The sequence below is a fragment of the Balaenoptera ricei genome, chromosome 11 (assembly GCF_028023285.1).
Source record: "Balaenoptera ricei isolate mBalRic1 chromosome 11, mBalRic1.hap2, whole genome shotgun sequence".
In the NCBI taxonomy this organism is placed as follows: domain Eukaryota; kingdom Metazoa; phylum Chordata; class Mammalia; order Artiodactyla; family Balaenopteridae; genus Balaenoptera; species Balaenoptera ricei.
Genome location: NC_082649.1, coordinates 8,332,474 through 8,390,589, shown reverse-complemented (window position 1 = coordinate 8,390,589; position 58,116 = coordinate 8,332,474). Strand labels below are relative to the sequence as shown.

The 58,116-nt window shown below is 43.1% G+C and overlaps 4 protein-coding genes and 1 long non-coding RNA gene across 8 annotated transcripts; 1 reads left to right on the top strand and 4 right to left on the bottom strand.

The window, feature by feature from the left end:
- Positions 1–11,000: 11,000 nt before the first annotated feature.
- On the bottom strand, positions 11,001–17,891 carry LOC132374330 (transmembrane protein 14C). 3 transcript variants are annotated; one of them, XM_059937917.1, is made up of 6 exons: positions 17,786–17,891; positions 16,651–16,720; positions 16,239–16,315; positions 15,308–15,409; positions 12,439–12,526; positions 11,001–11,520 (listed from the first exon to the last, which is right to left on the bottom strand). In XM_059937917.1, exons 2-6 carry the CDS (start codon positions 16,671–16,673, stop codon positions 11,466–11,468), a joined length of 345 nt encoding a protein of 114 aa, XP_059793900.1. In that variant the 5' UTR covers positions 16,674–16,720; positions 17,786–17,891; the 3' UTR covers positions 11,001–11,465. The 3 variants fall into 3 exon arrangements, with proteins under 3 accessions (XP_059793900.1, XP_059793898.1, XP_059793899.1); XM_059937915.1 differs by lacking the exons at positions 11,001–11,520; positions 12,439–12,526 and adding an exon at positions 12,534–14,518; XM_059937916.1 differs by lacking the exons at positions 11,001–11,520; positions 12,439–12,526 and adding an exon at positions 12,534–14,518 and having other exon boundaries at positions 16,651–16,734; positions 17,786–17,883.
- A 1,745-nt stretch (positions 17,892–19,636) lies between these two features.
- PAK1IP1 (PAK1 interacting protein 1) lies at positions 19,637–35,512 on the bottom strand. Of its 2 annotated transcripts, none has more exons than XM_059937913.1 (10): positions 35,380–35,512; positions 33,104–33,269; positions 29,565–29,685; positions 29,416–29,490; positions 28,846–28,898; positions 27,938–28,083; positions 27,743–27,840; positions 25,776–25,875; positions 24,496–24,619; positions 19,637–24,001 (listed from the first exon to the last, which is right to left on the bottom strand). In XM_059937913.1, the coding sequence occupies exons 1-10, from the start codon at positions 35,461–35,463 to the stop codon at positions 23,793–23,795; spliced, it is 1,176 nt and encodes a 391-aa protein (XP_059793896.1). In that variant the 5' UTR covers positions 35,464–35,512; the 3' UTR covers positions 19,637–23,792. The 2 variants fall into 2 exon arrangements, with proteins under 2 accessions (XP_059793896.1, XP_059793897.1); XM_059937914.1 differs by having other exon boundaries at positions 33,104–33,266.
- Positions 35,513–40,713: 5,201 nt separating this feature from the next.
- On the bottom strand, positions 40,714–57,494 carry LOC132375392 (uncharacterized). Its single transcript, XR_009505995.1, has 3 exons — positions 57,424–57,494; positions 51,694–51,838; positions 40,714–41,029 (listed from the first exon to the last, which is right to left on the bottom strand). It is a non-coding gene; the product is annotated as an uncharacterized LOC132375392 (long non-coding RNA).
- C11H6orf52 (chromosome 11 C6orf52 homolog) lies at positions 42,369–45,978 on the top strand. Its single transcript, XM_059940639.1, has 4 exons — positions 42,369–42,439; positions 42,651–42,849; positions 45,125–45,170; positions 45,764–45,978. The coding sequence occupies exons 1-4, from the start codon at positions 42,369–42,371 to the stop codon at positions 45,919–45,921; spliced, it is 474 nt and encodes a 157-aa protein (XP_059796622.1). The 3' UTR covers positions 45,922–45,978.
- On the bottom strand, positions 46,448–48,557 carry LOC132375390 (RNA polymerase-associated protein LEO1-like). Its single transcript, XM_059940638.1, has one exon. It carries the CDS (start codon positions 48,525–48,527, stop codon positions 46,527–46,529), a length of 2,001 nt encoding a protein of 666 aa, XP_059796621.1. The 5' UTR covers positions 48,528–48,557; the 3' UTR covers positions 46,448–46,526.
- Positions 57,495–58,116: the final 622 nt, after the last annotated feature.

Here is a 58,116-nt window from a genome sequence, read left to right as displayed (position 1 = left end):
GACATCAGTTTTCACTTCACTTGATTAACTGCTGGATCATATGGTAGGAGTACGTTTTGTAAGAAAGCACCAAACTGCCTTCCAAAGTGGCTGTACCGTTTCGCATTCCCACCAGCAACGAGTGAGAGTTCCTGTTGCTCCACATCCTCATCAGCATTTGGTGTCGTCAGTGTTTTGGATTTTGGCCGTTCGAGAGTGTAGTAGTATCTTGTTATTTTAATTTGCAATTCCCTAATGACATAGGATGTGAAGCATCTATTCACATGCTTATCTGCCATCTGTATATCTCCTTGCTGTCTATTCAGATCTTTTGCCCATTTTTAAATTAGTTTGTTTTCTTATTGTTGAATTTAAACAGTTCCTTGTATATTTTGAATAACAGACCTTTATCAGTTGCCTTTTGCAAATCTTACCTCCAGTCCGTGACTTGTCTTTTCATTCTCTTAAGGTCTTCTGCAGAGCAAAAGTTTTTAATTTAAATGAAGTGCAGCTTACCAATTTTTTATTTCATGGATCATGCTTCTGGGGTTGTATCTAAAAAGCCATCACCAAACCCAAGGTCACCTATGATTTTCTCCTATATTCCAGGAGTTTTACAGTTTTGCATTTTACATTTAGATCTATGATCCATTTTGAGTCAATTTTTCTGAAAGGTATATCATCTGTTACAGATTCTTTTTCATGTTGATGTCTATCGTCCAGCGTCGTTTGTTGAAAAGACTGTTTTCTCCACTGAACTGCCTTTGCTAATTTGTCAAAGATCAGTTGACTGTATTTGTGTGCATCTATTTCTGGGCTCTCTATTCTGTTCCATTGATCTATGTGTCTATTCTCTCACCAATACCACACTGTCTTGATTACTATAGCTTTATAGAAGTCACCTAAGTCAGTCCCTCAACTTTGTTTCTCTCCTTCAATATTGTGTTGGCTATTTTGGGTCTTTTACTGCTCCATATAAACTCTAGAATCAGTTTGTCAGTATCCACAAAATAACTGGGATTTTTGACTGGGATTGCAGTGAACAAGCAATACAGATCAAGTTGGGAAGAACTGACATCTTGACACTCTTGGGTCTTCCCACTCATGTACAAGGACTATTGCTCTATTTTTTTTACATCTTCTTGTACTTCTTTCATCAGTGTCTTGTCATTTTCCTCATATAGATCTTACACATATTTGTTGGATTTATACCTGTTTATTTTAGTGCTAATGCAATTTTTAATTTCAAATTTCAATTGTTCATTGTTTGTATATAAGAAAGCAAATGACTTTTCTATATTAACGTTGTATCCTAATTCCTGTTATAATCACTTATTAAATCCAGGAGTTTCTTTGTCGATTCTTTGAAATTTTCTACATAGACAATCATGTCATCTGCAAACAAAAACAGTTTTATTCTTCATTCCCAATCAGCATACTTTTTATTTCCTTTTCTTTCTTATTGAACTAGCCAGGACTTCCAGTACAATGCTGAATAGAAGTGGCAGGAGTGAACATCCTTGCCTTGTTCCTGATCTTAGCAGGAAAACATCTAGTTTCTCCTCATTAAGAAAGACGTTAGCTGTAGGGTTTCTGGTTTTTTTTAATAGATTTTCTTTATCAAGTTGAAGACATTCCTCCCTGTTTTGCTGAGAGTTTTTATTATGAATGGTGTTAGATTCTGTCAAATACTTTTTGTGCATCTATTGATAATCATTGATCATACAATTCTTTTTTCTTTAGCTTGTTGATGTGATGGACTACATTAATTGATTTTCAAATGCTGAACCAGCTTTGTATACCTAGAATAAATCCCACTTGATCATATTATGTAATTCTCTGTATACACTGTTGGATTGGATTTGCTAATATCTTGTTGAGGATTTCTACATCTATGTTCATATGTTCATATATATATATATATATATATATATATATATATATATATATATAGAGAGAGAGAGAGAGAGAGAGAGAGAGAGGGAGAGAGAGACAAACTTTTCTCTAAATTAGAAAATTTTCAAAATCAAATGTTAAAACAACATAAATATGTGAAGCAAAGATTAACCACAAATACAAGAAGAAATTGACATAACCACAGAGTGGGAGGTTTTTCTTAGAAAACAGATCTAGAGGCCTTAAAATAAGTACATGAGTAACACAGTAAACAAAATTTACCCACCATACATACTATATAGAACTTTGATCAATAAGGCAAAATACTATACATGTAACATGCACAAAAAATTGACCTTATGTTAGGCCAAAAAGAAAATCTCAAATTCTCAAATGTTGAAATATGTAAGCCACAACTTCTTTCCACGGTTTAATAAAAGTAGGATAAAAAAGTATGCCTCCAAAATCATCCACTTAAAAATTCAAAAACATTGTTCTAACCACTACAAAGTCAAAAGGGAAAATCAAAAATGAAATAAACATCCTTTAGAAATGGACAATGACAGATCTCTGTATTAAAACCTGTAAAACTCAGTCAAAAGAGATCTCAAAGAAAAAAATTATACACTTGTTCCATTTATGAGAAAAACAAAAAACACTGAAGACATGGTGAATTTGAACATTTAGCTTAAGAAACTAGAAAAAGGAATAACAACTTTAAAAAGTGAAAAGGAATGAAAAGTATAAAATAATGTCCTAGTAGCAACAAACATTATCCAGCACCAGGTCTTGGTTTCTAATATCACTGTCCAATAAAAGAAACCAGGGCTACTTGGAGAAATGGCTGATTCTAGTATCAGAGCATGAAATATACAAGATGAGCCTGGAGCCTCTTACAGTGCCAGAAAGTAGGGAAGTTCTATAAAAACAAAAAACAAGGAAAAAAAAAAAAGCCTACACTGATTGGCTATGTCAAAGGACCCATGGGCCAGCTGAAAGAGCTCCCAATGGTCAAAACTGCAACAATTTGAGCAAGAAAACTAATGGAGAAGTATTGGATTATAACCCAAACCAGGAAATATATATACATGAGTCCGTACTGAAGGAGTGGATGGTTGGATGGATAGACAGGGAAGAAGAGGCATCTTCCATGCAGCAGAATTCCAAATAATTTATGTAGATACTCTGCCCTCTAGGAGGCAGAGCACAACTCCCCATTTCTTAAGTGTGGGATATGCATAGTGACTTCCTTTTAAAGAGTACAGTATGGGAAAGGGGGAAAAAAGGAATAGCTTCACAGTGGAGAAGCCTGAGGAACACTACCTCAGCCGGATGATCAAGGTCAACATCAACAGTAATATCATGTTCGTATATGTAACTTTAATATGATGTGATGAAAATGACACTTCACCCCTGTGGTCTTCCTCCTAAAAACCGATAATCCCAGTCTAACCATGAGGAAAACACTAGACAAATTCCAATGGAAGTGCATTCTACAAAATACCTGATCAGTACTCCTCAAAACTCAGTCACCAAAGACAAGAAAAGTCTAATAAACAGTCACAGCCAAGAGGAGCCTGAGAAGACATGACAACTAAATGTAATATGGTATCCTGGATAAGATCCTGGAATAGAAAAAGGATATTAGTTAAAAAATAGGAAACACTGTACGAAGTATGGACTTTAGTGATAATGTATCAGTATTGGTTCATTAGTTGTAACAAATGTATCATGTTAATGTAAGATGTTACTAATAGGGGAAACTGGGTGTAAGGTGTGTGGGAACTCTCTGTACTGTCTCTTAAAACTGTTCTACAAAATAAAGTCTATTTTTAAGAAACAGATTTGATCAATCTATCCATTCAGCAAATATTTACTACGTACCTACTATGTTCTAAGTGTAGTATATATGGTATATATGGTAGAAACGAAAAGGTCATTTTCTGTGATCTCAGAACATACATTCCGGAGACAGACATTAAATAAACACATACACAAAAACCCCTGTATATTTGCAAATTATTATAAGTGCTATTAAGAAAAAAAAAAACAAAAAAAAACCCCAGGATGTTATAGAGACTAAAGAAGGGATATAAATGTAGTGAGAGATGACTGAATAATTTTAAGAGTAGGAGTCTAATTATACTTGATATATGCCTCTACCTGCTGGGTAAAGAATTAATTGTTGGACCAAAGCATGAAAACAGGGAGTCCTGTTAGAAGATTAAAAGATGGTGAGGCTTGGACTTGGGTATTAGCAATAGTATGGAAGAGAACTGATGATGGCTGCTGATGGAAAGCTATTGGGTTTTGGTGCTGATCTTGTTTCTTGCAGCTTTATAGAACTTCCTCATTAGTTATAATAGGATTTTAGTTGCTTGTCTTGGATTTTCTAGATAGACAATTATATTAGCTATTTAAAATCTTTGATTTCTTTCCTTTTCCACTATTACTTTATACCTCATTTATTTCTCTTATTACTTTGTCTAGTGTCTCTAGAACAATGTTGAATCATCAGTGATAGCAAATATCCTATTGTTTCTAACTTCAACATAAAGCCATAGCACTAGATAAAGGGTAGTTGACAAAAACCTAAGGCAAGCAATGTGCTTGAGTCGACTGAAGCATTTACATTAATATCAGAAATTCATTGCTCAGATTGATACCTAATTAGAAAATATATATGAAGAAGTTCCATTCATAATAATAACAAAACTATAAAATATCATTCAATAATCTTAATAGAAATGCAAAGAACTAAGTGAATAAAACTCTAAAATGTTTTAAGACATTAAAAAAAGAAAAACTGAATTAAATGAAGGGACATACAATGTCCTGGATTGAAGAGTAAATATTTTATATACAAACAGCTCATATAGCTCAAAATTAAAAAAAAAAAAAAAACCCAATCAAAAACTGGGCACAAGATCCAAACAGACATTTCTCCACAGACATGCGGATGGCCAACAGGCACATGAAAAGACGCTCATCATCGCTAATCATTAGAGAAATGCAAATCAAAACTACAATGAGGTATCACCACACACCACTCAGAATGGCCATCATCTAAAAGTCTACAAATAATAAATGCTGGAGAGGGTGTGGAGAAAAGGGAACTCTCCTACACTGTTGGTGGGAACATACATTGGTGCAGCCTCTATGGAGAACAGTATGGAGTTTCCTTAAAAAACTAAAAATAGAGTTGCCATATGATCCAATGCTCCCACTCCTGGACATATATCTGGAGAAAACTGTAATTCGAAACGATACATTCATCCCAATGTTCACAGCAGCACTATTTATAATAGTCAAGACATGGAAGCAACCTAAGTGTCCACTGACAGATCAATGGATAAAGATATGGTATATATACACAATGGAATACTACTCAGCCATAAAAAAGAATGAAATAATACCATTTGCAGCAACATGAGTGGACCTAGAGATTATACCAAGTGAAGTGAGTCAAAGACAAATAACATATGATATTGTTTATATGTGGAATCTAAAAAAAATTATACAGATGAACTTATTTACAAAATAGAAAGAGTCACAGACACAGAAAACAAACTTATGGTTACCAAAGGGGAAAGGGGGGTGGAGGGATAAATCAGGAGTTTGGGATTAAAATATAAACACTATTATATATAAAATAGATAACCAACAAGGACCTACTGCATAGCACAGGGAACTATATACTCAATATCTTGTAATAACCTGTAAAAATCTAAAAGAGAATAGATATATATATATATACATGTGTAACTGAATCACTCTGTTGTACACCTGAAACTAATATAACATTGTAAATCAACATTTCAAAAAAACTTTTTAAAGAGTAAATGTTTTAAAGCTCCCAAATCTTCCTAAATTTATCTATAATTCAATGTAATCATAATCAAAATCCCTAGTAAAATTTAAAGCTGAAAGGCTAAGTCTAGATTTATCTGGAAAAGTATGTAAAGAAAAATCAGAAAAGTAACAATGACAGACTTGCCTTACCACATATCAAAACATAGTACAATCTACAGTGATTATAGAGTCACAGATCAATTAGAAAAACAAAAAAAGGGGAGTTTACAGAAAAAATATACATCACTGGTCAATAAATATATGAAAAGATGCTTAATAAGTCATACTAAATATATAAAACAATGGCTTCGATCAGGGGTTGGAACCATGGTCAGTGAACCAAATCCAGTCCATTGTCTGTTTTCGTGCAGCTGGCAAGCTAAGAATGTTTTTTATAAAAAAAAAATTTTTTTTTAAATGGTCGAAAAGAATATCAAAATAAGATTATTATTTGGTACTATGTGAAAATGATATGAAATTCAAATTTCATAAATAGATAAATAAATTTCATAAATTCCATAAATAGAGCTTTGTTGGAAGGTAGCCATGCTCACTCGTTTATGTACTGTTTATGGTGGCTTTTGCATTACAAGGCAAAACTGAATAGCTGGAGAGAGCCGGTATGGCCCACAAAGCCTAAAATGTTTACAGAAACATTTACATTCTGTAAATGGCCATTTACAGAAAAAGTTTGCAGACCCCTAGCTTAATGTGTCAAAGATTAAAAATCTGATAATACGCAATGTTAGCAAAGATGAGGAAACAAAATCTCTCAACCGCTATTGATGGGAGTGTAAATCCGTACAACTCTTTTTGCGGACAATTAAAATTTTAAATGCTCATCTGCTTTGACTCAGCTTTTAGGGGTATAACCTAAAGATTCATTTGCACATGTGCACCGGGACTTAGTGATGTTCCTTGGTACGGCATTTTTTTAATAGCGAAAAGCTTTAAACAAGGTACCTTTCTGTCAGTAGGGGAATGGTAAACTAGATAGCCACATCATATAATTAAAAAGCCACTAAAAAGAATGAGGTAGGTCTCCATGTCCAGATAAAGAAAAGGTGTTAAGTGTGATACAGTGTAGCAAAGTGTAACTCAGTGTTAATTCTGTGCCCTCACTTGTCTTAACAGTAACCAAAAAAGGATACATTTCTATGTTTTATACTCACAGAAAACTTCTGGGACAATAAATAAATAATGGCTACCTCTTAAGTTGAGAGACTAAGGGTCTGGGATCAGAAGGAAACAATTTTGCTGTATGCCCTTCTGTCTTACATGCATTCTTTATCACAAGCATATTTTATCTCAATTTTAAACGACCTTGTGAACTAGGTGAGTATTTTTATAATTTGGAATAAGAAAGAACTTTGTAAAGCAATGAAGTAATATTAAGATCTGACTATGTAAAGACGTACAGAAACTATAAACAAAGTTAAAAGACACACAATAGGTTGGGAGAAAATGTAATATATAATAAAGGACCTGTGCCCATTATATACAGAGAGCTTCCACAAATCTTTATGAAACGAAAACCAACAAAAATGATGAAACAAAATACAACAAAAATGAGGGGGAAAATGGATTATATTCAAACCTTTAGCTGGGGATGTCAAGGTCATCTAGATTTGACCTTGCCTTTCAGTCTCATCTCCTGCTGTTGCCAACCTCACCCGCTCTATGCTATTCACACCAAACAACTTGTAGGTACCCAACTGCGCGAGGCAGTGTCATGCCTCAGAGGCACTGCACATACCTTCCCTCTACCTGCAACATTTGTCTGTCCTTGTTTATGAATTCCTCATCCTTCAAGGCTCAGCTCAACCCCCATCCCCTCTGTGAAGCCCTCCTAGACTCCCTGAAGAGAATTGACCACTTTCTTGTGCCCCTGGGGTAATGTCTACCTACCTCTATTGGCCATGTATTTCTATATTGCCTTTGCTTGTCTAGATGTCAGTGTTCTCCACTAGACTCTACGATGGCAAGCCATGCTTTGTTTTTCTTTTCCTTCTGGGACCCAGCACAATCTTAGGACAGTAAGTACTTGGGAAACTTTGCCGGGGAGAGGAAGGGGTTCTTAGCAAGGACCCTGTCAAGGCTACTGGGCCATGAAGGCACCCCACCCCACCCCACCCCACCCCCACCCCCACCCCTTAGAACTGTAGGCAGCCTTAGAACTCTCACAGGTGACCACAGGACCAGTCACACAGGGATCTACCTTGGACCTAAACTAATTCCCACCTCCAGGGAATCGTTGTCACTCAGAGTCTAAGGCTGGTGCCCCAACCCTAGAACTGAAGGTGGCCAAAATTGGTGCCCTTAGGAAACACTTCATGACAGAAGAAAAACCAGGGCCTCGCATCATGATTTGAAATCCCTTCTGGAAGGATGGGAGCTTTGGACAGTCTATGGCCGCCTGATGCCTCCACCATCACAAGTGCCTTAATCGTCAACAGCCAAGGGTTAGTTTGGGTGCACACGCACGCACATGTCACACGCACGAATGGAGAAGACAGAAAATACTGACGAGGACTATTAAATACATTTAACCATAATATTTGAAGTAGCTATTTATCATGACGATTGCTGAAGGGCTAGCTCAGAACCCAAAATGTGCTTTTTCTGATGAACAGAATGACTATCTTTCGTTTAGAACAATCTTTTTCTGTGCCTCTGTTCTTACAATTCATATATGATTCAAACGTTTGGGGAACAACTAGTCATAACTGATGTTCACGTCCAGCCGACCCTCACACAGAAGCAGCGCTCAGGGAAACAAGCACGGAGATGAAGCTCTGTGAACACAAACAATACACAGGCGTCTCCTCTCTGCTCAAGAGAAACCCAGCCTACCTGTGGGTGTCCTGACCTTTGTAACACTAACTACAACCAGCTGTTTCTTTCCTCCCAAACACATTTCCATAAAAATCAACTTTTAAAATATAAAAGGGACAAAGAAAATGTTCTGCTTACTTGATTTTCTTTGTCCATTTTCCTTTAGACTGTACAGGACTAATGTTTGAGATCACAATAATCTGATTCACCAGGGCATAAAATCATACCAGATACCAATGAACTGTTTGGAAATGGATTTGTCTGTATTATTTTTTATTATTTTTATTTTTTTTTTTAACTTTTGGGTTTATTTATTTTATTTATTTATTTATTTATGGCTGTGTTGGGTCTTCGTTTCTGTGCCAGGGCTTTCTCTAGTTGTGGCAAGTGGGGGCCACTCTTCATCGCGGTGCGTGGGCCTCTCATTATCGCGGCCTCTCTTGTTGCGGAGCACAGGCTCCAGACACGCAGGCTCAGTAATTGTGGCTCACGGGCCTACTTGCTCCGCGGCATGTGGGATCTTCCCAGACCAGGGCTCGAACCCATGTCCCCTGCATTGACAGGCAGATTCTCAACCACTGCACCACCAGGGAAGCCCCTGTCTGTATTATTTAAACTATGAATTTGGTATAACTATATGATAAAAGGCAATTACTGACTATGCCAGGAACTATGGACTTTTTTATTTAATCAAAATACCTGCAAGTATGTGACATCAAGCATCAACCCATTCTTATCTATGAGTAGTTATTATTAACAGCAGCATGTGAGAAAAAGAACTGGGGTGTCAGTGGACCAAAAGCTTAATGAGTCACTGCTGTGATGGGGCTGTCCAAAAATCTTATTTTGATTCTGGTTGTACTAACAGAAATGTGTGGTCTAGAATCCAGTATCCTGGTCACACCCCATCTGTGTAGAGCTATGGGCATTATGCTTTAAGAAGGAGTCCTGTTCATTTCCAAAATATATAAACAGCTCATACAACTCAATAACAAAAAAATAAACAACCCAATCGAAAAATGTGCAGAAGACCTAAATAGACATTTCTCCAAAGAAGACATACAGATGGCCAATAGGCACATGAAAAGGATGCTCAACATCGCTAATTATTAAAGAACTACAAATCAAAACTATAATGAGGTATCACCTCACACCACTCAGAATGGCCATTATTAAAAAGTCTACAAACAACAAATGCTGGAGAGGGTGTGGAGAAAAGGGAACTCTACTACACTGTTGTGGGAATGTAAATTGGTGCAGCCACTGTGAAAAACAGTATGGAGGTTCCTCAAAAAACTATAAAGATAGAGTTGCCATAGGATCCTACAATCCCACTCCTGGGCACACATCTGGAGAAAACTGTAATTCAAAAAGACACATGCACCCCAATGTTCACTGCAGCACTATTTACAATAGCCAAGACATAGAAACAACCTAAATGTCCATCAACAGATAAATGGATAAAGAACATGTGGTACACATTTACAATGGAATACTACTCAGCCATAAAAAAGAATGAAATAAGGCCATTTGCAGCAACATGGATGGACCTAGAGATTGTCATACTAAATGAAGTAAGTCAGAAAGAGAAAGACAAATATGATATCACTTCTATGTGGAATCTAAAACATGACACAAATGAACTTATCTATGAAACAGACTCACAGACACAGATAACAGACTTGTGGTTGCCAAGTGGGAGGGCAGGTGGGAGATGGATGGATCGGGAGTTTGGGATTAGCAGATGCAAACTATTATATATAGAATGGATAAACAACAAGGTCCTACTGTATAGCACAGGGAACTATATTCAATATTCTGTGTAAACCATAATGGAAAAGAAAATGAAAAAGAATGTATATACATATGTATAACTGAATCACTTTGCTGTACAGTAGAAATTAACACACTGTAAATCAACTATACTTCAATAAAAGAAATTAAAAAAAAAAAAAGGGCCCTGGCAGACACGTCAAACCATGGCATACACAACAAAGATGAGGAAACTAGGACTCCTTTCAAGGAGCTTAAGCCAATCCACAAAATTGTATATGCCTGAATTACATATTCTAAATCCAATCAATACCAGTTAGGATTGAGGTATTGTAGCAAATATCCCTTTTCTTTAAAGAGGAGGAAACTAAAGTAAGGGGTACCAGAATGAGTTAACTCAGCGCTGGTTAACAACAATTTCATTTTTTTCTTTTTTTTCTCTTTTTTTGGTTACACAGTCCTACTAATCTTAGAAATCCAAGGCTCAATGCAATGTACAATCAAATAATAAATAACTTTCCTTCCTTGGTCTTTAAATTATTCAGGATGGGTAATTCCTAAATAAAATGTTAACAAAAACACCTTCATGCTCTTTTGTCTTCTTGCTATTCACATCTCATTCTATGTTCTAGACAGCTCTGGCAACAAAGACACCGAAGAAAATATTATTTACAGTAAACTTTATTTTCATTGATTTCACTTAACATAATTTCAAAGTAGGTCTGTGCTCTAAGATAAGCAAAAGAACAGATACCCTAAATCTCATTAACAGATCTTTTTCACACTGTTCCTCTGAGTAGGGTACAGGGTTTCAGGGACCCCAATGGCGACACCTTACATTTTATCCCTGGAGATTTTACCTACAGATTCAGAAAGAACAGATAACACCAACATACAAGAATCAAACTGTATGCTTCTACTATAGGAAGAAGCTCTTGTGTTACACTCTACCCACCTCTTTAGGGTTGTAATGATAATAACTGACATTTTTCTCTGCAAAGTTGGGTTTTTTTGGTTTGTTTTTAAGTAAAATGTCAGAATATGTGAAAATGCTGTACTTATTTATCTTAATATGCTAAAAATAGTGAAAATTTTAAAATTCTTCATGAGTCCAAGCTGGGCCATGACTACTACTCATGGGGTTTACCCAACACACTAATTCCAAGTTTGGCGACCATCAGCAAACTGTTCAAAGGAAACACATAAAAAAAAAAAAATCAGATAAAGAACAGCACAGGCACTTGACTATTTTTAAGGGGCTGGGACTCAGCAGGTCCCTCACAACTACATGGTGAGGAGGTGCCAAGGCAGAGCAAGCGGAGATGAACTCCCACGCCTGGAGGTGCCACAGGAAGAACACGCCAAAGGCAGTCCCACACCGGGGCTTTGAAATCATACACGTGAGTTGAAGTTCCTAATCTAACAGCCAATCATTCAAAGATGAGAAAACAAGGCTGGAGAGACCAAGGCCTCCCCAGTCATACAGGTCATCAGTGGTAGGTCTCTAGCCTCCCAGTTTACAGCTCTTGACCTTGGTCTATGCTGATTATAAAACATTATTCTTGACAGCATCGTAACTATGATCAAAGTTGGGTAAATAACCTTTTTCCAAAGCAGATTTTTAAAAATTCTATTTTGGGGGGTATCTTTATTATACTTAAAGACTACATTTTTAAGAACAATCTGGTTTGGATTTTATAATTAAAGTTAATTACGATTAACGTTAAATAGGATTCAATCAGATTCCCTTTCAGCAAAACTTTCAATAATAAAGGACAACTTACAACTAAGAAACATGGACCCCATGCTGAAAGTCACACTAACGGCTGCAGTCATGGCTTTGCACTGAAGCCTCCTCCACTGCAGAAAGAGGCCAGGATGGACCAGAGAGCAAATGTGAAAGCAAAACCATTTCCAAAGTGAATGAATATACTTATTTCGTTTTGACATTAAATCTGCTGTTTTTGCAGCCTTCCCTATTTGTATATAAATTTAAATCATTCCAGTCGATGCTCAGCATCAGATATACTGAAACAAGTAAAATTTTGAATGTCTAAAGTGTTTGGGGCATTAAACTAGAACTAGCAATAGAGCAGAGGGTACCTGGCACCTGCAATTAAGCCTGCAGGCATAAATTTTCCAGAGTGGTAGAATCTCATTCCCATAATGCCAGCCAAGGTTCCAGATGTAACTGATGGAAAGATAAAAAGAGTCAAAGATCACTACACCTTATATGTAGGAGGATGAAAACGTGGCCAAACTCCCACCCATCTTTCAAGGGCCCAGACCTCATCTCATACCTCCTCCTTCCCCGAGTCGGGGAGCTCCACGGCCACCCACAGTCAACGGGACTAAGTACAAACACTGGAATCAAAGGCTCTCAGTGTCTGAGCCCAGCCTGCCTCTCCAGCCTCACCTCCTACCATTCTTCAGCCCTAAATTTCTTAGTTTTCTCCTAAACCGCTGTAGGAGAAAACTACATCTTTCCTACGCCGATGCTATTTACCCTGTGCGCCCTTAGGCTCCTCCCACTCGACGCCCTTAGGCTCCTCCCACTCGACATCTATTCACATACCGACCACCTGCCGTGCGCCGCACCAGGTGCTGGGAACACAACTGTCATCAAAAAGATCTCTGCCCTGACGGTGCTTTGAGTTTGACAGGACTAACTTGAAAGAATCACACAAATAAAGACTCAGAAGTATAATCTGTGCTACAGGCGCAATTAATGCAATACACATAACGTGATGAACAGGGGATCCAGCCCATTCAGGGAGAAGGACTTGCTGAGAAAGCGAAGGTGGAGCCGCGATGTCGAGAGTCGCGATTAACGAGCTCAAGGGGAGGAAAGCGCGTTCCAGGCAGAGGGCGTAACGTACGCGGGGCCCCGCGGTGAGAGGGGGCTGCTAGGCGTGGTGTGGCACAGAAACCGAGATTGCGTGAGGAAGAGGGCCACAGCCTACGGAGCCTCGAGGGCCACGGGACGGACTGCGGTCTTCTTCCGAAGAGCAATGAAAAGCCATGAAAAGATATTACGCAGAGGGATACATACAAAGAGCTGCATTCTGCAAATATAACTGTGGCTGTACCACAGGGAACACACTCCAGGGAAAACAGAGAGGAGGTAGGGCACCAACTGAGAAACCTCCTCGGGAATGCAGGCAAGAGGGGGGCTAACTGGGGCGTGGATGGTGGCCGTGGAGGTAGGGAAGGGGACGGCCTGGGATACGAGTGGCAGGTAGTGTTGACAGGACTTGCTGATGAATCAGACAGAGATGGAGGGGAGGAGAGCAACGGAGACCCAGATGGAGGGAGGACACCAGGAGACCAAGCGTGTGTGAGGACAGGGAGCCAGGTTTGGGCAGATGCCATGACACAGCTGAACGCTTTCAAGCAGGCAACTGGATATACGAAGAGTAAAGCTTGGAGGAGAGAGAAATTTGTGAGTCATTTGTGTTATCGGTGGTAATTTAAGACCTGGGCTTCAACCATACTGCCAAGTGAGAGAGTATAAAGAAGATTAAAAGAGCCAGGTTTTAAGAACCTCAATATCTAATGGTTGAAATGGAAGACAGGTCGACAAAACAGACAAAAGGGAATCAGAAAATAAAAAGGAAAAACAAGAGAACGGAAAATGGATTGGTGTACTGTGCTGAGAACAGCTAAAAGGCCAAACAAAATGAGGGCTGAAGAGTGTACGCTGAATTTTGAAGCGTACAGGTTCCTGGCAGCCTCGGGGAGAGCTACTCCCGTGGACTAAGGGGACAGAAGTGGAGGCCGAAGTGGGCTGAGAATGTGAGGTGAGGAAGTGAAGATGCGAGTGTAATGGATTTTTTTTAAGAGAAGTTCCTGAAGAGGAAGCAGAAGGGCAGCCACTGAAGAAAGCAGTGGGGTCACGAGAGGTCCTTTTTTTTTTTTTTTTTTTTTTAAATGGGTGAGAGATGAGCACATCGGAGCATCAATGGGTGGGATCCACCTGAGAGGCAGGATACGAGGAAGAGCCGGCATCACTGACGGTGTAAAGCTCCGGAGAAGGTGAAGAGTAGAGACCCAAAGCCTGGCGGAGGGACCAGCCTTGGAGACGAGAGAAACAGGACAGGGGAAGGCTTAGAGGCCGATGGCAGCAGGGAGTCTCCACGTGACGGCTGCTGTTTCTTCTTCAAGTAGATGGTGAGGTTGTTCGCTGGAGTGGAGGAGCGGGGTCAGAAGGGGGACAAAGAGGCCTGAGAGTAACTCCGGGGCTGGGGGCTGGCGAGAGGGAGCCGCCGAGCAGGGCCGAGAGCTGGGTGCTTCCTCCTTCCCAGCCCAGGCCAACTCGGACAAACCACCGCGACACGCCTGCTCCCTGCATGTTCTCTCATCCTGTGGGTTTGTGGGGACAGCGAGGGGCCCACACACCCAGCAGGGTGTCTGACGCAGGGTGGAGCTCAGGAAAAATGCACCAAAGCCACCCTGATAAGTAACCTTGCCCTCCCCGCGCTCCTCGCCGTCTGTGCTGGTCACAGGACACTGCAGCAGCCCCAGTCACGTTCTATGTCCCCAGTGAAGGTAAAGCCTCCCTGAAGGCAGGGCCTACATCTTACACACTTAGTTCACATCTAAAGGGCTAACAAATGATTTTCAAATGGGAAAAATGCAATACTGATGCAAACCTAACCCAGACGCATGGTCCTTTAGGGATGCTCAAGCAGACGGTCTTCAGCGGGCAATCACAATGGTTAAGAGACACATGTTTGCCTTACACAAGTTTAACACTTATTTCACTGGGTAAATCTACATTCATGAGGTATGAAAACCTTTCCATATTCTGTACATAAAAGATAAGTAGAAACCAGCACAAGACGCACCCCCCCGCCCCCATTTCAAAACTTCCCTAGGACTTGGCAGCAGCAGTAAAACTGTCGTAATGTGAAGAACCTGTCACATCCCACCAACCCAGGGATGTATCAGGGAGACACTGAAACCGACATACCTAAGAAAACCCAAATGTTCCTTGGATCCTGAGACAGCTGATAGGCACCGAGGCCCGCTAATCCACCGAAGAGGAGTCCGGCAGCCAGGGACGGGACACTGCCTGGAGGGAAGCAAACACACAGCTGCATTGCAATGGCAGACGCTCATCCCACTGACAGAAGCCACCCGACCGCCCTCCCCTGCGGAGGAAAACAGCAAAGAGAACGTCTCTCAACGCGGTTCAGGACCAAGGCATTCTCAAGCAGGAAAATGTTCGGGGGAGTTTGCTGTTTTACCAGAGAGGTCAGGGTCGTACCACACGGGTCCCCTTTCCTCTGACAGGCAGGACACCTCCCCCCAGGGAGAAAGGAAGGGCTCCGAGCCAGGCCTGATTAACCCTGCAAGGACTGGAACTCTCCAAGGGCAGGACCTTGGGCTCATCCCCAGAGGAAAGGGAAACAGGGTCAGTGAGTTACAAAATGATCTGGGGAGCAAGAATTCTGGAGTGTGTGATGGCGAGGGGGACGCCGGCAAGGAGGGGGGTGGAAACAAGCACGTTCACTGACACACCTGTGCCTGACTTAATGCGGAGACTTCAAAACTGCTTCTGCGAAGACTAGAGGTTTCCTCCTGCTTGAAGAGCAGAGATGGCCCTCTGGGGTCAAGGCTGATGTATGGCAGGTGATGATAATAACAATCTACTACCATCCCTAACCGGTCTCTTTATCTAAAGAGTCAAAAACAAGTGACTGCACAAGAAGCCTGGCGTAGCTCAGCCAGATAACTGCAAGGCAAGTGCAGGAGGAGCTACAGGGCTGATAATAAGCCTGCACTCCAGCGAGAGGGCCTAACGCAAACTTGACTCCAACAAGACTGCAGTTTGAGGACCCTGGGGACTCATTCTTCACCGGGAACAAGATTTTAAGAGGTTAAATAACTACAAACCATACCTGCTTTCGCATAGCCGATGATCCCGCCGGAAGCAACCAGTGCTGCATAGCCAAAGCCGATCCAATGTAAAGGCACTCTGAAAACGGAACAGTAAGAAATCGGTGCCAACCGTGTTTAAAAAAACAAAGAACAAACAAAACAGCATGGAACCATAGGATGGGATCAAAAAGGTCACCATTCCAGAACAATCCTATCTCTGTATAAACGCAAATAAATCCCAGAGAGGTTAGATGACTTGCCTAGACTCAGGGCAGAGCTGGAACTCGAACACAAGTCCCTGGCCTACACGTCCTTCCTCCCATAGCCCAAGCTGTCCAGCAGTCTTGGCTCAGTGCCCTTTTCAGATGATGAAAGAAACTCTGGTTTTGAAAAGCTCCTGACTATTCCACCCCCATTTCACTGGGCACTTACAGTGGGCCAGAGTCCTTCTCCATTGTTCTCTTTCACTCTGTCCAAATGGAAGATCACACCAGGCCTGCACCTGCGGAGGAGGGGCTGGATCAGAGGTAGTTAACAGCACAGCTCGCTAGCAGCCAGGAAGCAGTGGGTCCAAGTTCAGCTCCAGCCCTTGGGAGCTGAGAAGAATGGGCAAGCTACCCAACGTTTCTAAGCCTCAGTTTCCTTCACTGTACCTACGCTGAGGATAGCAATGGTACAAATTTCCTAGGGCTACTATGGGCATTAAATGGGATAATATGTAAAGAGGCTTTGCACAAAGTAATTACTGAACCATTCATACTGGATACCAAACATTCTAGTAATAACCTAAATTCTAATATAGCATAGGCCCACAGGACACTTCACTGACCAGCTGTGTACAGTTAATGAGCTAATCTCCTCATCACCTAACCAAATTATAACTAAACTGGAAAGTAAACACACCTCCCGTGCCCTTAATTCAAGTATTTTAGTTGCCCTTTCTGGGGGGAAAGGGTGCTGCTTTTCACCCCTGCGCAAAGAATTGATTTCAATACTCAACATTTGTAAAATTTTCAGACGGTTATTTAACTTTGCATCACTCATAATTATTGTTAAATGGGGGGCGAGGAGGAAGGATGAAATATACAAAGCCCAAGTCATAATTACGTAGAACACTACAGCCTTGGCAAAGTAGGGTGTAACTCCTAATTTCTTAAAGAAATGCATCTGGTATCCAACGAGGCTAAGCTTTAAAATGCATAACCTCTTCTGTTTAAATTATTGTCTATAAGGGGGGGGGCTTGGAATTGTACCAGTCATTAATTCGACGTAACACTGAGTCACCGAGATTTTTAAGGAGATGGCCCAATAAAATCTCCAGGAAACTAATGACCTCGACGCTACCTCGGTAAGCATCTGCCTCGGGAGCTCAGGGTCTCCGCAGGATTCACAACCCACTTTAAGGAAAGCTGGAAACGAGGGACTACACAAGCACCTACCACGCAGCCTAAAGCCGCCGCCTGGATCCGGAGGACGAAGAGCAGGCGGCAGCAAAGCCTCTCAACTCATTTCTAAAAGTCAAAACAGGTGTAAAATAATAGTAATAATAATTCCAAAGTACACGAACCTCCTTCCCGAAGGTCTGCACTCGCCGACGAGGGTGCACACGCCTACGAGCGGGGAGTCGCAGGCCTGCCGGAAATGTCGCGGCGCTTTCTCTGCGTCCGGGGGCGGGGCTAGGCACGGGGCGGGGCTAGAGGCGGGGGTCGCTGCGCTCCCTGCGTCCCGGGGGCGGGGCATGGGGCGGGACTTGCGCCGGATAGGCCGGCGCGTGCTCTTTGTCCCCGGGGCAGGGAGTCGCCGAGCACTTCGTGTATCCGGGGGACTGGGCGTGGTGTCGGCCGTCCAGCACTCGTCCCAGATCCAAGCCAGCCTGGCCTAAAGCTGGAAGCCCAGGATTGGAGTCTAGTTTTGCAAGAGGCCTTTGCGAGCTGGGCCAGGTCTGCGGTGAGGGTGGGGGGGGGCTCACCGATGGGGGTGAAGGGAGTCCGAGGCTGGATTTTGAAGGACTGCATCAACAGAGGGCCCTATTACCAGGTGTCAACCAGATGCAAGGCCATCGGGGAGGACTGTCACTCTAGCCCCGATCACGTTATTTGCTACCATGGGAAGGGACTACTTTCTATTTGCAGAAGATAGAGTGGCCACTAGACAGGCTAGACAGTGTGGCTCACTTCCCTGTTTGTTTCAGAGAGTGAGGCTACTTGAAAAGCATCTTAAAAGGGGACAGTGGGTGAGTTACATTTGCAAGTACCTCTGCGATGCCCCCGTGGCCACACGTTATCTCCACTCCCACTCCATATCTGCTTCTCTTCCCTGCGTTTCCTGCACCACCATTCACTCAGTTGCTGTAACACCAAAATGTGGGTGGGTGTCACGTTTGGCATCTCTCTCTTTCATCCCCTACAAGTATCAACAAGAATAGATCTTATATATACAATCTTGAGTGAAAAAGCAAATTGCAGTGCCTTGGCAACTGAAAAAAAAAGTGCACAAGGAGACAGTTGTGAGCTAAGTTTTACTGGGGGCAAAATGAGGGCTATAGCCCGGGAGACAGACTCTCAGGTAGCTCTGAGGAACTGCTCCGAAGAGGTGGCGGGTGGCAGGTGAGTCAGTATATGTGCTTTTGGTAAAGGGGGTTGGGTGCCCTCAAGCACACATTTTGACAGAAGGTTAGTGCTAGTCACAAGGAGCAGGTATCTCTGTTAATGATTTTAGTGCTTTTCTAAATATGAGAAGATGCAAGAAATTAGGCTCATAAAACCTTCCCCTGAAAATATCTAACTCTCTGAAGGCCTGTTCTGCCAGTTTTTCCCAGAGTGCGGGGTGCCTCATTCCTGATCTCCAGCCAGAACTCCTTTCAGGGTGTGTGGAAGGTCAGCGAGTGCAGTGGCTAGGGACCTAACCCTTGTAGAGGCAGATGGCGAGTGACAATTTTTTGTTGGCAGCATACATACTGGGAAAGAAGACCTTACACTTGCAGCAACTCCTACTTTTCAGATATCAAAAGTGAAGTCTGTGTTTACCACAGCTGATTCTAACCAGCCGAAGCTGATAATGACTAAGAACTCTGAGCAATTCCACTTAGGCCAGACCCTCAACAACTTAATGGAAGACTCTCCTGAAAAAAACAATGACAGGCCCTTCCCAGGTGGCGCAGTGGTTGGGAATCCGCCTGCTAGTGTAAGGGGACACAGGTTTGAGCCCTGGTCCGGGAGGATCCCACATGCCGCGGAGCAACTGGGCCCGTGCGCCACAACTACTGAGCCTGCGCTCTAGAGCCCGCGAGCCACAACTACTGAAGCCCGCGCGCCTAGAGCCCGTGCTCAGCAACAAGAGAAGCCACCGCAGTGAGAAGCCCGCGCACCGCAACTAGAGAAAGCCCGCGTGCAGCAACGAAGACCCAACACGGCCAAAATAAATAAATAAAATTTATTTTAAAAAAAAATACAGTGACAGGACTTGCCTTAACCAGCTGGGATGATTTAGGGATTCATCTCTCCCTATGCAGATGCAAGCTTCAAACCATAGTTAAGCCCACCATGATCCTCCCCCTGCCTTTTAGACTTAAAGAAATTGAACCACAGAGAATGTTACCTATAGTCCTAGCCCTTGGTAGAGCTGTTATTTGAAATAAGCTCTGTCCTACACCCTTAACTCTACCATAATGCCTAGTTTCATGTGCAGTCCATCATAAAATATAAAATAAATGAAAGGAACCGGTTTCTGCTCTGTTTCGATTGGTTCCACACAAGGATTTGTGTTTAGTAATGTTTCTAGTTGACATTAGCATATTTTAGGAGATAGCTCAGCTCTTAACTAGGAGCCCACTGAATAGTACTGGAACACTGAACCACAAGTGTGTCATGCGGCGTGACCAAGATTGTGTGCGGGACTAAGTTTTTAGTCTCTGGCCACTGGGGCCTATCAATGGGATGTTTTTCTGTTTTTTTTTTTTTTTTCACAGAGGCCTCAAGTCAGGATTGTCTGCGAGACACACGTGTACACCCACCCATAACCAGAGCAATAAAGACCATCTGCCACAACAGAAGAGCTCATGAGGAAGGAATAGCGCTTCACTTTGAGCATTATTTTATCATTTTTGGAGCCTTGTATGTGTTGAATTTACACTTAAACAGACCTCAAGCAAAAATGGTCAAAATCAAATGCCAGTTGCAGTGTTGCAAGTCAACGTCTACTGAGTATCCACAATACTAATTACTAGGTCTTTAGGAACATTTTATAGCTTTAAGATTGACATCATCCATTCATTAAAATTTTCTCCAAGAAATTAATAAATGAGATTATGAAAAAAACTGCCTATTTTTTTCAACCTACCCTATCTGCCACGTGCTTCTAGGACCTCATATGTGAGAGCCATAATAATATGAGCAAAGCATACAGTGTGCTTATTACATGCGGGACACTGAAGTGCTTGACATCGATGAACTCATTTAATCTTCATACCAACCCTATGCAGTAAAGACTATTACTTTCTTCTGCTTTTATCCATGGAGGAAATTAAGGCAGAAAGGGGTTCTCTAGCTGGTATAAGGTCACACAGTAAAGGGTAGGGCTGCCTAACTCCTTTAGTCTGTTCTCAGTACCGTGACCAGGACAATCTGATTACAAACTGGACTGCGTCATTCCTCGGCTCCAAACCCTCCAGTGGCTCCCGTACCTCCTGCAAAGCCCTGCACACCTCCCTCCCGACCTCGGCTCCTGTACCTCCTGCAAAGCCCTGCACACCTCCCTCCCGGACCTCGGCTCCTGTTCCTCCTGCAAAGCCCTGCACACCTCCCTCCCGACCTCGGCTCCTGTAACTCCTGCAAAGCCCTGCACACCTCCCTCCCGACCTCGGCTCCCATTCCTCCTGCAAAGCCCTGCACACTTCCCTCCCGGACCTCGGCTCCCGTACCTCCTGCAAAGCCCTGCACACCTCCCTCCCGACCTCGGCTCCTGTTCCTCCTGCAAAGCCCTGCACACCTCCCTCCCGACCTCGGCTCCTGTTCCTCTTTCCCCTGTGCTGATGCTGCTCCAGCCTCCTTGCTTGCACCTCCGAGCACTTGCATGTGCAGCTGTTTCATCTGCCCGGAACCCTCTTCCCAGATCATCTCTCGCTCACTCCCTCACCTCCTTTAAACCTTTATTCGAATGTCACCTTCTCAGTGAGGCCTTCCAGGATCATCTTATTTAAGACTACAACCATCTGCATTTCCTTCCGTAGCTTATTTTTCTCCACCGCACTTACCTCCTAAGTGGTATATAACTTACGAACTGCAATCACCTCCCCTCTCTAGCATGCAAGTTCTCCAGAGTGAGGATTGTTGCCTGGCACAGCACGGCTCCACAAGCACGCGCTGAACGGCCGAGGACACGGAGTGAGAAGTCAGCAGCTGCTCTTCAGAAAGGACAACCGGCAGAGTGAGAGACGGGAGGGAGGGATTGCCCTGGCTGCGCCCTGCCCCTGAGGTCTGGTTCTCTCCCTGCCCCGGCTTGTCAGACACCTGCGTCCTTGTCATAAACCCATCCCCGTGCCTCCTGCGGAAGTTTGGGAGAGCCAAAGTTGCTTTTCGCTTCTTGCAGCTGAGTCTTTCTTAACCGCGGTAGCATCCCGTTCCCTCTGCCAGAAATGCCTTTTTCTCCTTGTTCAAAACTCAGTCTCATCTCTTACTGAAGTCAAGCTGCCACCAGCCACCACAGGCTGTAATACATTTCTTACCAAAGCTTTTGTCCTTTGTGTAGGGATCTTTTGTTTTTTTTTTTTTTTCCTTTTCGGCCCCTAGAATCTAGGATAGTGCCAGGCACGTGGTGAGCGTTGTTCAACGCAGGCCCAGTGAAGAAACAAATGGAGAGTGGAGGTAGAGGTGGCCTTCAGGGCTTTCAAAATATTGAGTGAATTTGCGATAAGGAGCTGCTCATACATAAATATCAAAGTAGACAATTCAGCACAGAGATGGCTGAGATTATAAATAGACTATACATTCCTAGGAGGAAAAGAAAATGAACGTGACTCCCCCCAAATAAATATTTTCTGATACAAACTTGTGTGTGCAATGGCCTCCAAGTACACTACCAGTCAAGCTCAGCCAGAGGTCACTGAGCAGACAAGCTCACAGACCAAAATAAAATGCTCAAATCACATGGTTTATAGCAATTTTATATGTAATTGCCAAAACTGGGAGGCAACCAAGATGTCCTCCAGTAGTGAATGGTAAACTGTGGTACATCCAGACAATGGAGTATTATTCATTACTAAAAAGAAATGAACTATCAAGCCATGAAAAGACACAGAGGAAGCTTAAATGCATGTTAGTAAGTGGAAGAAGCCAATCTGAAAAGGCTACAATACTGTATGATTCTAACTACGTGATATTGTGGGAAAGGCAGAACTTCAGAGATGATAAAAAGCTCAGTGATTATCAGTGGTGGAGATGGGGAGAGATGAATAGAACAGAGTGGCAAATCTGTCCCTTCTCTCAATAATGTTATAAACCCAAAACAGCTATAAAAAAGTAAAGTCTCAAAAACAAAATAACCAAACCTATATTCATCTTTGTTTACAGACCCGAAGTAAGACAACAAAGAGGTGGATGGAAATGTCAGACACATGGTTTGGTTCGTTTCCTAGATGATTTCCTCTCATGAAGTGAGCGGCACTTTAGTGTCCAAGTGTTAAGATCCTCATTTTGCCTAATCAGGAGGGAATCCCCTGGTGGCCTCAGGGATTTAACATCTTCCCAGCTAAGTCAGACCTATGAATCCTCTACTACTGTGTCTCTTCAAAACATCCAGTAATCCATTAAGGAAAATGCTTTAATTTTCTAGGTAAGAAAAGATTATCATCAAGGCTAGTTTTAAGACCACCTTTGTCAGAAGATTAGCTAAGTGAGTTTTTTGGATACCCTGAAACAGATGGGAAAATAAAAAAAGGAAATGTCATTTTCCTGTCCTTAAGTTACCGTGTAAACTTGGAAACAGAATAGTTTCATGAAGTTTGGAAGCCTCTCTTTAACCTTCTTATGTACATAGCCCTAAACTTGAGCATATGTTTTATATGTACATATTTTATTTTATATATCTAATTTTTAAGTTTGTCTTAACATACTCCCTGGTCTGAAAATATTCTTGTATCTTTTGTTACCAAAACGAACAAAATCCGCATTAAAATTACTAGAACCACGTGAAAAAGCCAAAGTAATGCAGGTTTTTCATTCTTCCCTCACTTAGGAGAAAAATCTGAAAAACAATTCCTTTATCTGCTTCCTGTAAAGAAATGTGTTCAAGATTTTGTATTATTTTAAGCTGTAATAATTTGAGAAAGATCTTTGCTTTACACAACAGTAAAAATTATATATTACACATTAACATACTATATATTGCCATGATACATAATTAATAAAATATTGCCTATCAAAAAGTTTTACCACTGTTTAAAAAAACAAAAACCTGAAAGTGATTTTTAAGCTGTACATTTTCTTCAAAAGAAGAAATTCCTAGCTTTTACTCAGAAAAAAAAAAGTACATTTGAAAAAGTTTTTCTCTTAGGAGAAATCTGGGATTCACTGCATCATTCATATTTTCTTCTTTTTTCTTTTCTTTTTTTCTAACATTTCTACTGTTTTCCTCTTCTTGGTTGACACCAGGATGCTTCCTTTTGTTGGCTTATTACTGTCACCAGTTAAACCACAGTTCTTCGTGTCAGGTTTTAGCTGCCTTTCTTCCTCCTGGACTTCACGGCCAGATTCCTTTTTATTCCTTTTGGACTGTTCTTGTTTACTTACTAAAACACAAGAGACAGTGCATTTAAAGACTGTTTTTCCCTTTGAAATGAACACAAGCTGACAATAAAGTAAAGTCATCTGGATCTCCTCCACTTTAATGACTCAAAGAGATAGCAGAGGGCTTCCCTGGTGGTGCAGTGGTTGAGAATCCGCCTGCCAATGCAGGGGACACAGGTTCGAGCCCTGGTCTGGGAAGATCCCACATGCCGTGGAGCAACTGGGCCCGTGAGCCACAACTACTGAGCCTGCGCGTCTGGAGCCTGTGCTCCGCAACAAGAGAGGCCGTGATAGTGAGAGGCCCGCGCGCCGTGATGAAGAGTGGCCCCCACTTGCTGCAACTAGAGAAAGCCCTCGCACAGAAACGAAGACCCAACACAGCCATAAATAAATAAATAAATAAATAAATTTTAAAAAGAAAAGATGACTACTATCTTAAAAAAAAAAGAGAGAGAGATAGATTATTTAGTTTCTGTAAACGATCAATTTCATTTACCAGGAGGTGGTTCTACAGCTGGAAGCAGGCTTTCTTTCGTGTCTGTCACTCTGTCCAGCCACACTCCAAGACATGTCAGCCTGGCATTAGTGTTTACTTCACACAGCAAAGACGGGGAAACCCCCTAAAACAGGAAAGGAAATTCGTGATAACTAACATAGAGAGATTTTAAATAATTACTTTCATTTTTCCATAAACAAGTTACCTTAATTTAAAACTTACACTGTATTTTGAGTATAAAATATACTGTCTAGAAGAAATTTATTATCTTGATTCATGATCGGTTTGACTAAGTCCTTCACAAGAGCCAATTTCTAAGAAGTGCTCCATTAAGGAAAGCGACCATTTTATCGTGTTCATTTCTGGGTTTAAGAACCATGCACAAAGTAGGTACTCAACAAACCACGTTCACAGAATGTGTTTATAAGAGAATGAAGAACAACAAACCAAGAATCTGTAAGAGGGAGACTACTAAAGGGAATTTAAATTTCCAATTATCTGTTTCAAAACTACTGTTAGGGGCTTCCCTGGTGGTGCAGTGGTTAAGAATCTGCCTGCCAATTGCAGGGGACACAGGTTCGAGCCCTGCTCCAGGAAGATCCCACATGCCATGGAGCAACTAAGCCTGTGTGCCACAACTACTGAGCCTGCACTCTTAGAGCCCGTGAGCCACAACTAATGAGCCCACGTGCCACAACTACTGAGCCCACGTGCCAAAACTACTGAAGCCCATGCGCCTAGAGCCCATGCTTCACAACAAGAGAAGCCACTGCAATGAGAAGCCCGTGCACCACAGGGAAGAGTAGCCCCCGCGTGCCCCAACTAGAGAAAGCCTGCACACAGCAATGAAGACCCAATGCAGCCAAAAATAAATAAATAAATAAAATTAAAAAAAAAAAAAAACCAAAAACTATTGTTAGTTCTACAACTGATCAAAAACTCCCCAATTTTTTTTTCTCTTAGTAATGGCACTATTTTTATTTAACAAAATCTTACAGAGAACATCAATATACAAAAGAGAAGAAAGGAGTGCTTCTCTGATTGAAAGAGCATGCGTTCTGGAAACCTGCCAGCTCAGACTCGCCAAGACCAACTCCTGAGGCAGCGCTACGGAGCCCTTACTTTAAAACCATGAATGTCAATCATGCCTGGAAGAGATTTTAAACGTTTAAAGATCTATGCCTTATGACCCTTAAAAAAAATTCCACCTCACTTAACTCAAAATGGTACTGACAGTGAGACTCGCATTCAGTGTATTTACATGGTGCTGAGACACTGACCTTGTCCCCTTTGAGCTTCCACATTTTGATGAAACCATCACTCGATGCTGTAACAATAATATGATGCTCTGGAGTTTCAAAACTGAACATGTCTTTTACCCTAGGATAGAAATAGTAACGTCATAAAAGACCCTTTCTTCCAGATAGTATGATACTGCTAGAAAGCTTCTATGCACAGTCTCTTGACGTTTCAATGCTTCAAGTGTTTCCAAACTGCTCAATGAACAGTGCCTAAAATTTAACATGCTTCACGTCCCCATGAGTTGGTGAGTCATTTTCAGGGTCTAAATTCCAAGATAAAATTGACTGTCAATGATACCTTAAGAAAAAGTTGAAAAGATGATGACAGATAACTATAAATAATCAGATTATCATACAGGAAATAAAGATACTTAAAACAAAGCCCCTCACCTCAGGAGAGAAAAGACAACAGAGATGATCCAAGGCCTCCTCCTCTGCATCCGTTTCTCTTGTCCTCAGTGCCGCCACCCATAGTCTAAGCTACTATCATTTCCCTTCTGGACTACGGAGTAAACTAATCAGCCTCGCTGCTTCCACTTTTGCCCCCTAACAATCTTTAAAAAATCAAACCATGTTACTCCCAGTCTTAAAATTCTACAAAGCTTGGATCTGCTTTAAAGTAACACGGGAGAGGGAGGAAGTGGTGGGACATAGATAAACCAATATCCACAAAGGCACTTAGTATAAAATTCAAACTCCTCACCAAGTGGCTGGGGCATAGATAAACCAGTATCTACAAAGGCACTTAGTATAAAATTCAAACTCCTCACCATGACTTGCAAGGCCATGCACCATTTGGCTCACTCTGACCCAGTCACATGGGTCTTCTAGCTGTTCCTAAAATACACCAAGTTCTTTCCTCCCTCAGGGCCACTGTGTCTACAGTTCTCTCCTCTTTTTAGAAATAGCTCCTTTATCCCTAAGGTCTCTCTCCCCCTTCCCTGATCAACCTACCTAAATAAGTTACCCGTGTTATTCCCAAATCATAATACCCATTTCCTTCCTGTGACAATTACCTGCTTACTCGTTTATCATCTCTCTGTTGCCCCACTACAAGATAAGAGCCAGGAGAGTGCAAGCTCTTGTTGCAGTATTTCATTATGGATGCTCAGTGAATACTTGTTAAATGAATGAATGGCAAAATTTCCTAAGTGTTATACGGCCTTGAAGAATATGTTCATTTCTCAATACAGGGGAAAACTAGGGCCTGTCTAATGATTGCAGTATTCTGAGTATTTACAAAGAGAGATTTCTTAAAGCTGAACTATTATTTAGAAAATAAAAACTAAGAGTTGTCTGAAACATAAAAGAGCATGCAAATAAAACACATTAAAGTATAACCATCCATAATCGGCTTTTTCAAAATTACAGTGGAAACAGCAGAGGCAGACAGGACTGGGTTGACTCCCAGATCCAACACCTAACGGGGGGGAATCTTGGTCCAGTTACTTAACCGTTTACCCTGAGACTCACATTTACCCCCAGAGATACAGTGAGGAAGAGATAACAAACTGGCACAAGACAGAGGTCAGTATGTCATTTATTTCTCCTGCAGGAAAAACAAATAGTGTAGAAAGGCGCTAGAAGTGGACAAGGAGAATGAAGTAAAAGGACAAGAGTGGTCATGGGCAGAGCTCAAGATTGTTTGTTTTCCCCTGTTCAAGTATGGATTGAGATTTCAGGCCTCAAGTCTAATGAAATTATTGGGAAAATAAATACCTTGTGCAAGTGACTAGTCCTGATGACAACTTCACCACTTTTGTATCACTCAGGCCAAGACAACAACATTCCCACTATCCTCTTAGGTTCCGGAAATCATATATATGTAGATATGTCTGACTATGTCTACGGTCGTTCATAAAAAACATATACCCTGCTTTATGAAGCTATTGCATTTATAAGAGACTCTACACGTACATGCACACAGAGATTAGTGAAAAAAATACCTGTTTTCATGAGCTTTAAATTCAGAGAGGCACATTAGTGAATCACAGTCAAAAAATCTTACGACCTCTTCATCTCCAGCCACTGCAAGGACAGATTCCTAGGAGAGGAAAAAATAATACTATCCAGAATGGCATCAACAATTCCAACCATCACCACACACACTAAACTCCCATCACTGATTTCCGATCACTTACTGAAAGAAACCTAACAGAAGATACTCTCTTTTCATTTGTGATGGTGCCACTGACAGATGCAGTGTCAAGCTGATAGAGATCTATTTTGTTCAGTATGACAACTATGTATTTCTCTCCTCTTGGGGACCATTCCACTATGTGAGCATCTGTAAGTTAAAAGCACAAAGCTGTTGTATTTCATGAATAAAAAAGAAACTGATCAGGGTCATAATAAAAATAACAAATATTTACACTGTGCATTTTCACATCCATTATCCAATTCAATCTTCACAACAAACTTATAACATGTATTTTGTGAGTTAAATTGTAGACAATGAACTGGTTCAAAGACTCATTAAGGTCATAGAGCTGGAAGGTGGCAGAGCCACACCAAGAATCCCAATCTGAAGTGGGAAAAGAAATTAACCTAAAGCACTTGCTCTCAGAGGGAACCACCACCATGCACAGAAATAAATGTATATGTACATGCACACAAAAATGTGTGTGTAGGGCTTCCCTGATGGCTCAGGGGTTGGGAGTTCGCATGCTGGTGCAGGGGACACGGGTTCGAGCCCTGGTCTGGGAGGATCCCACGTGCCACAGAGCGGCTGAGCCCGTGTGCCACAGCTGCTGAGCCTGAGCTCTGGAGCTCGCGAGCTGCAACTACTGAGCCCGCATGCCACAACTGCTGAGGCCCGCACGCCTGGAGCCCGTGCTCCACAACAAGAGAAGCCACCACAACGAGAAGCCCATGTACCACAACCAAGAGTAGACGCCGCTCGCCGCAACTAGAGAGGGCCCGCGCGCATCAGCGAAGACCCAACGCAGCCAGTAAATAAATAAATTAATTAATTAAAAAAAAAAAAGTGTGTGTATATATATTCACGTCCCATCAAATTTTCAAATACATTTCAAACAAAACTACTCACTTTGTTTTATGTTTTTTATGAATGCCGATCTTCCTTCCACAAGATTCCATGTTCTGCAAAACAGGAAGCTCACTTACGGCATGATCACCAACTCTGACTAGGTATAAAGGTAAGTTTAAGGAAGACTCAAATGAAAACTTACTAACTCCTTGGCTATTCAGAAGAACTGCCTTCTTTCTTACAGCACCATGTGAAATATTATCAAGCAAGATTAAAACTCGCTCTGTTCCCACAGCACTTTCTTATGTATGCTGAGTCCACTGTATTTTTCAAAAGGTTTCACCTCCTACAACTATTTTTAGGATCACCCTCTACTTCACAGCTTATGACTGCAATGTAACTTGCATGTTTGAATATAGAGCCTGTCGTTTTTTTTCTGTTATGAAAAGGTTCACTAGCTTTCCACCTCTCCCTTGTGTCAAAATATCATCAAATGACTGACAATGTGAGACAATACAGAAACAAAATCTAATTACTACAGTAAAAGATGTCCCAGGGGTGGGTTCTTGTTATACTTGGAGAACAAAGACCACAGCTTAGTAAAGGTGCTCTTGGGCCTTAATGACTTACCTTAATGTCTTATCTGTACCCACAGACAGGGCCAACTTGCCAGACGGGTGAATGGAAAGGAAGGTCACATGTCCTCTAAAAGGAAACTGACAGTTAGTCCCCAACTTGACTGGCACCTGGAGACCACCGATGGGCAAGTCTGGACTCACTTGTGAGCTTTAATCGACTTCAGGCACTCCCATTTCTTTGCATCCCAGACACAAATGAGGCCGTCCTCTGCCCCGCTGATCAAGTGCCTGTTGCCGTGGAATTTCAGGCAAGTTATTGTGCCTGTGGAAAACCCAAGACAGGCAGAATTAACATTCATTTTGAGTGCAAACTCCATTTCTGGTTTAAAGGCTATGCTGCAGTAAGTAAAACATCCAATATCTTAATATTACTGAAATATACCTTAAAGTCTTGGGCGAAGAAATTAATTTGTTTTTCATCTAAAATCATACAGTTTCAAGCCTATGCAAATATTTTCAGCAAAGAGATTCTCTAGTTGTAGATACGGGTTTGAACTAATCAGTTCACTTTCTTGCTTTACATCCCCATAATCGTAAATTTCGGAGATGGCTGGCTAGGATAGTTTGAGCAGAAGTCAAACAAAACTAACCAGCTAATCTGGGGAACAAACCAAGATGTACAGCCGTATGACTTCTACTTTCCAAACAGTGAATTAGCTACGCAACCATCCATAAAGCAGTTATTATTCCTTCAGAGCTATTTTTGATTTGACTTCTACACAGTTCTTATTCACTGTCATAAGAATTTATTACAATTTCATAAAACATTACACTCTCTAATTATACCTTCTGTATTCTCCTTCCATGGTTAACAAATCTTCCTACATCTTTTCAACTTCTTTACAGAACATCGCACTCCCTTCCACTCAAACTGAAGCCTGGATCGCCCATGAATTTCCCCTACAGCGCTCCTCAAATATTAAAAGGCTGGAGAGAGGCTGGCACTCAATCTCCCAAATCAGTCCTCAAGTAAGATTCCTTATCCTCTGAAGGTTGTGTCACCCAGCTTAACTGCCCTAGAGTTGAGGAGTCGGCAAACCACCGTCTGCCGGCCACATCTGGCTGGTGGCCTGGTTCTGTCAATGCAATTTTACCGGAACACAGCCGTGCTCACTCAGTTACAAAACGTCTGTGGATGCTTTGGCATGGCCCAAGTGAGTAACCGTAACAGAGACTGTACAGCCGCAAAGCCTAAATATTTTCTATTTTGTCCGTCTCAGAATAAGAATGTGAACCCCTGGGTTATTACTGTCCATCTGCACACCTCCTGGTCAATCCTTTACACTGCCCTTTATATTGAAAGAGCCAAAGATCTGTGAGGAATACTTCTGCACCCCCAAAAAGCACTAATAATACGTGGTCTCATGGACTCCCTTCTCCTCAAAGTGGGAGACTTTAGCCACTTTGCCCATGTCTTCCTCCTTCCCTACTTCTCATTTTGGGAATTTTGCTTTCCCACATCTTCTACTCCTTCTTTCCACGACTCCATTTGTTCCCTGGAAAAGAGCTTATCTATTACCAGCTGTTAGAAAGACAGGATTTGTACCAGGAATGAAGGAAATCAGGAACCCTATTTCATTCATCCCCTATCCAAACTCTTTCTAAGTCCCTTCTTGTTGAACACCTGTACCGACGGGTTTGGACAGACTAGACTTGTTTAACTTATTTCCTCCAAGCCTAAGGGAGAGAGAAGGCTTCCTTGCATGAACCGGGATTAGGAGACAGAGAGGAAAAGGAACGTACGTTGAAATCACTCAGAGCCGAGCTTCTGCTGAAAAGCGAGACACTTGTCAAAGTAGCTAAGGACCATCTAATATAAGAAAGACGTTGATCACTCTAAATTTACTGCTAGAAACCAATGCTTGGTGTGGAACTTCTGAAATATATGAAAAATAGTGTAAGAATAAGGGTACCTGTCTTTATCTGCCTTTCGTTGCAGGGAACTAACTTGCTTGGCTGAGTTTCCTCAAACTAAGTATGTATTTAAGTGATTCTACCACCTTAAGTTCTTTCTTCCTTTCCCCTTTCCTTCTGGAACACATGTGAAACCCCTCCTTCTCTGTCCCCTGGGAAAATGCAGTGAAAATAGCACATGTTGTTCAATACTGGGGAAAAAAATTACCTGGTCAGTCTTTCTGTCCCTTGGTCCTCCCATCATCCCGGTCAACTGCACCACCGGCGTGGAAAACACAACCGTGGCTTACGGATCACCCCCCCGACCTCCTCGACTCCAGTAACCTTCGCCTCCTCTGTATTGCGTCCCTCCCACCTACAGCCCGGACGCTGTTACCAGCGAGAGCTTTCCCACATTAACTCTACCCTCTGACCACAGCCACACATCATCCCAGCCCTTCTTCCACTCAATCCACCTGCTTTTTTTACTCTGGAGATCTGCAGACCCTTGACACCCTACCTTCTGTAGGCTGACAACCTATTCTTTCTCCGAAACCCTCAATTCCCTTGTACATCGATCCTTCTCTTGCACATACCAAGTGACCTTCCTCTCTCTCCAGAAACGCCTGCAGCTTATTGCAAACAGATGCTAGTCTATCCACAGCCTCCAGCTTCAGTCAGGCAGGCCCTCGTCAGTCCCTTACTTGTTCCTGGCACCTCTCCCAATATCCAAACCACGAGCACTTTCCTCAGCGCTGCTGCCTCCTTCTCGTTCAACCCCCAACCTCCTCCACTCGAGACCCCCCCCGAGATCTGGCCCCCACTACTTCTCCAGCCACTCCCACCTCCATTTCTATCTTCTCATAACACCGAGCTCCTCACAATTCCCCAGACACAGCAGTGGTTAAAAATACAGGCTCTAGGAACTTCCCTGGTGGTCCAGTGGTTAAGGATCCGCCTTCCAATGCAGGGGACACAAGTTTGACCCCTGGTCGGGGAACTAAGATCCCACATGCCACAGGGCAACTAAGGTCACACGCTGCAACTACTGAGCAGGCAAGCCACCACTAGAGAGCCACGGGCCGCAACTACAGAGCCCATGCACCCTGGCGCCTGCGCACCACAACTAGACAGAAGCCCACGCGCTGCAATGAAAGGTCCCACGTGCCGCAACAAAGATCCCGTGTGCCGCAACTAAGACCCGATGCAGCCAAAAAATAAAATAAATAAATATTTCTTTAAAAAACCCAAAAAACGGGCTCTAGACCTAGGTTCAAGTTCTAGTTCCAGTGTTTTGTGACTCTGGGCGAGTCATGTAACATCTCTGAGCCTAGGCTTTCTCTTCTGTGAACTGACGGTACAACTACACCTTCCTGGCATACCACCGGGTACCTGATACGCCCTCGATAAAGTCAGCTGCTCACGTGATGCTACCACCTGTGCCCCTCACACCGCCGGCTCTGCCTGGAATGTCCTTTTCTCCACCTTGCAAGTTTCACCTAGCCAACAACTGATACTTTTCTTATAAAATTATTCAGGTGTCATGTTAAGGAAGTTTTCAGTGAAAACTCGCTTCCTCCTCCTTGCCCTCTAGACTAAGTGCCTCCCTTCTGTCCCAATACAGACTGTGAATAACTTAAGGACAAAGAACCACATTTTTTCCATTTCTATATTTCCTAGCAGAGAATCTGCTACGTATCAGACACTTAATGAATTGTTCATCTGAAGTCAAACTGTAAAGTAATAATACCTCAACATTATTGTCTTGAAGAACACAGTGTTCTTACCGTTGTGATGCACTAGAGCCCCGTGGTCTATCTTCTTTTTCATGTCATAAATGTGAATGGTTTCATCTTTGCTCCCAGTGACTACAAAACGGCTACTGACAGCCACCGCTGACAAGGAGGCAGTGTGGGCATGGTGAGTGAAGTCGGCCACAGGAGTCCACTTCTGCTAAAGAGCGATACGTACAGTCAGTGCCATGCCACGATCGCATCGCAGTTCTCTACAAAGAGATAAGTGGTTTCGCGATCTACGAAAACCCTCAACGGATCCTACAAATGGAGAAGAGACTGTGCAATGAAAGGTAGAGTCACACAAACAGTCTGAGAATTGAATAAGGAAGGTAAAGCAGGAGATGGGAAGGCATCGCTGAGTATCAAAACAATTATGAAGACTAGGTTACAGGGACTTTACGGTCCCATCCAAACCCGTAACTCCTTAATATATTTACTTAGATGTGACACTTCCATACCATTCGATTCATTCCCTCAAATGTCCAAATCTTGATGTGAATTTATTCACTCAAATACTGAATGACTACTATGTGCTTGGCACCATTTTAGGCAGTTGATACAGAGCAGTGAACAAAAGAAACAAAAGTCCTTATCCTAAGGGAGTTGCCATTCCTGTGGGAAGGACAGACAAGACACAATATGATGTCACACAGAGATGAGTATCGATATAACAACGCCTATAAAGAAAAACGAACAGGATTTGCATTAATACCAACGTAAGCCGTAGACAATGACCAACGATGAGGTCTTGAGAACTCTATGCTTGCTGCCATGCAACGTTTGGATTGGATAAGCGTGACTGGTTGAGTGCGAAGGATGACGGCTGAATACACACACATACCTCACAAATTAAGGGAGATGCATCAAGAAGTATTAGCAAAACAAATAAAGCAACAAAGAAAAAAATTTCACCAAACTTGTTTGAACGCACTTAGGATGTGTCATTGCAAATTAATTCCTAAAAACGACAGCAGGATAGTCCTTCCGTCAATCAGGACCCAGGGGGCCTCTTTTGCGTAAAGGTACAACATTCCTGAGGAGCTGCTATGGCCATAAGTCAAAGAATAACCTTTACTTGTGCATATTACAGAAGGAAGGCTGGTCATCTGGGATATTGCCTGACTAGGTTTAGAAGCAGCACCGGGTAATGGTTAAGCGCTTCAAGCATCAGAGACACCTGGGAATGTGAGTCCGAGGTCTGCCACTTATTAGCTCTGTGGCCTTGAACAAGTCACTTAACCTATCTCAACTTCTGGTTCCTCATCTGTAAAATGGGAACACCTGTATCTGCCTCAGAGGGGTGCTGTAAGGACTACTCTGTGTCTGCAACACGGAACGCAACGTAATTACAGAAAGAACACGATCAGCAGCATCACCTTTGAGTATTCAAAACACGCACCTTTCAGCCAAAGGCAGATTAACCACCAGAGTAGAAAACAAAAGAAACAAAAACAGTCAGTCAAGTCATATACTTCCAATTTTCTAGCTAATTCAAAACTGACACTTTGACTTCTTCATAAACAAGTACTCAATGAAATAGGTTTCTGGGAAACACCTAGGACTGCTTAGGGGAAAAAAACAGCACAGGACTAAAGGTTAAGGGATCTTGTTTCTAGTCCTGGGTATGTCCTAACCATCTGCTTGACTACTGCTAATTTACTTAACCTTCTAACGCACACACCCAGTAAAATTCTTACATTTTGGTGTAATTTTTCTGCATGTGTTTGCCTCCCTCATCCTCTCCTCCTTATGTCGGGAAGATCTCCAGTGCAGGATCCATGCCTTTGGCTTCTTTGCACCTTCACTGCAAGTACTGGCCTCACCGTAAAGGCCCAATAATGAAATGGTGTCACTTGATCTATGAGGGGTTTTTCCTGATTTAGCTCAAATATTTTGTAAAATCCCGGAACATAAATTCAGTGAAAGAGCGAACTGTCCTTTCATTAAATCCTGAACACCTCACGGGCTGTCAACTTGGATTCATAATCTACGGCCCACTGGCCCGTCTGCAGAAATGCCAGCTTCCTTCGCGCACCGTAGTCGGAATGTTTACTACGAAAGACAGACATCATCTCATCGTACGAAATGCGTTCTCCGTGTTTTAAAAGACTAACGTGTATTTTAAGTCTCCTGAATTTCGTCACCGAATCCCTAAGATATCAGACAGCGCGCCCCCTTGCGGCGCTGTGTTTACCTCGGCCGTGTGGGAACCAGACCCGACGGTGCCCGCCCCACCCGCGGCGGCCCCTCCGCGCGCGGGCTCTCACCTCATGGTCGCCGCTCGCCTTGGGCTCCAAGTGTACAGCGAACCCAAAAAGGACCTGCTCGTAGCAGCCAGCTAGCAGCTCCATGCAGCAGCACACGCGCCTCCTCCAACAGCCAGGCTCAGCGCAGACCGGTAGTGACGAAAGCGGATGCAAGGGGGAGGAAGGGGTCCTTCCTGCGTCGGCGCTCACGTTTACGTCAAGACCGCGGGGCTGCCTTTTAGGCGCCTGCATCCGTGGGAGGGATTTCAGGGCTAGAAAATCACACGGAATTTCCAAGAAGGGAATAAGGAAGGACGCCCCATGACGAGATTCTCATTTCAAGGAGGAAAAAAAAAAAAACAAAAAACCTGGGGACTAGCAGGCATATTCTAGGGAGCCTTGAGCTAGGCGCTTCTGAGGCGAGTGGGCGGGACATCCTCTGCGGAAGCCCCTCGTTTCCGGGACGTCTACGGAAGGGGCGGGGCAGGCTCCGGCTTGGGTGGAAAGTGTAGAGGAGGCTCGGCGTTGCCGCGCAGTTGGTTAATGTGGACCCATGTCTGTAGTGGGCTGTGATAGCGGGACAGGAGTTAGGTCTCCTTGTTGTTTAGGAAGCCGAGGAATGAACTTTTCTCGTTCACATTTTCTGTAATGGGGCAAGGAGGGGTGGCATTTAGGGTTCGCCGTTGTCAGAGGAGTCCGATTCCCTCGTTCCCGCGCGGGCTCGATAATCTCGTCCTGCACACCTTTCCTTGCAGCTAGCTTATGGCTTGTCGAACTCTGGGGGCAAATTGGCCAACGTTGTGGCACATCCTGGGGAGGGAGGAGGACCCTTTCTTTACTCGAGGGGAGTAAAGACATTACTTGAGGACGAAAGGTATATAGTCATCCTTGGTCAGGTTGCAGAAAGAAATCTCATTTATTTCCGTTTCGCCACCTCCCCCAGGTTAGGTGCAGAGTCAAACGTGAATAAAAGCAAAGCCCTAATTGGGTTTGAGATTTTCACGAGATACGGAGATTCAGAGATGTGTTAGGACAGCTTCGCACAGACTTAACAAAAGAGTAAATCTTGGAGCGTAAAAATAGTCTCATGAACGCCCTAGTGGGTGGATATGACGGATACGAGGTTGACACACAGGTTGGTGTCGACCCTTCAGCCCCCATATGGATTGTAACACATCCTATAGCTCATAGACCCTGTTGTCTCTGAGGACATTTGTTCACCGGTGTTCTGAATCGTCAGTCCGTGTTTTACTCAGGTTTGTTTTAATTGATGCTGGTTTGGATACCGTAGAAATGATTTCATTTTGGTTGCTTTGGTTGTCACTGCAGCGCAAGGGAAGCCTTGTCTTCTGTGTGCTTTGGCGACTCTATGTGTAAGGACTCCTCAGGCACTGAAATGCTGTAAGTCTAGCTCATTCTCAGCCTCTTGAAAACCAGTTTCACTGTTTGGCAATAGAGGCACCCATGAGAGAGAGTGCGGGCTGGGTCCCAGACCACCGCAGTGACATGTCACACGAGTTCTTTGTTTTCCCAGTGTATATAAAACTTAGGTTTGCATTATACTGTAGTCTATTAAGTGTGCAATACCATTATGTCTTAAAAAAATGCACATTCCTTAATTTAAAAACACTTTATTGCTGAAAAGTGCTAACCATCGTTTGAGGCTTCGGCAAGTCCTAGTAGTAATAGCAAAGATCACTGATTACTGCACAAAATAGAATAATAATGAACAAGTTTGAAATATTGCGAGAATTACCAAAATGTGACACAGAGAGACGAAGGAATCAAACACTGTTGGAAAAATGGTGCTGATAGACTTGCTCCATGCAGGCTTGCCACAAACCTCGATTTGTTTAAAAAAAAAAAAAAAAGCAATATCTGTAAAGAACAATAAAGCGAAGTGCAAAAAACGAAGTATGCCTGTAATTCCTTCCCTTTGGGCTAGTTATCTGATTAGGTTACCAAAAGGCACAAGTTGTTTTACTATTTAAGTTATTTTCCTATTTACTGCTTGTTAGTTCTGGTGGTTCTTCCACCAGAGAACCACTAAAGTCAGAGGAATGTGAATTTCTGGAGTGGTTGTCCCCTGGGCATGGGACAAAGAATGAGTAAGCAGGGGCTTCCCTGGTGGCGCAGTGGTTAAGAATCCACCTGCCAATGCAGGCAACACGGGTTCGAGCCGTGGTCCGGGAAGATCCCACGTGCTGCAGAGCAACTGAGCCCGTGCACCACAACTACTGAGCCCGTGGGCCACAACTACTGAAGCCCGCGCGCCTAGAGCCCGTGCTCCGCAACAAGAGAAGCCACCGCAGTGAGAAGCCCGCGCACCGCAACAAAGAGTAGCCCCCACTCACCGCAGCTAGAGAAAGCCCACGTGCAGCAACGAAGACCCAACACAGCCAAAAATAAATAAAGAAAAATTTTTAAAAAAAGAATGAGTAAGCAGGACATTTCTTGAAGTCTTGTATTTTGTCTTTAAATGTATGACTTTTTACATATCTTTATTTTAATGGGAAGTCATAGTCACTCATCCGAAAAGGGAAAAAAACCCCACTTTTTTCTAAAACTGTGTTTCAAAATCATGTGCTTTATGTATTTTGATGCTTCTGAAATCCCCCTGGTGCCCTGCCTCATTACCCCAGTGAAGTCTCAACTGCTGTTTGAGAAGAATTAGTTCTCATTTGAAATTAATTTTAATGTATCACGATAACAGGATAATTACTACGGTCAGCATCTTTTGCCAGATTGCTGCATTTTATTTTTTTTAATTAATTTTTATTGGAGTATAGTTGAGTATCTGTCACATTTTAGAGAAGAACCTTGTGGGTTTTGCTCCAACCAGGATTCTTTTAGAATCTAGTTGGTTCTAGAATGAAAACCATAATGCAAGTGACATAAACAACTCAAAATGGTTTACTCCTTTTCTTTCTTTGTTTACTGTTAAAAATTAGTGGAACCAATCATAGAGCTTAGAAGACCTTAGAGCATCTAGTCAAGGGGTTCCTAATCTGGGGGAGTTCATGGATAAGTTTTTGGGCCTCTGAATGCCCTGAAATTATATGCAAAATTATGTATGTACATTTATGGAGGAGAGCATTGATAAAATTTTATTACATTTTCAAAAAGATTAGTGCCTCTAAAGCTAAAATACTCTAATCCAGTCTGAGGTTATAAATGCTGAAGTAGGTCCAGAACTCTTTCCACACACCTAAGTAACAGTAGACCCTGGTGTTGCTGCTGCCTTTTACGTTTCCTTGGGCTGTAACGTTCTCTTTAACGGAGAAGAAAAGTGGTTTTTCATTGTCTAAAGAAAAACACACAACACAATATCATAAATCTGCTCAACTGGATTCCAACTGAGCATACTTCCTGCCAAACCTCCTGTTCTCTTTCCAAACTCAGGACGTAAAAGCCATTCAATCTCATTCTTGTGAAAACACCAGTTGCCAAGTAACAACCAACCCTCCAGAGATCATTAACTCTAAAGCGCAACAGGATTTCTAGTTTTGCATTTAAATTATTGATAGAAAAGGTTCTTACACTTGAGCCATGCATTGATTTATTCATTCACTCAAGAAATATTTATTGAGTACCTGGCTTTGGTTCGCTAAAGAAAAAAGAGCCAGTTTTCCTTTTCGCGGGTGGGTGAGGGTGGTGATAAGGTGGATATACTGAGCTAAAAGCAAGATACAGTGGAGAGAAATCGGCCCTGTTAGAAATATCATGTGCGTCTAACATTCCCTCTTAGTTACCTTCTCTTCACAGTGTGACAGGCGGCAAGTCTGTTAAATTTGGGGACTCTACCGAGCTTGCATGTGCTTGTATTCTCAGAGGACTTTGGTCTCCTCTGCACGTGGAGCAGAGTGGGCTACTTCCCCTGGACACCAGCCTGATAGAAATTTGCTTCACCTGCTTCATGGGAATAATCCTGGTGAGCTTTGAGAGGTTTGCACTTGAGGCTGAGATCAAGGAAAGATTTGTGAACCTTTCCTTGTCACCATCATCTAAAAATCGCCTGAATGTCCATCTTCATCTCTGGAGCGTTGCTCATGGCCTTCGGTGCCCCGGCTCCTGCCGTCTTCCTGGGTGGGTTCAACATGCCCTATTGACCTCCCCTACAACCCCAGCCTCCTTACCACCTTGTCTGAAGGTTCAACTCCCACATTCCTTTCCAGCTACAGCTCCACCCCTCTCACTCATTCATAGCCAAAATTCCGATTTTCTTTCCAAAAAAAATAAAGTCAGTCCTAAAATAAGAGGACCAAAAAAAGATATTAACGTTTTTATGAAAGAATCTTAACTGATATGTTGAATTTGATTTCTACGTTGCTCCAGTATTTAAGAATTTGTCTTTTTCTAAAAAAATACAACAAACTGATGAATATAACAAAAAAAAAGCAGACTCACAGATACAGAGAACAAACCAGTGGTTACTAGTTGTGGGGGGAGGGTACAAACTATTGGGTGTAAGACAGGCTCAAGAATGTATTGTACAACACAGGGAATATAGCCAATATTTTGTAATAACTGTAAATGGAAAATAACCTTTAAAAGTTGTATAAAAATTTTTTAAAGAAAACAGAAACAAAATAGTTTTCTAAAAAAAGGAATTGTTTTTAACCTTATATAACTTAACAGTAGTGGCTTAAACAAGACATTAATTTATTAATTAATTTATTTTTTGGCCGCACTGTGCAGCCTGCAGGACCTTAGGTCCCCCAACCAGGGATGGAACCTGTGCCCCTTGCATTGGGAGGGCAGAGTCTTAACCACTGGGCTGCCAGGGAAGTCCCAAGATAACTTGTTTCTTAAGTGAAAGGCATCTGGAGGTAGGTTGGTCTAGTGCTGGTACAGGGACCCCAGTCATCAGGGACCCAGATCTGTTCTCTCTTTAAGATCCTGTGTTTTGGGAATTCCCTGCGGTCCAGTCGTTAGGACTCAGCGCGTTCACTGCCAAGCACCCGGTTTCAATCCCTGGTTGGGGAAGTAAGATCCCGAAAGCCGCGCAGCCAATTGAAAAAAAAAAAAAAAAAAAGATCCTGTGTTTGGTCGTGTGACTTCTTCCTTCATATCACCTCATAGGCCAAGAGAGGTGCAGTTATTTTGTCTTCAGCCATCACATCCGTAATCTCAACACTAGGCCTGGGGGAAGGGTGGAGGACAGAAAGGCCTCCTTCCAGCTAAGCAAACTCCCTCTGCCTACGCTGTCCTCAATCCCCTTGTGATAGTTCGATTTACATTTATTAGCCAGACTTTGGCCACCTGGACACGAGGCCTGTTGCTACCTCCAAATAAAATCAGGATTCTGTTATTTTTTTAAAATTAATTAATTTATTTATTTTTGGCTGTGTTGGGTCTTCGTTGCTGCACGCGGGCTTTCTCTAGTTGCGGTGAGCGGGGGCTACTCTTCATTGAGGTGCGTGGGCTTCTCACTGCGGTGGCTTCTCTTGTTGCGGAGCACGGGCTCTCGGCACGTGGGCTTCAGTAGTTGCGGCATGCGGGCTCAGTAGTTGTGGCTCACGGGCTCTAGAGTGCAGGCTCAGAAGTTGTGGCACACCGGCTTAGTTGCTCCGTGGCATGTGGGATCTTCCCGGACCAGGGCTCGAACTCATGTCCCCTGAACTGGCAGGTGGGTTCTTAACCACTGCACCACCAGGGAAGTCCCAGGGTTCTGTTATTAAGGAAGAAAAGGAAACCAGATATTGGGTGACCCCTAGCGATGTGTGCACAGCTGCTAATCAATAACATTTCCCTTGAACACGGGGAAATTCCCTAGAGTATAAGCTCCACTGTATCACTAATGCCAGGCACCCACCTTGCATGTAGGAGGAGCTCAGTAAATGATGGGTGAATGATTGAACGATTTGAATTCAACATGATGATTATTTTTCACATTACAGGTAAATATAGACTACATTAAGCATTTGAATAGTGTAATAGTTATCAACAAGCTACAAGGAAATGACCAGACCCTAAGTGTCCCTGTTTAGACTCAAAAGTTATCTTCTTACATGTTGACATTTTGTGTAGCCTTGCTACTTAAAGTGCTTGGGAGCTGGCTGGAAAGGCAGAATCCGAGGCTCCACTCCAAATCTATGGACTCCGGACCCACATTTTAAACATGCTCAGGTAATTTGAACCTGCACTGAAGTTTAGGAAGCACTGCTTTGTCATGCTTTAAAAAACAAAACAAAACAAAAAAACACACAGAATCACAGAAATATTTCTTCAAAATTTTTTCCTGCACTTGCATTAAGGTAGGGGTGTGTGTGTGTGTGTGTGTGATGTGTGATATACCACTTCTTCCCACCAGCTGGTTGGGGTAAAGATTTCAACCTGCAGAGGATGTTTTTAAAAAAAAATCCAGGGACTTCCCTGGGGGTCCAGCGGTTAAGACTCCATGCTTCCAGTGCAGGGGGCATGGGTTCAATTCCTGGTGGAGGAACTAAGATCCCACGTGCCGCAGAGCGCGGCCAAAAAGAAAAAAAAAAAAAAAAGTCCGCTAGATGCTGGTTCCAATAGTTATTCTTTGCAGATGATGGAACTGAGGAGGGAAGCATCAAATTGTAGTCTTTGTCTTAAGGTTTTAGTGATTAAAAGTGACTCCCTTACATATTATTGTAGGGGGGAGGGTGGGACTTCTGCGTGCTTCACAATTGCCCAACTCACGCTCCCTCTCTGGCCCCTCCCCCCGAACCTCCCCCCTCTGGCTGGCTTTCCAGGGCCTGACAGTTGCGGGAGGGGTCAGGCAGCTCAAAGCCCGCGGAAGTTTGCAGGAGTTCCCCCAGGTGACCCCAATACACTCCTTCCCAACCCCACCCACTCCTTAACCCACATGAAAGTCAAGGAATTAAGTATCTGGCCGAAATTGACACTGCAGGTAATTCCTATCTCAGAGGCAGCTGTAAGAGTTATTTGTGGGGTTGAGGGGGTTTAGACCAGGAGCTGGAATTTTTGATGCAGGAGTCAAAAGTGTGGATTTCCGATCGTTTTATCAAGTGTCTGGATAAATGGCTGAACAAGAGAGTTTTGCAGGTTTCGGCATAGCCCAACAAAATAATTATTACTGGTACTGGCAAAGGTGAGCTGATTTTTCCTACTCTGAACGAAAAGGAAGACCGATGGTGTTCTGTTTCTTATACAATGTGGCAATTTACAAACTGTTGCTTTGAAAATAGGTGTGCTTAAAACAGTGAAAGCGGAAATCATCCTTACTTGTAACGTCTGGGAAAGAAGAGGGAGTCCTGGGGTTTTGAGTGATTCTGCCTTGATGGGTGATGTCATTCCTGTCCTTTCCCCTCTGCTCTTAGAGTGAAGCCAGACTTCCATTCCTGCCAGGGTTACCCCTTTGGCAACTGGTACCAGCAGCAGCACAGATGTTACCCTCCTTCTGGCTGTAGCTGCGGCTATGGAATGGACGGAAATGGACCCAACCTTTATTCTGTGCGTGAGACCTCCGGATACCCAGTTGAAACTTCGCTTACACCCAAGGTATCTCTCCCTGGCATTAATACTGTGTGGTTTGGGTGCCCCGTACGGAAACATCTTTTTCCTTTCCTCACGCTTCCAGATCTTCTCATTCAAATTCCCACAGCCCTGGCTTCTGCTCCCTAATTTAGTACCAGAGAGTAGAAGCTGATGACCTGAGACATTTTGACTTGCAAACAATTTCAGTCCTCACTGTTTTCCAAAAATAAAATAATAGGTTGGTGAGGTCTGTGCGGGAATTCTTGCTACTGAATTGTAGCTTAGCATCATTCAGTAGATTTTACCCTTAAACACTTAACATTGGACAAGAGGTACTTTTTTTTTTTTTTTGCTGTAGCAGCAAACATTAACACATTTTACTTTTTTGATGACTAAAGTAACATATTTCTTTAAAAGAGGTATTGGAGTAAGAGAAAGCCTCCACCACCCCACTCTCTTCCCCGTTCCGTCCTCACTTAGAAGAAAGCATTGTTCAAGTGGATCTATGGCCTCTAGATTTTCCCTTCTACTCTCACTAAATCACTGTGAATGGGCTTAATTTCTGTTTGGGGAGTTCGGGGCGCCTTGGCTAGAACGGACAGTGTCGGATAGGCTTACTAGTTTGTTCCTTGCTTGCTGCTGTTATGTTGCACCAGGAGAGCTTTCTTTAAAAGTTGCCTATTTGGATGTGCTGTGATTTTAGCTCATCACTTATCGACTGACATTTTAAATGTTTTCGGTGCTTTAACAAACTTCCTTTTACCTCTTTTCAAGAATTTGAGTGTTTTTTGGCTAAGGGAAAAATTCTAGAAGGGGAAGTTCTCGATGAAAGGATATGACAGTTAAAATCTTAAACAGGAAGCTTCTTTCCAAAAAGCCTGCCTGAGCTTACACTTTCCATCGATGGTATGGCTTGCTTCTCCATGATTTTCTGTGTGTGATTAGCCAGCCTGACAGGTGAGGAAGGCATTTGTCTTTCATTGAGGGCAAATAACTTTCAAATGTTTATTGGTATCTGTGCTCTGTGACTTCATTGATGTCCTTTGTCTACCTTTTTCCTTTTGCCTTGTGTCCCCCCCCCCTTTTCTTGACTGTGTGAGATATTGAGATATTTACATAATAGGGAAATTAGCACTTTGCAGTCAAAGTGTTACAAATTTTTTCCCCCAATTTGTGTGCACAGTAACACTCTGTGTGATAGCCTTGGCTTTAACACCTAAGCCTTCAGTTTTTAAAACGTGCATTTGCTTGGTATTTTTTTGCCCAGACTTTCATTTCCAATTTTTCAAGCCTGTTTTTTGGGGTTTTCTGGCTGTGCCTCGGTGCTTGCGGGATCTTAGTTCCCGGACCAAGGATTGAACCCAGGCCCTTGGCAGTGAAAGTGCCAAGTCCTAGCCCCTAGACCACCAGGAAACTCCCACCTGAGGTTTTATCATATTTTTCTTCTTTCACTTCTCTCTTTTTTGTGCTCTTTTGGAGATGGTCTGACTTCCTGTGGTTAACTTTGTATCTTTAAATAGAGAGGTATAGGTTTGAGTATATTATCAACTTCAGAAATTAACCAATTATGCAGTGGGTGAACTGAGTCCATAGAAGAAAAGTCACAAAGGAGGAGCTTCAGCCAAAGGCATCTGGCTTCTCTGAAGTTTTGGGGAATTAACTGGCATCCTGGGGCCTGGGCGAGGAACTAGACAGCAGGGGCCCTGGAATCAGCTGTACGTCCTTGACAAAGGCAGGTTCCCAGCCGGTGCCTGCAGAGAGGAGTTGTAAAAACTTGCATTGCCCCAGGAGAGCCCACAGAGTCTGGTTTAACTAACCAAGATTTATTTTGGGAGTGCTTCTGGAATTTACTTCTTTCATTACGTAAGAAGATAATTGATTGGTTTGCTTTGGCCACGAGGGGTATGTGCTCATGGAGACTTTGCAGATTGTCACCTGGAAGGAAGGGCAGAGCTCCAGGTGGAGAGTTGGGTGCCTATGACAGTACCTGTGGAGTCTGATGCCAGGCTCCCTGCCGTCTGGTTCCTCGCCCAGGCGCCAGGATGCCAGTTAGTTCCCCGAAACTTCAGAGAAGCCAGACGCCTTTGTCTGATGCTCCTCCTTTGTGACTTTTCTTCTATGGACGCGGTTCACCCATTGCACTTATATCATTTAAAGGCTCTTTTAATCAAAATTCAAAGTAAAGTTGATCAAAAGGGAGTTTAGTGTATATTATTTTTGAGAGCTAAATTCTTCCAAGAAAGTGAGTAACCCTTTAAGTAAAATTAGTTTTTTCTTAACATACTGATTTTCATTGTAGGAAACCACAGCTCTGGCTGAAAACCAAGATGAAGATTCACTAGAAGGTAACAGAAACCTTCTGTTGCCCTCGTTGAAAACAAAACTAACCCCTTTTCCAGGTTCCTCATTCACTCAACTGGCTAGAAACTGAGAGATCCTACTGGAGAATTCCAGTGTAGGTCTCCCTCTGTTTCTGAATTAATTGCTATAAACAATTTATTCACTTATATCAATCTGTTAACTAAATAGATAAAGCAGCATGCTTATTTTTCAAAGCCCTGTCGTAGGGATTTAGTTCTGGCTCACTCTTTGGCATTGTATCTGCCCAAGTCCTCATGCTAGAAACTCAAGACTGCTCCAAGTTTAATGCATTTCCAAGTCCTGTCCGTTCATCTCCACATTATCTCTCAATTCCATCCATTTTCTCCATCTCTGCCACCATCTGGATGCTCATTGAGTCTGGTAGCACTACTTTTTTAGCTTCAATTTCTATTTTTAAGTTTATTGAAAGTAAACACACAATTTAAAAAATTTAACATTAAATGTCTGCAATATTTCCTGCTAATGTTTTTTTAAAAGTTCTAATTTTAAGCTGTTTCTAATATGTGTCCTGTAAAACTGTATTTTTTTTTTTCATATGTGTTATTGGCTTCTGCAGATCCAAATCTTCATTTGAATATTGAGGAGTTAAACAAAGAATTTATGGTGGAAAGTGAAGAACTCTATGACTCTCTCATGAATTGCCACTGGCAGCCTCTGGATACAGTTCACTCTGAAATCCCAGATGAGACCCCCCAAAAGCAAGATGTTCATTAAGCTACCCAACTATCACATTAATTGTATCTTGTTTTGTTTTTGTTAAAAAAAAAAATTCTCCCAGGAATGTATTGGATTCTGTATGCAAATACAGATTTCCAAGACTTAAATGTGATGGAGATGAGAGAACATAATTTAAATAAATTTTACCAGCACATTCATTTCCGGAAGTGTGGTTACATTATGGTTTTGTTTGTTTGTTTTTTCATTTTTTGGCTGTGCCACGAAGCACGTGGGATCTTAGTTCCCCAAACAGGGATCGAACCCACGCCCCCTGCATTGGAAGCACGGAGTCTTAACCACTGGACTGCCAGGGAGGTCCCAAGTATGTTATATTATGTAAGTGCCAGAAGAGGTCGCAGAACTATCATGGTAGAACAGGCTGCACTGTTAAGACATTTGAAAATAGGTTTCCTAACACAACATTGTAAATCAATTTAAAAAAAAAGATAACAGGTTTTTTTTTTTTTTTTTTTTTTTTTTTTTTTTTTTTTTTAAATTTTCAAAAGCAAATCAATTTATTTCGGTCAAAATAACTCATGTTTACATCATATTTATAAAACAAACTGTACAATAAAATACATAAAGTTTTCACATTTTCTACTTCAATCATCATCTTCTTCCTCTTCATCACTGATCACGTACTTCTTGTGCTTTTTATTTGCTTTATCGTCATCTTCTGCTTTTCTCTTTCCAGAAGGCTCACCTTCCTCATCACTGGTGAGTTTCTTTGCTTTGAGTAATCTTTGAGCCTTATCTTCTTCTGATCCCTCATCACTGTCTGATGAATAGATCCTGGCTCGTTCCTCTCGAATGCCTCCTTTGTATCGGTTTTTAATGGCAGCCAAGCTGATGGACTCCTCACCTTCCTCCTCCTCATCATATCGATCAGGTTCTAGGTAGCTAGCACTCAGCCCCCGCTGGTGCTGTTTCTCTCTCATGCGGCGCTGCTGAGATTCCCTACGAATAGAAGCCCTCAGACGTTCTTCTTCTTTCTTAATCATCTCTGTGCGCTGGCATTCAGGATCACGACCAGCCATTGGTAAGATTCTAATCTTCTGTGTCTTTGAACATCTATCTGCAAGTGACAGGGTCATCTTCCTATGTGTGGCACTGTCTGTAGAGTGAGGTCTGAATGTGAGTTTGGTTTTAAAGACGGCTTGTCCCTGTAGACCGGTACCTTGTCTTATAAAAAGGTGGTTGTGATCACCCTGCAGTGGAGCCTTGTAAACATCAAACACCTCATTGCCTAAATGCAGGGACATGCTTCCATCGGACCACTTGACTATCCGAGCATTGCTTTCTTTAATTTCATTTCCTTCTTCATCCCGGCGTATCCTCCATCGTATAGTATTTTCTACCTTTAATTTTAACCTGGTTCGACCTTCTTCATCCAGCATTTCCTCATCTTCAAATTCATCTTCATAATATTGAGGATCAAAAGGTCTGGGCTCTACACTGAGAAAGTTGGGCAGCTTAACAAAATACAAGTCATTTCCTAAATCAGTGTTTACTTTGGGTATTTCTACTTCTATTCTGGTCTCAGGAATTGGCTCCTCCTCCTGTTGATCCTGAGGCAATCCATTTTCATCAACAGGCTGTCCTGGAGTGGGTGGTTTATCTTCCCCATCACTCCCTGAAGATATATCATCTGCACCTCCAAAGAGATCCATGGTTCCACTATTATCTTTTGGTACCTCAGTGTCACTATCTGCTTCTGAATCAGATGCAATTGCATTCTTGCGTTTCATTCGTAAAACTTCATCTTCGCTATCACTGCCTCTTGCAGATTCTGACTTATGGTCCTGTTCCTCTTCATCATCTGAATGCCTGTGTTCTTCATCCGAGGCCTGTGGCCTTTCATCATCAGAATTTTGCATTTTCTCATCATCAGACATCTGTGGCCGCTCTTCATCATCAGAATTCTGTTTCTCATCATCATTATCAGAAGCTGCTGGCCGTTCATCATCCGAATTAGCCTTCTCCTCCTCAGACAGTTGTTGTCTCTCATCATCTGAAAGCTGAGGCCTCTCCTCATCATCTGTGTTCTGCATTTTCTCATCATCATCAGAATTCTGCAGTTTATCTTCATCAGATCCTTGTGCCCTCTCCTCATCATCAGAATTTTGTATCTTTTCATCATCTGACTGGTCACTTTTATCTTCTCTGCCCCATTTTTCATCATCTGAATGTGCTTTTTCAGAACCTTCCGCTTCTGAGTGATGGCTCCCTCCATCTGATCTATGACCTTCATCGTCATCGTCATTGTGGGCTTCTGATCCACTGTGCTGATCTACATCTGAGGGATCATTGTCTTCATGGTCAGAACGCTCAGAAGCTTCTGATCTATTGTCTGATCCTTCAGAGTGATTATCACTCCCACTATGATGAGAAGCTCCCTCATCCTCACTGTCATCTCCAAACAGTTCCTTATTACTTGGTTTTCCTGAGTCATCTCTTTCATCTTGATCACTTTCACTTCCAGAGGCATTACTGCCAGAAGCAACATTCTCTTGATCAGAATCTGAGCCTGATCCAGGATCAGAATCTTTACGCTCAGCATCGCTGTCGGCGTCGCTCCCGAAAAGGTCCTCCATATCCGCCATTGCCGCGCACGTCAGCTGTCTTCACCGGGGGCGGCTCCGCGCGATAACAGGTTTAATATGAGATGGGCCTGACCTGAACTGATGGTGGCATTAGCTACTCTGATATAATTTGCTGCATTCCTCTATTCACAGACAATACAAGGTTTCTCGCCTGCATCTGGTATAGAAAAGTGTAGATTAGAACTAGATGTTTGATTTCCTTTTCCTGGCCCTCAGGCTCTCTTATGAGAGAACTAGACAGCAGAAGACAGTGGAAACTCACTTGTCACAGTTGAATCCTCAGCATGGAAAAAGTGTGCTTGATCAAAACAGATTATCAGCCTTCTAAGATAGAGGAATTGGACTCCCATAAACACCAGTTCTGAAACTTCAATGCATATGTTGACTGTGTCTCTTATAAATTATGGGTTCCTTTTTTTTTTTTTTTTTGGTCCTGAAGGTAAACGCCGTGTCCTGTTGATTGCTTTGCCATGGATGGGTACTTAAGGAGACCACCGGGACTGATCTGAGTGACCTGAAGGCCTGAAGACTTGTTACTTAGGTTAGTTAACCAGACTCTGTCCATAGACTACTGTTTTGAGAGTGTTTAATACATGCTAATCCTTGTCCCAACGAGGCTCAAAGAGCTGAATCCAACAAGGAGAGCTGGACGGACTGTAAAGGAGCTTGTCCTGCCCTATAGCATAGGACAGGGTTTCTCAAGCTTGGCATTACTGAAATTTTGGGCTGGACACTTCTTTGCTGTGGAGGTTGTCTGTGCAATGTCCTAACCTCTACCACTACACGCCAGTAGCATGCCATACCCCAGTTATAACAACCAAGATGTCTCCAGACATTGCCAAGTGTCCCTTGGGGGTAGAATGCCCCCAGTGGAGAACCACTGGAATAGAGCAATGAATCTCAAACCTTAGAGGGCATCAGAACTGCCTGGAAGGCTTGTTAAAACACAGATTCAGTAGGTCTGCATGGGACCTGAAGATTTCAGTTCTAAAAAGTTTCTAGGTAATGCTGCTGTTGATGGTACAGATGCCACACTTTGAGAACCACTGGCATTGGGAAATTCCTAACTGGTTCAATCTAGTTCTACCTGGGACAATGGTAAGGTTCTCCATTCATGTTCCCCATCCCAAAAGAAGGTGTGCAAGGCCCCACTTTCCTACAGAGCCCTGACCTGTTCAGGTATCCATCCTCCTCATACAGCCATGTGTTTTGGGGGCCAGCATCATATCTGGCTCTAGGGAATGGCTCTTGTGCGATCTGAGACACATGCAGTGGTCGCAATCCTCTTGCTAGAGGTTGGTTTAGGTAGAGACATATGATAAAATTCTGGCTAATGAGATGTGAGGAGAATTTTTCCTCATTTTTAAAAAAAATTTTATTTATTTTTATTTTTGGCTGTGTTGGGTCTTCGTTTCTGTGCGAGGGCTTTTCTCTAGTTGTGGCAAGCGGGGGCCACTCTTCATCGCGGTGCGCGGGCCTCTCACCATCGCGGCCTCTCTTGTTGCGGAGCACAGGCTCCAGACGCGCAGGCTCAGTAGTTGTGGCTCACAGGCCTAGTTGCTCCGTGGCATGTGGGATCCTCCCAGACCAGGGCTCAAACCCGTGTCCCCTGCATTAGCAGACAGATTCTCAACCACTTCACCACCAGGGAAGCCCCCCTCATTTTTTAAAAGGAGAAACAGAAGACAGATACCTTCTCTTTCTCTGGACATTAGGTTTAGATATAATGCTCAGTACTGTTGCAGCTACCTCGTGACAGTTAGGGGAACAAACTGAAGGCAGTGCTGATCAACTGGAAATGGCAATGAAGGAAGATGGAAGGAAACTGGATCCATGATAACGGCATTGAGCTGTTGAATTAGCTAACCCTGGAGTCTCTGTACATCTAGGCGTTATGTACGATAATGTATTTTTTTAACATCTTTATTGGAGTATAATTGCTTTACAATGTTGTGTTAGTTTCTGCTGTATAACAAAGTGAGTCAGCTATATGTATACATACACCCCCATATCCCCTCCCTCTTGCGTCTGCCTCCCACCCTCCCTATCCCAACCCTCTAGGTGGTCACAAAGCACAGAGCTGATCTCCCTGTGCGATGCAGCTGCTTCCCACTAGCTATCTATTTTACATTTGGTAGTGTATATGTGTCCATGCCACTCTCTCACTTTGTCCCAGCTAACCCTTCCCCCTCCCCGTGTCCTCAAGTCCATACTCTACGTCTTTATTCCTGTCCTGCCCCTAGGTTCGTCAGAAACATTTTTTTTTAGATTCCATATATATGTGTTAGCAAACAGTATTTGTTTTCCTCTTTCTGACTTACTTCACAATGTATTTTCTTACTCTTTAATCCACTCTGAATTTTTGTAATTAGTAGCAGAAGTATCCTAACAGATCCAGCTGGCATGTGCAAAGACCTTGGTGTCCTTGAATCAAAAGGAGACCAGTCAGTGTGTCTAGAGCTGTACTAATATGGTAGCCCCATGTGGCTATTGAAATTAAAAAAATTTTTTTTTTGGCCGTGCTGCATTGCTTGTAAGATCTTAGTTCCCTGACCAGGGATCGAACCCGGGCCCCTGCAGTGGAAGCACAGAGTTCTAACCACTGGACCTCCAGGGAGTTCCTGAAATTTAAATTTTAATTAATGAAAATTAAAAATTCAGTTTCTCTCTTACACTAGTCACATTTCAAGTGTTCAGTAACCACATGTGTCTGGGGCTACCATCTTAGCCAGTGCAGATTACAGAACATTTCTATCACTGCATAATGTTTTATGGTATAACACTGGCCTAGAGCATCAGGGGAAGAGGGGCCTGAGGTGAGGTGAGAGCAGGATTTCTCAGCTGTGTTCATTACAGCTCCCTTTCTGGAGCCCTTTAGACACCTTTCCCCCAACCATCCCCCACCCCCCATGAAATGTTAATTCCATAGCTATTCTATATACTCTGTATCTGGGTTTTATACATTGAAAAAGTTAATTCCCTTTCTTCACTCTCCAGAACCAATTTTTGCCTCCCTGGGGAAGGTATTTTCCCCTGTTGAGAATGCCTGGGTTAGTGTGTTAGTCATGAACAAGTTCAGGCAGGAATTTTAGGTCACCGTAAAGAATTTGGATTTTATTAAAACTGTATTGGGAAGCAACTAGAGGACTCTAAGGTGGGGACTCACGTGGTCTGTTTTTTGTCTTCCGACTATCACTTGGCTGCTTCACGGGGCACAGCTTGGAGGGAGATGGCAGCAGAGGTGGGGAGACCAGTAAGGAAACCTGCAGCTGCCCTGGGAGAGAGGCTGGAGGTTCATCCTGGGGTCGTAGCTGTGGATTTGGAGAGAGGGGGAGAAATTTGAGGTACCTTTTGGAGATGACATGGCAGCTCTTAATAATTGTAGTGAGACAGATAGGAGGCGTCTAGAATTACCCCAGGGATTTTGGCTTGAGTAATGGCATGGACAGTGCTTCCACTGACTGAAGTGGAGAAAACTGGGAGAGCAGTAGGGTGGCGAGGGTTGTTATGGGTGCGTTAGAATGGAGATGCCTGTTAGCCATTGGGCAGGGACTGCTGGAACCTTCTGAGATGTATCTACTCCACCAGTGTCTTTTTTTTTTAAAATAAATTTATTTACTTATTTATTTTTGGCTGCATTTGCTCTTCATTGCTGCACGCAGGCTTTCTCTAGTTGCGGGAGCCGAGGCTACTCTTCGTTGCGGTGCTCGGGCTTCTCACTGCGGTGGCTTCTCTTGTTGCGGAACACGGGCTCCAGGGCACGCAGGCTTCAGTAGTTGTGGCACGTGGGCTCGGTAGTTGTAGCTCGCGGGCTCAGTAGCTTTCGCGCATGGGCTTAGCTGTTCTGCGGCATGTGGGATCTTCCCTGACCAGGGATCAAACCCGTGTCCCCTGCACTGGCAGGCAGATTCTCAACCACTGCGCCACCAGGGAAGTCCTTCCACCAGTGTTTTGATTCCACCTCTGCTGGAAGCTTGCAGGAGTGAGGAATCCATCCCTTTCTACCTTCTCAGCCAAATATGGACCATGACTGAGACAGCTGTACCAGGGGACCCACCGAGAGAGAACCTTGTTATATGCATGTCTTATTTAACCAGAGTCACCTCTAATAGGAGGAAACAGGCTAAAGGAAGAGCTTCTGTAGAAATTGAACAAATGGCAGGACAGGCTTTGCACCTTTATTCTTTAAGTTCGAAGTACCAAAATAATGGGGACTTTTTAACATTAGAGAAAAAAACTCTAGTGGACATACTATGAATGTGGTCCTAGTTGCATGCTCTGTTATCCCTAATCAGGCTTTCATAATATCTAACCTCCCTTGCTGAGGTTCCTCTTTCTAGTTGCCCAACCCAAAGAAGAGAGGGATGGGATTTTTTTTCTAGTGCTCTTAAGGCAGTTACATTAGTGGCCCCAGGTGAGTGGCTATGCCCTTGTGCAGTCCCTTCTTACGCGGATGCGAGGCTTGACCATTGTCGACCTGCTTTAGCCAACGGACCATCAGCAAATGTGATGCAAACAGGGACATGATAAGCACTTTCACACTGGGGTTTTTCTCTTTTGGGACACTTCCACCATCATGTGAAGAAGCCCACTCAAGCCTAAGGATAAAAGGCCCTATGGAGGAGAACAGAGGTGCCCTAGGAAATAGCCACTAGACAGCCGCACTCACGGTCTGCTGACTATAACCCCATGAGTGATCCCAGGTGAGACCAGCAGGGGGGCCCAGCCCATAGTGCTGACCCTACTTAACATGTCTTAAAAAGATTACACTATGATTTGGCAGTGAAATGAAAAGGGCACAGACGCAGATCAACAGGGCAAAAATTTGAATTTAGTGAGGCAAATATTTGTCGTTAGAGAAATGACCACAAATCTATGTTTTCTTGCATATTTGTTGTAAAGAAATAAACAATTTATTTCATTTATATCAATCTTGTGTATAAATAAAAAGGAAAATATGGTTTTAAAAATATGTGTCTAAATGGAGCTAGAACAGAGATTGGCTAGATAATAAAGATTTTTTGTCCATGCTGTCTTTGACCCAACTGCTCAAGTCTTCCAGAGGAAGTATGGTGCAAAAGCAGCCCTAGACTACAGGTAAACCAGTGAGCTTGGCTGTGTTGCAATCAAACTTTATTTATAAGAACAGATGACAGGCTGGATTTGGTCCACGAGCTGTAGTTTGCCAACCCCTGTCCTACAGGAACCCCTTTAAAAAGTTTTAAGTAAAAATTTTAAGTGGTAAGAAAACATTGTCATAGTTTAATTGGCAAGGTTCGTGTTTCTCAGTGATAAAAAAAATTATGGGGCTTATCATCAGCGGTATTTCAGATTCAGTAAAACACAGTGTATGAGAATTCCCTGGCAGTCCAGTGGTTAGGACTCAGTACTTTCACTGCCAGGGCCCAGGTTCAATCCCTGGTTAGGGAACTAAGATCCTGCCAGCTGCATGGTGCCGCCATAAAATAAAATTAAATAAAATGTGCAGCCATAAAATAAAATAAAATACAGTGTATAGGTATATATATGTTTAAGAAACATGGTATCACATAATCTGGCTTAATGGGAATAAATAGCCAGAAGTTAGCAGATGATTTAAAGTTGTGGGCGGCATTGGAACCGTAACTTAATTTGTTGGGTCTGTGTATAACATGACATGCAGAACTTGATGAAGTATGATTAAGGTCTGGATTTAGAATAAGATAAGAACTCAGTGAAGGACAAAATTAAAGCATCAGCATAAATTCATACATGTTGAAGGGGCTCCTGCTATGATGTGGAGCAGTCCACAATGCCTCTGACATCACTCTGCTTATCACCAATAGTCCTGTAAAACGATAAACACCCAGCATAAGTGTGAAGGTTACCTTATATTCTCCATCACTGACTATAACTCAGAAGGTAGCAAATGCTGGATTGTGGGCCACAGAAAGCCAGACTGGCCGGATGTCTCTGTTGCAGAATGATGACTCTTTCAGAATTTTGGGGTTAACAATGATGGCGACAAAATGTCTCGTGTGAACAGAGAGGCTCCCTTTCATGGCGGTGACCAGCCAGTGGCAAAATGAGATGAACAACAATGATTACCACCAAATGGAACAAATTACAGCTGCAAAAAGGGCCAAGTGCTCTAAATTCTAAAAAGAGAGTGATGACAAAAAGATAGATGTTTACATAATGTTCACATGGTTTATAAATATCAGGGGTCGGTGCAGATAGCGAGGCGCTTCTACTAAAGTTCTGGGTAACAGCGATATGATCAGTCATTGATTGTTGTGGCCTCAGACCTGTTCCAGTTATTCTGTTGAGAGTTGACAGTAAGTGACCTAACTGATTGTGATAAGCGCCTGTTAGGCCTATGTGGGGAGCAGTGTGGGTCATAGATCATCAACAGTGGACGTTGTAGTTGTGTTTGTGATTATCTTGTCCAAGGAGATGAGCCCCTGAGAGTAAGGGCAATATATCTGTGCTGCAAGTAGGGAGATAAGAGAGCAAAAGAAACCTTGTACTTATCACTGGTTGATGAACATTGCTTGGAAAAATGTCTGAATTTCTGGTGCTGCTATGTTTTGCTGTATTAAGAGAAAACCGCTAGGTCAATGGGATGGAGTCCCCAGCGTCTGATGAGGCAACTTTAGGATGGTGTGGATCCGTAGTCAATAGATCCTTGCTTCTGACTGAGTAGCCTTCATGGGGATGGGGTCTGGAAGGACGAGGCTGCTCCTTGTGATGAAAGAGCGGGGACATAATTGAGGGCTGCCCTGATTGCTGTAGGGCACTTTGAGACCTGGGTATGCCTCAGCTTCCCCTGAAAGAACCACAGTGGGGATTTCAGGAGCAGCGTCCGAAAGCCAGCAGGAGTCCTACAGTTATTGAGATGTGACCTGCCTTAAAGACAAGGATGGGCAACTAGAGGCAGAGGACATGTGGCTGGCATCACTACTTCTGTTATCCCCAGTACCTTCGATAAGCAAGCTTCTGCCTCCAGAGTCTGGATGTTGTATCCTGGGCACCTGGTTTTGTCTGCCCTGCCTACCTGTCCTAGGAAGTGCTTTTCTGACTCAAATCTTGAGATTCTAGTGAGCCCTTTCCTATTACTGACCCTTCCTCTCTGGCCGCAGTTGATGACTGGTCCAGCAGTGGGCTGCAACCCAGCCTACGCCATGGTCCCTGCTTCAGCTGATTGATCAGGATGATCTCATGACCTAAGTTGGACCCATCAAGTTTTCCCTGGGATTTCTGAAGAAACCTCAGTCCTCCTCTGGTGGTGAAACTGGGAGAGAGAGGGCCCAGGAGCAGCTGTAGCAATGTTCCTGCTGTGAGTAAAGTTAATTTACGGAGAGACGCAGATAACAAGGCTAGAGGGACAGAGTCATGTGGTGTTTCACTCTCTAGGTTTTCATTTTCTGCACCCCTGTTCTTTTCAGGAATCACAAAACTTCCAATACAGTTCCCCTTGTTGGTGCAATTTCCTTCACGGGAACCCAAAGTGCCCTGATTTAATCAAGTTCTTAATTTGCCAGCCCACGTGGGCGGGTTAGAAAAGCTGATGTTCTCCACTTCCATTCCTCTTGTTAACTCCCTCCTAAGCCGCATGTTATTCCATCTCTACAGTTTTCTCAGGGTCAACTCATCCATTCCCATTCCATTCTGCTCTGTGCATCCTGGGCAAGAAATTCACATTTATTTTTGCAGCTCAGGCCTTTCTTTTGAGCTCCACATTAAGTGTATCCGACTGCTTACTTTGATTCTTTACCTTGGGTGTCCAATAGGTATTCCCAAATTACTGTGTTTGTAATGGGCTGTACTCAGTTTTACCTGTGTTAATAACTGTCACATTCTATCAAATGGTGATAAATACTTGGGGATCCCATGCCCTTAACAGGGAGGGGTTTGGACCTGGAGGAGAGGAGATGGACAACTTCATGAATCATTGCCAGTGAGTCTATCAACTGCATTTGTTTGCAAAAGTAGCGGGGGTGAATCTGAAATAGAATTTTGTGGAAGAATGCACGTTTCAAGCTGAGAAGTTACAGAAATTTACAGCACTAATTGATTCAATAAACAAATATTATTAGACAGGACACTTTGGATTTGCAAGATGAATCAGGCATCTGATCACACCTGAGGAGACTCATAGCTAAAGCAAGAGAGAACTTCCCAAACTACTAAATTACAAGATAAAATATGATACATGCCCCAGAAATGTACAGAGCACCATGGAAGTTATAATAAAATCAAGGTATAGAAATAAATCTCTATGTGAGGCAGTCGATTTTATTTAAGGCTCTCTTGTCTCAAATTGTACCCTGGTTTCACCTAACCATCTTTGTGGAGCCAATAGGCAAGGGTTTGGATGCCTCAGTACATATTATGAGGGGATTTCCTTAAAGTCATCAGTGGCTTCGTGGCCACCGTGACTGTGCTTCGTGACAGCACCATGTTATGCTATGAACATAGTTGGAAGTCTAGGAAGTGAAGCATTTCCCCTCTTCCAGTGAACCTGCAGTCATTACCTCCCTCCCAAGGAAACTGGATGCTCTTCATCGAGTCCCTTCTGGTTGAGGACCTCCTCTATCCAGGCGAGAACTTTAGAAGCCACATACTTCTCACTTCCTCCCCACAATTCTTCACCGAGACAGAAACCTAGAGTCCCCTAGAGAACATGCTGCCACTCCCCTGGGAAGCCTGATCTCAGAATGTCCTGTCCTCCTCTATCCTTTTTAAAAAATCTCTATTACTCTGTTAGCTGCTATCCTACCCTGTGGGGAAACAGACCTTGTTGGGCTGCAACCTGCAGACCTGCAAGCCTTGTAGTTGCCCAGCCTTGAGACTGAAGAAAGAGCCCAGAGACAGCAACAGAGACATCAGTGGTTGACTGGACAGGGGATCTTACATGTCTGAAACAAAGGGTCCTGGAGCGACATCCCACCATGTACAGCAGACGGCAGGCAGGTCGTGGCAACAACCTTTGCTACCCAGGGGAGAAGGAGGCTACCATTTATAGGGGTAATTGACGTCAGGTTGACTCATCAGTTACCAGGGAAACCAGCAGCCAGGCATGTCCCTCACAGCCCCTCAGGTTAATGACCATCACGAGGGCAGCTATTTTCCTTTAATAAATTAGCAGGTGGAGCTGTTCTGGCCTAAGGATTGGACCAATAACGAGCTGGGCCAAGGAGTAAGCAAGTGCACATGAGCAGGTGTATGGGAAGCAGGGACTGTCAAGCAGCAGATGATAAAGAGCAAGAGAACAGCCATCATTTTTTAAAAAAAATTACTTATTTATTTATTTATTTTTGGCTGTGTTGGGTCTTCGTTTCTGTGCGAGGGCTTTCTCTAGTTGTGGTGAGCAGGGGCCACTCTTCAACGCAGTGCACGGGCCTCTCACTATCATGGCCTCTCTTGTTGGGAGCACAGGCTCCAGACACGCAGGCTCAGCAGTTGTGGCTCATGGGCCCAGTTGTTCCCCGGCACGTGGGATCTTCCCAGACCAGGGCTCGAACCCGTGTCCCCTGCATTGGCAGGCAGACTCTCAACAACTGCACCACCAGGGAAGCCCGAGAACAGCCATCTTGAGTGGCCTGAC

Bases quoted from the DNA above. Each gene is read 5' to 3' on its own strand.
- C11H6orf52 (XM_059940639.1), top strand. From the start codon at position 42,369: ATGGCTGAACAAGAGAGTTTTGCAGGTTTCGGCATAGCCCAACAAAAT. The intron at 42,850-45,124 runs GTATCTCTCCCT...TTTTCATTGTAG, and splicing joins AAACTTCGCTTACACCCAAG to GAAACCACAGCTCTGGCTGA. The intron at 45,171-45,763 runs GTAACAGAAACC...TGGCTTCTGCAG, and splicing joins AGATGAAGATTCACTAGAAG to ATCCAAATCTTCATTTGAAT.
- LOC132375390 (XM_059940638.1), bottom strand. From the start codon at position 48,527: ATGGCGGATATGGAGGACCTTTTCGGGAGCGACGCCGACAGCGATGCT.
- PAK1IP1 (XM_059937913.1), bottom strand. From the start codon at position 35,463: ATGGAGCTGCTAGCTGGCTGCTACGAGCAGGTCCTTTTTGGGTTCGCT. The intron at 29,491-29,564 runs GTGAGTCCAGAC...GTTTCCTTTTAG, and splicing joins AAGTCGATTAAAGCTCACAA to AGGACATGTGACCTTCCTTT. The intron at 24,002-24,495 runs GTAAATGAAATT...CTTGTGTTTTAG, and splicing joins AGCTGTAGAACCACCTCCTG to TAAGTAAACAAGAACAGTCC.
- LOC132374330 (XM_059937915.1), bottom strand. From the start codon at position 16,673: ATGGAGAAGGACTCTGGCCCACT. The intron at 15,410-16,238 runs GTATGGTTTGTA...GCTTCCCTCCAG, and splicing joins CATCGGCTATGCGAAAGCAG to GCAGTGTCCCGTCCCTGGCT. The intron at 14,519-15,307 runs GTATGTCGGTTT...CCTCCACTCCAG, and splicing joins GAACATTTGGGTTTTCTTAG to CGAACAACCTCACCATCTAC.